The sequence below is a fragment of the Mytilus trossulus genome, chromosome 14 (assembly GCF_036588685.1).
Source record: "Mytilus trossulus isolate FHL-02 chromosome 14, PNRI_Mtr1.1.1.hap1, whole genome shotgun sequence".
NCBI lineage: Eukaryota > Metazoa > Mollusca > Bivalvia > Mytilida > Mytilidae > Mytilus > Mytilus trossulus.
In genome coordinates this window covers 58,918,855-58,990,943 of record NC_086386.1, presented here as the reverse complement: position 1 = coordinate 58,990,943, position 72,089 = coordinate 58,918,855, and the positions used below count along the sequence as shown (strand labels likewise).

Below are 72,089 nucleotides of genomic sequence, written 5' to 3'. Positions count from 1 at the left end.
TAATTATACCTTGTTCTTTTCAAAACTGTACTAAAGCTTTGGTACATGTTTTGCCATTTTTCTACGTTTCAAAATTAATTCTAAACGTTTATATTTACTTATTTATTAGATTTTACTGCTCTGTTCTTGAAAATGACACCACTAAACGTGACTTGTCACCGAATTTGCATTATGTTTTAGCAATAGGGTGGGTGCAATGTGTATTTGTTGGGTTTCGTGTTGTTTGTCTTGTCGTCGTTTTTTGTTTTTTTACCTTGGTGTTTGATTGTTCGTTTGGTATCTTTGCCTCTGTTTTAATTTATTTACAGCTAAGTACTAAACACGGGGAATATTCGCGGAGTTCATCTTTCGTACATTTCAAAATAACAAGGACAATATATTATTGGGAAAAAAGTTATGAGGGTTAATCAGATCTGAACACCCTTTTATAGAAACTTGTAGCAGGCATGTAATCTCGTGTAACCGAGTAGAGATCGAAAAGTGGTTGCATTTGATCGAATAGAGATCGGGTATTGGTTGAGTTGGTCTGAGATAAAAGAAAAAAAAGAGATAATAGTAGTCGCAATGTTCGGGAATTGGTCGAGGTAATCTGGATCGCAGAAACAACATGGCGTTGGTTGAGAAACGATCGTATTTTAGTCGAACAAAGGTCGTGGTGATGATCGAGTACTGATCAATCAAATATTTGTATTCAGACCAAACTCGATCCCTTCACGATCCTTTCTCTATCAATCGATAGCTACTCGGCGAATTTCCGATCTCTACTCGAGTGGTTGGCATGGCTTCTCGTTGCTTACTCGAATGTTTTTGACACGTCAAAAACTCTCGGATAGAAATCAGATCGATGACGAGCAAACTAGACCACCCCGAACATTCTTGTCGAACTAGCCAGACTAGTATCCCGATCGCTTAATCTGTCTTGATCGGGATTAATATAGTTGGTCTGATCGGCAGTGTGAGCATAGCTTTAGCTTCACAAATACTAGACTTCTTTGTTACTTAAATATTGAATTTTCACCTAGAAAATGTTGTTAGCTGTCATATATCACCACTTCAAAACCAAATTCAACTAAATTGTTGAACTAAACAGCGTTGCAAAAAGTTTAACTTATAAAAAACATATACAACCCGAATTTTTCGTGTATAATTTGTTATGCAAATTCATAGCCAATGTTTAAATCTTTAAAGACAGATGCAGAATCACTAACAGCTGGGAAAAAAACCCTCTCACTGACAGTGTGAAAACCTTAACGAATATACTTGTAGCACATTTACCCTAAAGTCTTAATGCAAATTGATGGACAAAAAAAAATGCGGCTAAAATTATATCATCTTACAATTGTTTTGCCAAGCAATAACATCAAAAGAGCTATTATATGCATGTTCATGAGAGTCGGGCTCGATGATTTAATTGGCTTTACGAGTAATTCATCGATTGTTAAAATGAAAAGATTTTCGTGCACCTTTTTTTATTATCATGCACAAAACGATGCAACCTTGCATCCAATGTCGTCTAATAGGACCTGACCCTGTTTTAGTATTTTGGGAGATAAAGCTTGGGTTGGTCCTCTTAGACTTGATTATAATCAAATATAAAAAAAAAATTCATTTACTAGTACATGTTAAATTATAAATCTATAAATGATTCAACAATACAGTATGATAACATGACAGATCTGCACAGATCTGCCATCATTAGGGGTCCAACTATCATTTTTTTTGTTTTAAAAGTCCTGATCTAGTAAGCATGTCCCCATGACTTTTGTGACTGCTCTACATAATTATTGTTTCAATATAAAACGCTTGTCCACATTCCTCGTCAGACTGCGATAAATGCGAATATTTTATGATACTTTTTTAACGCATATATGTGTTTAATTTTCCTATTCAAAATAATGAATATATTCTTTCTTATTTAATTAAGTTTCTGTGCTGCAATATTTCAGTGGAATCAATAAATAATGCATATGTGTTGTAATTATAGTAGTTTCGTCGTTTTTGACGTTATCATAACCACTATCTGAAATTTGTTAGATTTGTATTAATTTGTAATGGTGACTTTTTGTTTCTGTATCAGTCGCTGTATCTTTAATAAATCCTTGGAATACATGCTGTGATGGACAGCTATTTTGATTCAGATTGATAAAATTTGTTTCTTTTAAATGTATTTCAAGGTCAAGCATGTCATATGTTGTAAATCTTAACCTTTAGTTACAATAACACCTATGAATAGTTTGACCAGACGAAAAAATCTTTTATTATTTCATCTAATGCTCCATTATATATTATAAATCCACCACCCTTTATTTTCCATGACATTTGGTTTTTATGTTGAAGTGCAGACACTAGTCTATCATATTCATTATTCCATAATTTCAGCAAAAATTAGTGAAGCGGAACAAAACTTAAACTTGATCTGTAACTCATCATGAGTAACTCATATACCAAAAATCAGCCCAATATCTGAAAGCGTTTTGAAAAAAGGTGTGTATAACTGTGATTTTCAACAATTTATCAAAGTCCAAAGCCCGTAATTTCGACAAAAATTAGCTGAGCGGAACGAAACTTAAACTTGATCTGTAACTCATCATGGTTACTCATATACCAAAAATCAGCCCAATATATGAAGGAGTTTAGAAAAAAAACTCCGTATAATTTGTTGCGGAATGACGGAATTACGGAATTACGGAATTACGGAATGACGGAATTTCGGAGTTTCGGACAAGGGTAAAACTATATGGCACCGACAACTTCGTTGCGGGGCCATAAAAATATGCCATAGATTTCCGGTTAAAAGACTGCCGTCAATAAGTGTACATGTACAAAAATGTACCTGGTACATTTATTGTGGATTTAAAAAAAATTCCTATCAAATTCAAATAAAAAAATAATCCATAACGAGTTTCAGTCAACAGATGTATTTTATAACATTGACCGTTGGAACATCGACTTTGAATAAGTCAGTTTGGATTTTCATGATAATTTTATATGGAGCGGCCCAGGACCTTACTACATAGAGGCAAATGAGGGAAATGCCTCATGTTGGAAATTTAAAAAAAAACCAGTTGAAACAAAAGCTTGTCTTCAGATCAAATTTTTTTCACGGCGAATGTCTTGCACAAAGCAACTGAGTTCTCTTCACTCTCTGATGTCGCCCCTGTATATTTTTCGTGATCCATCTTTATAATTTACTTTTAGGTTTCAGTGTTGATTGTCTATCATTTGTAGGTATTTGTCTTAAATGTACCCGGGTTTGATTTTTGTTGTATTATTGTCCTACTTTTTTACTATATGCTAAGTGTTGATTTTCATTCGCAGATCTAGTAATTTTGTTTTTAATCTTGAATACTGCAGTTAGGTGAATATAGAGAAATATCTAGATTTAAGAATTGATACTAGTACTATTAATCCAAAGAGTATTCGTTAAAGTATAAGCTTAACAAATGATAGGTAATGGGTCTCCTTTTTGAGATATTTTCTTAAACGAGGGAATAGGCTGACTGGGACTTTTACCTTATTTAGCATAGGCAATATTTGGCTCTCAATCGTCAGAGAAGAAATATAGAATCGGCTTGAATTTGGTTAATGACCTTTAATGATATATTGATTGATTGATTATTGGTTGCTTAGCGTTCAATGGCAAATAGTTCATGCATATTCAGGACGAGAACAAATTGACAATAAATACATAGGTAGGTTCTGTAATATAGACATCCGGGATTTAGGTCAGATAAATTTAGACAAACACATGAACTGAGGGTATATTGGATAGAGGCAAACATTTAGCCATGCGAACTCATCATGGAGTTGTTGCAAGGGATCTTAACTTTTAAAGAGCGTGGCACTTTCTAAACACATGGCATCGGATTGAATGTCCCCATTCTGACCGAATGTGGCAGCAAATTTGTACACCGCGCAAGCCAAACGCTATTTGACGAGGGTTTTACTACCAGTTGGAGGAAGACAAATGGTCACCATACTTCTATTCCCCAGTCACCCTTGTGGGTTTGATAAGTTGAAGTCTTATATGCAATGAAAAGAGGGTTATACATGTATTGGGCAAATGTGTTACCTTGTATCGTAAAAATAAACAAGTAGTCCGAACAGGTGACATAAATTCCTAAACCTGAGATGACTACATTCTTACATGTACTCCTCTGTTTCAAGTTTCCGTCCGGTATTCCTTTCTGCTTTTAAAAAACTCCCATTTTCAAGTTGGTTACTTATTCCTTATTCGTTACCTTACGCGCTTATAGGGTTATTTCACCTCTAAGAATCCATAGCCAACACCAGAGACAGTGTCTCACACACTCATTACAAGCGAATAAGGAAAGAAAAGATAACAGTGTATCAGACGAGCACTGAAACCAGTGCATACACACTAATAGGGTTATTTTCACCAAAAAGAACCAACAGCTAACACCAGAGACAAGAATATTTTGTTAAGGAACGTATAACACACGTATTACAAGCGAATAAGGACCTAACAAGTAACTGGGTATCAGTCGAGCGCTGAAACTGGTACATATGACTTAATGGGGGGATTTCACTCGTAAGAACTCTAAGAAACATTTAGTTGAAGTTTGAAGGTATTTGGCCCAGTAGTTTCAGAAAGATTTTTTTTTAAAAGTTAACGACGACAGACGACGGACGCCAAGTGAAGGCATAATCTCATATGGGGCACTTCGGGCTCCGGTGAGCTAAAAAAAACCATACAAGACTAACAAAAGCAAACACAAAGCATGGGTATTGAGCACGGGTTTAAAATGTATAATCAGATATTTGTTTATTTCAATGACAGATCCATGCGTATTGCGATCACCGGATTTTTACGAGGAGGGATACGCTCAGGTCACTATGCAAAGTACGGAAAATATGTCGGCGAATTGCATCCTGGAAGCAAGCAATTAAAAATAAGTAAACTTCTTCTAAATATGGACAAATTAAAGAGTTTTCCTCACAAAAAAGTATATGTACATAAGTTGTATAATGAAAACCATCCATTTAGTTATAAAAAAACATATGCATATTTTTTTTTAATTTTAGGTTTCTTATGACTTTAAATTGTTTAACATTTATCATTTCGAGGCCTTTAATAGCTGACTATGCGGTATGGGCTTTGTTCATTGTTGAAGACCCAACGGTGACTATAGTTGTTAATTTCTGTGTCATTTGGTAAAAACGTGAAATAAGTAACGTATAGGTAACAAATAAGGAACAAGTAACGTATAGGTAACAAATAAAGAACAAGTAACGTATAATAGGTAACAAATAAGGAACAAGTAACGTATAGGTAACAAATAAGGAAAAAGTAACGTATAGGTAACAAATAATGAACAAGTAACGTATTATAGTTGACAAATAAGAAAAAAATAACGTATAGGTAATAAATAAGGAACAAGTAACGTGTAACAAATAAGGAACAAGTAACGTATAGATAACAAATAAGGAAAAAGTAACGTATAGGTAACAAATAACGAACAAGTTACGTATAAGTAACAAATAAGGAAGAAGTAACGTATAGGTAACAACAAAGGAACAAGTTACGTATAGGTAACAAACAAGGAACAAGTAGCGTATAAGTAACAAATAAGGAACAATTAACGTATAGGTAACAACCAAGAAACAAGTTACGTATAGGTAACAAATAAGGAACAAGTAACGTATAAGTAACAAATAAGGAACAAATAACGTATAGATAACAAATCAGGAACTGTTACAAGTAACGTATAGGTAACAAATAAGGAACAAGTAACGCATAAGTAACAAATAAGGAACAAGTTACGTATAGGTAACAACCAAGGAACAAGTAACGTATAGGTAACAAATAAGGAACAAGTAACGTATAAGTAACAAATAAGGAACAAGTAACGTATAGGTAACAACCAAGGAACAAGTTACGTATAGGTAACAAATAAGGAACAAGTAACGTATAGGTAACAAATAAGGAACAAGTAACGTATAGGTAACAAATAAGGAACAAGTAACTTATAATAGGTAACAAATAAGGAACAAGTAACGTATAGGTAACCAATAAGAAACAAGTAACGTATAATAGGTAACAAATAAGGAAAACATAACGTATAGGTAACAAATAAGGAACAAGTAAAGTATAGGTAACAAATAAGGAACAAGTAACGTATAGGTAACAAATAAGGAACAAGTAACGTAGAAGTAACAAATAAGGAACAATTAACGTATAGGTAACAACCAAGAAACAAGTTACGTATAGGTAACAAATAAGGAACAAGTAACGTATAGGTAACAAATAAGGAACAAGTAACGTATAGGTAACAAATAAGGAACAAGTAACGTATAAGTAACAAATAAGGAACAATTAACGTATAGGTAACAACCAAGAAACAAGTTACGTATAGGTAACAAATAAGGAACAAGTAACGTATAGGTAACAAATAAGGAACAAGTAACGTATAATAAGGAACAAGTACCGTATAGGTAACAAATAAGGAACAAGTAACGTATAATAGGTAACAAATAAGGAACAAGTAACGTATAGGTAACAAATAAGGAACAAGTGACGTAAAGGTAACAAATAAGGAACAAGTAACGTATAATAAGGAACAAGTAACGTATAGGTAACAAATAAGGAACAAGTAACGTAAAGGTAACAAAAAAGAAACAAGTAACGTAAAGGTAACAAATAAGGAACAAGTAACGTATAGGTAACAAATAAGGAACAAGTAACGTATAGGTAACAAATAAGGAACAAGTAACGTATAATAGGTAACACATAAGGACCAAGTAACGTATAATAGGTAACAAATAAGGAACAAGTAACGTAAAGGTAACAAATAAGAAACAAGTAACGTAAGGTAACAAATAAGGAACAAGTAACGTATAATAAGGAACAAGTAACGTATAGGTAACAAATAAGGAACAAGTAACGTATAATAAGGAACAAGTAACGTATAGGTAACAAATAAGGAACAAGTAACGTATAGTAGAGGTTTCCAGATTTGCTACCGTACCAACCGTAGTACGAAGTGGGAGCCGTCATTTAACTTTTGAAAATTATTGATGTATACACTTTATATCAACAAATATTTTAGGAATCATATGCAGAACTGTTTTGAGAATTTTTAGCTGTAATTTGGGACTAATTTCATGTGGTTTCTTCTTGTATACGTAGGAAACAATAGTGTGTGCACTCGATTATGCTTTCAAGCAACCGTTGCAAGTAACCGTTGGTACGAAAGGTTTATAGTTGAGAGTTATTTCCCCGTGAAACTACATAGATTCAAAGAAGCTAAATTACAAAACAAATTTAAAACTTTATAAATTTTGTTTGTAATAACTTTATGTTTCATTATAAAATGTTAAAGTTTTAGATTTATTTTGATAAGTTTTTAGACAACATGATCAAATAAAATGTATTTGAACAAAATAAATTAACCTTAATAACAAAAGAAAAATGACAAAATTTATATAAAACCAAATCTTTGTTTAGTCTGTATGGGTGTGGTCCATTTCACTTGTATCATGTCTATTATACTTGTATCACTTTTATCAAAATGAAAGAGTCCAGGGAGACTTAAAAAATAAATATCAATTACAAGAAACCGAAGGTGTCAAAACATGTGATTTATAATTATTGTACTGATTATGTATGTTATTATACTTAATAACATTGCCATGTGATAATTTTGTGTAATATGTCACAATATATCTGTTGTATATATATATGTTAAAGAATTGAATAAAGATTAAAAAAAAATCAGACGTCCGGAATGAAGTTATAAAAAAATACAAGGTCGTTTACATCTTCAATTTGATCAATTATGCATAGAGATATGGCAGATATCGTATTTACTTGGCGTCCTTCCTTTGGGCATTTATCTTTACCGTCGGGCTTCAAGTTTTTCTTTATAAAAAAAACCCTCATAAAATCAATATGCTCTATAAATTTTAGAAACATGCCCTTTTTTAAAACACAACTGTTCATATATATCTTTTACGCAGTATGTTGAGAGAGAAAACTCAGAAAAACTATAGTTAAACTATTTTAAGTAATATCGTATTCATGATACTAGTACATACAAACCTGAACAAATTACATAGAAACATTTAGGGACGACATCAAAAGATCAATGTAAGATGAAAAACTTAATTCAAATGGTTTGGGGTGGGTGTTGAACTGCTGCAATATTTGGTTATCCGACATTGATTTTTACATATATCATATGGGTCAATCAATTTTTCCCAAATTAAGTTAAGAGGGGGGGGGGGTGGGGGGTAGAGGTGTCAGTGAAAAACTATGTGTATTAAGTGTTTTATCCTTCATTGAACTTTTGATGTCGTCCCTTACCAACTGATGAAAATGATCCTTAATTTTTGAGTCCATGAATCAGTTGTAAATGGTGCAAAAGACATTATATAGCAACATAGGAATCTGATGTACAGTATAGTTGTCGTTTGTTTATGTAATATATACGTGTTTCTCGTTTTGTTTATATAGATTAGACCGTTGTTTTTCCCGTTTGAATGGTTTTACACTAGTAATTTTGGGGCCCTTTATAGCTTGTTGTTCGGTGTGAGCCAAGGCTCCGTGTTGAAGGCCGTACTTTAACCTATAATGGTTTACTTTTTAAATTGTTATTTGGATGGAGAGTTGTCTCATTGGCACTCACACCACATCTTCCTATATCTATATAGTATTTTCCGTAGAACATTACAAAGAGTTAGAAAGACATATTCATATTGCATTAAACTAAGTGTAAATATAGCGTCAAATTATTGCCGTTATTGATCAGTGAACAAAATACGCTGTGTTGTATGAAGTTTTTCTGGCAATGCTGTACGACAAAAGGATTAATGGATGGCTATTGGTTTAACATTACCCCTCGTAGATTATATTATACTACTCTCCGGCACGTGCAATACACAATTTTTCTCGCGACAATATTTACAAATATTAATGTAATAACAATATCTAGTGACATAATAATAATGATAAGCTAACACAATGAAGTAACATCGTGATGATAAATATTTCTCGCCTCAAAAAATGGTTTTCGTTAGTGTCATAAAATTTATATTCATTCTTTAAGTAATTAATATAATCAACAATTTTATTAAAAGTTCAGTGACAAGATATATATATAAGGAAAAAGATAGATCGCTAGTTTTACAATGTGTGTTGCGTTTTATGAAAAAATGTTGCTCAAATGATCGAAAAGATAGCTTAATTAAAAATAAATATTTAAATGGAAATCAACACACTTTTGAACTCATTTTTGCCATTAGCACGTGTACTTGTTCAGTGACGCATCCATAACTTTTCATAAAAGGGGGAGCGCTCCATCCATGCTTCAGTGATTCCCTATATAATGAACCAAATTTTTGCCACGAAAAGGGGGGGGGCGGGCCCCAAGACCCCCTTCCCCTGGATCCGTTTATGTAGTCATTAACGACAAGTAAGGTACAAGTAAGATATTATTAATAAGTAATTTCTAATTATTCCAATTTAATTTAAGTATTAGAAAACATTCTTTATTCTAATCCTTTTCTCAATATACAGAAAACAAAAACATAGCCATACAGAAACGCAAATCTATATTTAGAATATAAAGGTCGAGGCAACTCAGTTCCAGTAAGGACTGTTTGCTTCATTCTCTTGTACACAAAATAAATTTTATCGTATAAAATCACGTGCAAGGTTTTCTAGAAGCAGTGAAATCGTAATAAAATAAAAGATTAAGGTTTTTATCACTGATATGCAATTTTGTTTCTCTATTTTCATCATGATACATACAATAATCTCATGCATTAAATGGAACCTCCCAAACAGCACCAACGGTTGTGTTACGTACCAACCGTACCTGATACGTAGCAAATCTGGAAACCTCTAGTAGAACGTACCCCTTGTAGTTATAAAAAAAACCTAGCAAATCGTAACAAAACGAAACAATACGTAGAAGAACTTATCAAAACGTGGCGTAAACCTAGTTAAACGTACGGACCGTTAAAAATGACAAAAAAATGCCATGAAACGTAGCATTTCTACACGTACTAAAACCTAGCTGTCGAAACGTGACAGTGTGACTGAGGCTTTAGCATAAAGTTTTAAGTTACACATATTTCAATCCCCCCTTTTACACCGTCGCAAAATAAAGTTATCGTCCCATTGTCTAATAATGTAAGAGTTTGATGTTGAGAATAATAGATTGAATGAGTTATTAGGTTTAGAACACTTACCTATTCTAAACCTAAGATAGTTTGCCACTTTTTCATAAAGTTTTTTTCTTGAACCCTCACAATATATTTTCGGTATTTGAGAACATGTCAATATAATCAAATTAATACATACCTTTTCTTTTTCATCTCTGTGAGAGTTGCCATTTTTCATCAGAAGAAATAATAAAAAGTATTGTTGAAAACTTCATCTTGATATTACGGACTTCGGAAATAGCGCGAACTAGACCTGGTTCCTATTTCAAGTTTTCTAAGGGGGTAACATATACACGGGAGACATTATTTTAGCTCTCGGCAGCTATGATTCCTATTTCGGTATTAGTTAAATGAATTTGTAACAATATTTATGGTAAATGCATAAAAAATACAATTCATCAATATAACTTACGATCACAAATAATAGAACCGCTTGTTAATACTTTTGAGTAAATTTATTTGAAAAAAATGAAATTTCCAGGATAAGAGTATTTCGTAAGAGTAAATTATCGGGCTAAAAGTAATTCCTGGATAAGTGTATAACAAACGTTGTCTTTTTTTCAATTTTCACTGGACCTTTGCTTTTCTTCATCTTCTGATTATGGATAAAACTTGTCAGTTGTTCCGCAATGACCATAATAGGGGTTACGGAGGACCTTAATGTCTAATTACGCGTGAAAATAAAAACAATACGGTACTGAGAAAAAATCGTAAAGGTCTCAAATAGACGAAGAAAGTGATGATTAAGACTGAAATAAATTCATAAAACACATTTAAACCTAACAAGTTGTTATTGTTGGTATCTGTTTTTGTAAGATCAATAGAAGTAGTTTCTTAATGCTAACAGTACTGAAGACTTGCTCATTTTGATAGGTCACTAGTCTAAATTTCACAAGTTAAGATAGTCGGTAAGATAAATTCGTTACATAGTGTGCTAGTGACCTAATACCGTATTAGGTCACTAGCAGACTATGTAACTAATAATGTTCAGGCGTATTTCGGTATGTAGGTCTTTCGTTACTCCTTTAATATGCGTTGCGGAAAATACTGCCTATATACATTTTGTTCCTATATAAATGGAGTTTCGAATGAGGTATTAGGTATATTTCTAATTAGGGGCTGAATTGTCGCAGCATTCCATTCCATTATTCACAATATCCATTCCGTAATTCAAAATTGGCTATAGATTTCTTAAATTTCACGCTTAGTTTGGTATTAAGGTCCTCCGTAACCCCTCTAATGATCATTGCGGCACAAACGACATGGTATATCTATAATCAAGGGATGGAGTTCAGCAAAGATAAAGTGAAAATAGATAGAAGACAACGTAGATTTTTTTTATATATATATGTTTAGGTATTTAGGTCGTCCATACATTGAACTAAGGAATTTCTGTTAAATTTAAGTAGTTAGGGAAACCCTCTAGTTCATCTTGTTCATCCTCCGAAACAAACTAAATAAATAAAGTTACACATTTTAAAGGGTGTTTTGATTTTTTCCCCTGATATTTATTTGAATATTTGTTAGATAACATGAAAATGACGAATTCAGAAATACGGGAAAAAGAGTCCCAGTATTTTTTTTAATTTTAATTTCAATGTTCATTATTCATCAATTAAATAAATATTGAATAGTAAATCATGAACTATTTCATTTTTCATTATTGAATTTTGAATAATGAAAAATGAATAATGAAAGTACTTCAGCGCAGTCTTCATAAGAAAGTTATATTACAGAATAGAATAAAAATAAAGTGCTGCATGTTATATCGAGATGATCGACGAATATAATTCAAACTTGTCGTACTAAGAAGCAAGTATCATGCATACATGTAAAAGTATAGTCAAGTGACAAGTTAGTATACAAAAGCTGCTCAATGTTATATAAATAAATGATGTCTTTAAAGTATAAAATAATACAGTATATTTATGATATAATGTATCAATAAAGTATACAAGTATAATAAAAAAAAAATGAAAAAATACTAGTATGGAACGGTTGATTCATGTTATATCACGATGTCATCGTAGAATAAAATAATGTTTTCATGAGTTAATTAACAGAACAGTATGAAAATGAGTTCAATGTTAGTTTAGAACAACATAATAGTATAAACAGGTAGCTCAATGGTATATCAAAACTTCTTTATAAGATATGAATTTATCTCAGTGATATAGCAAATTGACAGTGTAGTAAAGTCAAGGGTTGTCATTGTATAAACAAGTTGCTTCATGTTATATTTCACACCTTAATCCCTGGTCACAACGAACCAACGATACAGATATGCAGCGCCATGGCATGGAATGTGGTCAAATCGTCGTATATTGTTTAGCATCGTGGCGCTGTCGTTTGTCGTGGGACAAAAATGTACCTTTTTCTGAACGATTTTTTGTCGTATGTCTATCCCTGTAGTGTGGCTGTGTTACCGCAGTCGTGCGACTTGCGTGCAATTAGCACATTGTCTTGGGTACCAACATAAACCATTTTAATAAACAATCGTACGACTGTCTCACGAAAGAAAGACACTCGTGATTCGGTCGCACGATTGTCTCACGAATACCAAATTCGTATGATGCTCGCCCAACATTGATTGTCTGTCGTACGACAGGGGTACATTCGTCGTGCAACATAGTTTTGTTTTATTAAGAAGAATACAATTCGGCGCGAGATGATTACGCTGGGCCCTGATGGAAAGGCGCCTTGCCCGACTCCAACAAGAGCAAAATATGCACCTTGTCATTGTCCGTAGACTCCTCCCCGTCCCCAGTCACAGTGACGACATCATCAGCAGGGTCGTCTCCATCAGTTTCCGAAATGTTTCAGCTGTGGTAGGGGGTCCTCAGACTGCTTAACATCATCCATATTTACTACTAACACCTTTCTTTTGTTAATTTTTCTTTTCGGGGGCATCCTGGTTTAAATTCGATGAACAATTTAATATAAACAAATACGAAAAACGTCGTTTACTTATAACAGCACTGAACAATATTGAAAGCAAATGGCACGCAATAAATCGGGCCTTCTGTATATATATGGTGTTTGGATTCAAACGCACGAGTAACCCCAGACTGTTGTGCGACATTCGTACAACAGTGGCACGAAAGCGACACGATAGTAAAACGCACATCCCAAAACATGAAAACCTGGCAAATAACACCAAACAACTCACGATTGTCGTACGACTGTTGCACGACTGACTTGCGACAAACACACGACAGTACAATCACAATTCCTTTGTACTTGTCGTGTACCTATTCATGGAATCATCGTGAACATGTCGTAGCTGATGTGATTACTCGAAATTTTGTATTGACATTTTGCACGACAGTGCCACGACAACTGTTTTATAGATCTTCCACGACAAAAAAATCGTAAGATCTGTTGTGACCGGGGCTAACGATATGATAATTATCGTCACCATAAGCTAGGCTGATATGGCATACAAACAATTACCTGCGGCCGAAAAAAAAGTTCTTGGAGGGCCGGTGAGCCCCAAATTTTATTCCAATTTTATAAAACAGAGACATCAAGCTTTTCAGTATGAAAAAATTAGCAACTTCTGTCATTTTTGTGCTGTCATAATTCAATCAAAGAGTTTTTTTGTCCATTTTCCCTACATATCTTTATAACATATTTGCACTCATTTTAAGAGGTCAACAAATCTCTTGGATGGCCATAAACCCTATTTTTGGTTTAAAGTTTTAAGTTCCCAAAGTATTAGAAAATTCTGTAATTTTTGTATACCCCTGAACTACCTTAAAACATTTAAAATGAAGGGTAAAAAAAAAGTTATGTGATTCCATTAATTTAGAACTAAAAACCGACCTATTAAAACATCTGTGATTAGTGAAATAATGTTAACTGAATCAACGAACCCAAGAACGATTAAATAAAGAAATTAAAAAAAGTCTATATAAAAAGAAATGAACGAAACAACAGTTCTCAAAAATATCTCTGACTTTTCGAAGTATTTGAATATTTGACCATTTAATATTACGCGTAAACAGCTGAAGGAAATGCAAATGAACTAATTGCCATCATATGTGATTCCATGTACGTACATTATGTAGTCCTATCTCAAAAGTACTACGAACAGTAAATGCGATCGTTTATCTTCCATTTTAAACTGACAAGACAACAGACTTTTTTTTAAGATTTGATAAAAAAAGAAGAGGAATTAAAATCTGACAGTTAATTTACCAATTATTCAAAACTACGGAGACCAATCAGAGTCTTAACATAATCAGGATATTGACATTCAGAGGCAGGTATTGCCTATTAAATGGCCTACATACCCTATACCCATTGTTTTTCAGCAGAGGATAAGGGGAGTATCACAAAGTAAAATTAAACTTTTGTCGACTGGCCAAACTAAGAGATTTTACACGTTGGCCATGAAAAAAGATGTAGAGGTAGGTTAAATGACAAAAAGCACTTTTTGTCTTAAAACCGTTGGAGTTTGTCAGCAAAGGATGAAAACCTATAGTTTTTTTAAGTTAAATATATTCAGATTGGTCAACTTCGTCTTTTGTTAAAGTTATAACGATATTAAAGTTAAACTGCGATTGTTTTTCATGTCAGAGCCCTTTAATTAGAAAAATTGATACAAAATGGGAAACTCATTAACTATGGGTACCTTTAAATGACCGTAGTAAAACATAAAAGTGCACCACCAATTGAATTTTCTTCATCAATAACTTTCTAACAGTCACATATAAGTAGACAATAATGGTGTATTGACTTGACATAAACACGAGTCATTGAAACAGGGAAATGCGAGGCTCTGCAGAGCTTTTTCCTCATTTCGGCAAAAATCCAAAACTCAAAAGACGAAGTTGACCAATCTGAATAAATTTAACTTAAAAAACTATAGGTTTTCACCATTTGCTTACAAACTCCGACGGTTTTAGGGTAACAAGTGCTTTTGGGCCATTTATAGTCAATACACTATTTTTGTCTTTATACTGCAATCTAGAAAACAAAACATGTTCAATTGTTGTTTATTGTGTTATTGTTATTTTTTAAATTTAAATGTTGGGGTGTGGGGATGTAAATGTCCAATATCTGGCGGAGAAATTTACAACGTTTAACACTATAAAATGAATATTACCAGCTAAACCCATGTTCATTAAATAGATGGTGAACGAATACGTTTGAGGATCATGGACTTTAATATTAACAATAAACATATAACATAATAATTTATAGTTTTAAAACAAAAAAAATATGAACAAGTGTTTTTCCAACAATTGTAAAAGAAATTTGTCTGAATCGTTCCACTTTTCGTTACATACATTGGAGACAAGTACAGGTTGCAGAGGACGTTATGCATAATTAAATATAGCTTCGACTCTACTATCTAAATATTCATAAGGAAAAGTAATATAGGTCCAGCATAAATAAAATATCAGGTTAAGGCAAAAGTTTAATCCTAGATGTTTTGGCTCCTCAGAAGTGTACATCCTTACACAGAAAAAAAAAACCAATTATAAAATATTAAACAAACAAACTGTTTACACGTTTTAATGTTGATCATGTTCCTTGGTATTCCAGATGTTAACACTGTCGCTGTACACTGTTTAATTCGTCCACACTTATATTTTAGAATTTGTAGCATTTGAAACAAATTGATGTTTGTTTGTCTTGTATGTAGTACGCAGCTGTTTGTTTAGTGACCCTCGGATAGCCGTTATTTCAGTTAAAGCCAAAAATCAATCGTTTTAGTTTTAGATTTTCACAAATTATTAATTGCATGTCAAATCCCTTTTTATAGAAATCGTTTTTGTACTCCACGGGTTACTATGATCGCTGTTAAATGAGCGAACAAAATAGTACATTTATGAAAAATGTAAAGTCTCTGGTATCATAGACAACTATATTTCGTTGATACACGACTTGAATGACAAATACACAAGAGTGTTCATGAGATCAAGAATTACCTCCATTGGAAAGCAATTTCAATATTATTGTTTTGAATTGCTAATCTTTAGGGGTCGCATTGCAAATGTTTGTAATTTCTTTTTCAGCTCCATTATCAAGTAATAATTGTGCAATATTTCCATATCCACGAGCACAAGCTGTGTGCAGTGGTGTCAAATTTTTACATGTCTGTGCATTCATATTAGCCCCCTCTTTCAGTAAAATATCAACAATTTCGAAATGCCCATAATGAGATGCCTCATACACTGCTGTTTTTCCTTCAATATCGGCTTTCGATATGTCAATATTGTTTTCTATTAAGAGTTTTACTGCATTTAAATGACCTTCCCTGCATGCTGCAATCAAAACCGACGCCCCCCACCTATTGAGAAGCATAATCTTAGCCTTCTTGTCGAGAAGTTTCTTCATTATTTCAACAAATCCACGACTGCCTGATATATATAACGGAGATCGACCGTCTTTATCACAAAGGTCAACGTCAGCATTATGGGCAATCATAGCATCAACAACATCTTTGTGTCCGTTACAACAGGCAATATACAGAGGAGATCGTCCTTTTGTATCCACTTGATTGATAGTTGTTTTTAAAGCGAGCACTTTAACAAGTTTACCATGTCCATATTCGCACGCAATGAATAAAGGAGACTTTTGTGTTTTCCCCCAGTTCGACATCACATCGTAGTTATGCTCTAATAATACGTTTATAACTGTTTGATAACCTTTCTGACACGCCATTGAAATAACTGTTCGCCCCTCCGTGTCACAGTGAAAAATATCCGCCTTATTATCAAGAAGGATTTTCATTAGTTTGGTATGCCGAGAGGTTTCTTGGTCGGCTGCGGCGAACAAAGGCGTAAATCCTCTTTTATCAGACTGTTCTATATTTGCAGAGTGTTCTAGTAAGATATTGACTATTTCTATTTTTCCGAAGGTAACAGCAACAAACAAAGGCGACTTGCCTGAATGATCTGATTGAGAAATATCGCATTTAGATTCGTTCAAAAGTGTTTTAACTATTCCTATATGGCCCACTGCACATGCTATGTAAAGAGGAGAGCGACCGCTATTATCAGGCTTTAAAACGTCTACTTTTAAATCTAGTAAACATTTCACAACGTCTACATGTCCATTTTCACAGGCAGCATAAAGCGGAGTACGGCCGTTTTTGTCACAAAAAGATATGTCTCCGCCGTTATCAGCCAGTAATTTCACTATTTCAGAATAGCCGTTACTTGATGCTAAAAATAAAGCTGTCCTATTGTATGTGTCGGTTGCATTTACATCACAATCCATATTTAACAATAATCTGACTATATCTAAGTACCCCTCCGATATTAGTTCAGTTATTGGAAACTTTGAAAGTACATTTTTGAATTTACATTTGTTCTCCTGACAGCACTGAATAAATCTTTCTCTGTAAAGTTTATTAACTAATTGAGAGTTATAAAACGTGCTTAACATTTCACCGTTTTCGAAGTCTGTAAATATACGGTCAAAATACATTTGTTCATTGTCCTTCTCAACACGAAAAGTATTCTTGTTTAATGTATTTGTAATCGATACAAAAAGGCACCGTTTACTTATAAAAGATAGTGATGCGTGCTGGATAAATATTGCACAGAAATGTTTGCTACATAAGAAGGCCATAGTTTCAAATACTGTTGTATGCACTAGATGAAATTTATCATCACTTCTAATAACGTATTTTGTATCTGATTGCTCAAACTTTTCCACAACTTGACCTTTCTCGTCCTTATCTGTAAGGTCTATGTCAAACTCATGACAAACTATCTTTAATCCTGTTATTAGATCTTCCGGTAAACATGTGTTGTTGTATAGCCATTCTGCTTTGAAACAATTGTCATGTAAGGTAATCAATGTCATTATGCAAAATTCTAACGGGTTACGTTGACGTATGTCTGTTAAATCACATTGAATATATTTTAAAGGATCTCTTAACAAATCAACGATACTACCGATGGATTTCCCGTGACATAAATTACACAGAAATGAAGCATCAAGTTCAAGATGCTGTTTGAATCCACAAACATCTGATATTTGCGGACACTGAAGGTACACTGACACAACCTTGCTTATATCATCAAAGTTCAAACGATGATCATCTAAAAAACAAACGGCTTCAGCCTGTCGATCTCTACCCATAGACAGATCTGTATACACTTGTTTTTCACAGGATATTAGAAGTTTAATATTCCCTTCTTTCTTACATTTGTTTTTTAGAATCCTACCAGTGTTTGAAAACCATGAGTTAGCTTGTTCGTCTGTGATATTATCTATTACAAAAAATAGCTTTATTCCAGTATTTGATAGATTTGATAAGATATTAAGTAAATCTGAAAAACAATTTAACTCCGCAACATTGTCATACTTTTGCTCTCTAATTAATTTTAAAGCTATATGCCTTATTATCGCAGTCTTTCCAGATCCATGACCACCAACAACAATGACGTGACTGTTTGTTTGTAACAGCTGTTCGATAGATTTTGCCGCTTCAGTCTCTATGAAAACTTTATCATTTTCTAGCCAGTCTTTTGAATGATGCATTAGAGTACCTGGAATTCAATAGAATATTGAACAGATATATCATGTTAAGGACTGATATTTGCGAAAAGCCTCCAGTCAAGGGAAACTGGGTCCAAAATACCTCTACATACCATGATATAGCTGTTTAATTACACCTAATAGATTTTGATTGAAACTAACTGTACAGGTGAAGGGAAATTGAAGTACCGGGAATTATTCCTGTACTTTTACGCTTTAGTGCTGTTTTTTTTGTAACGTAATGGTATCTATGTGAAAACGTCATTGTTATTCTATCATTATATCGTCGCTGGGTTTCTAAAATATAGTATATATTTTGGGCTAAAAATAGCATACAGTTAGACCAATTAAAAATCGAAATAAGACATGTTTCAAAATTACCCATCTCAGTTGTTATTGAAAGCCAACAGGGTCAAAATTCTTAATTTGTAACTTGTCAATTTGTAACTTGTAACTGTGTGATTTGTCAATTTGTATATTGATGTTTTGTAACTTGTCGATTCGTAAATTGTCAATTTGTATATTCATGTTATGTAACTTGTCGATTCGTAAATTGTCAATTTGTATTTTGATGTTTTGTAACATTACCAATCTCAGTTGTTATGGAAAGCCAACGGGGTCAAAATTCTTACTTCGTAACTTGTCAATTTGTAACTTGTAACTGTTTGATTTGTCGATTTGTATATTGATGTTTTGTAACTTGTCGATTCGTAAATAGTCAATTTGTATATTCATGTTTTGTAACTTGTCGATTCGTAAATTGTCAATTTGTATTTTGATGTTTTGTAACTTGTCGATTCGTAAATCGTCAATTTGTTTATTGATGTTTTGTAACTTGTCGATTCGTTTAATGTCCATGTTTGAAATGTCATCGTTGTATTATGCTAACGATCATTATGACGACAGATGACGCTCGGTTTCTTCTTCGGTGTATAAACCTCCTGTAAGTAGGAGTACCGCCATATGGAATATATACCAAAGTAATTCAAATCAATAATGTACAGCACATCTATATAAAAGAAAACAAATAGATAAATAAATTGTTTGTTTTATATAGCATGTATACCAGGGTTTCGCTTTTATTTAGAGGTGACTACGAGTAAACATGTGTGTTTACTGTGACTGGTCACCAAACCTTGGATGGGGTGTGTCACTTCCTGTATTAAGGCATCTTACTAGATGTGTCGCTGGAACGGGCTTCCTTATCAACTTCGCAAATATATTACTGTCACTTGGCAGGAAATTTCTACTTAATATTTAACCGTGCAAAATAAGACTAAATACATGAAATATAAGACTGTGCTGGAAAATTTATACTAATAGTATCCTGGGCCGCATATTTGGAACTAAAAGTATAATGGGAGAAATGGATTCCTTAATATTATAATCTCAATATGAAAATTTCAGAAAAGATTGTACTTATCTAATGATGTTTTAATATAAGAAGCAAATGGACAATCAATCTTTATTTATATGGCTCCTGAGTAATGAAGATAAAATATGTTTTATTATATCATATTTGTACTTTGTAAAACAAACTGACTGAAAAATTATTTTAAATGAGTCACTTAATTTATGTATACTATATATACTATATATTAAAACTGAATTGAATATGCACTATTTTGTAAGAAAATCTAAAGAAACCAGAAACTAAACGAGGACCTAAATTGGACTACCAATATTTCCAACGTAGTCAAGAAGGCAAGATTAGCACTAGGATTCCCGATAAAAAATTTGAGATATTGTCCATCGGAATACAAGAAAACCGCATATATTTCAACGGTCAGGTCAATAATGGGATATCATATGGTCAATATTATGGAAAAAAATAGCTTTATTTATTAACATCGTGAATCATTTCGGTTAATTAACGACCCGATCGACAAAATATTAGATTTGGTAAGATTGCCGGGCTATAAGGAGGTGTGGCACAAGGTGGGGTTCATATCGGGAATACTGGGCGTTAATCAGCTGTTGAGATCGAGGGACTCGTGAATATTTTGGTCTTTTTGGTTGTAAACTTTTACTGAACCACTTCAAACTTTATTAATCAAACTCAGACACAGTAACTGCGCTACAGAACAGAAATCTGATAGCGGCAATTTTTTAAGCTTATTGACCAGAAAAAAATAGTAGGCATGTATATTAATATATATATATGTCAGCCCTTTCCCCTCCTGTCAGAATGAAATGGTCCGATAATATCATTTTAGGATTAATAGAAATCGTTTATTACTAGTACCTGGCTTTTCCAGTAATGGTGTAGCCTTTTATAGCCGACTATATGGTATTATGTTTTCTCATTGTTGAAGGCCGTATGTTGCCTATACTTGCTTACATCGACTTTATTTGAACTTCGCTTTGGTGGATAGTTGTCTCATTGGCAATCATACGGTTTAATACCACATCTCCTTATTGTATTCACCTGAATAATCCAGTCGTTATATTCCACTGACCAATGACTATTTCATTAACCACGCAATTAAGAGAGACCGATTACGTCGAGGGACTGCACTAGTCGGGATGTATGTTTATATAGTTTCCGTTCTCGAACGAAAGTTCACGTCAGTAAATAAAATAAAACTGGGATCCTGTAAACATGCAATTTTTGTTTTGCTTTCTTTTTGACGCATTTGCTGTAATTAATTTATTAAAATTACTTAGGTATTTATTCCATATGGCGGTGCTCCTACTTACAGGAGGCTTATACACCGAAGTAGAAACCGAGCGCCATCTGTCGTCATAATAATCGTTAGCATAATACAACGATGACATTTCACAAATTGACAAATCACACATTGACATTTAAGGAATCGACATGTTACAATTTACAAAGCATCAATATACAAATTGACATTTTATGAATCGACAAGTTACAAAACATCAATACACAAATCGACAATTTACAAATCGGCAAGTTACAAAACATCAATATACAAATTGACAAATCACACAGTTACAAGTTACAAATTGACAAATTACGAAGTAAGAATTTTGAATCCGTTGGCTTTCCATACGTTGTTTGTAAAGTTTGCTCCCAAAATGTTGTATGTTAACTTGAAAATTGTTGGGAATCAAACACGTGTACATTTCTGTGAAAAAAAATTAAGTTTTTGGGTAATTCAAAAATGTCAAGTTCACATACAACATTTTGGAAGCATTCATTCCATCAAATTTTTAAAGCCTGACAGTGTTTGTGAAAGATTTTGTTTGGAAAAAATTAGTAATTTACATCATTTTGTAAGCTCAGCGACAAAATCGTTCATTTGTATATACGTCTTCTGTCTAAAGTATATGTATATCAGTATATTACGAGATTGGTGCCGTGTAGTCGTGTTGTCTGACATATTTGTTGACAGTTTTCGGTTTAATCAATTAATATTGCTAACCATTTCGTCTTAATAACGGGATAAAGTTAGACAGGTTCCGAATAATTTTGGCGGGAAGAGGATCGCGAGGGTAAAAAAGCAATATCAAAAATGGTAAATACCACGGCATAGAGGGGTATTTTTACATATTCATGGCAGTGGTGTAAACAGGTAAATTCGTTTGAAATACGGAAAACAGATAGAATATGCGAAAAAACACTGGATAACAACCAAGCAAAATCCGGTATTCTTATAAAAAATGTAATTATAAATAAAATAAGCCAGTAACGATGTCTGAACAAGCATATTTTGTTAAGTTATCGTAGTTATTTAAATGTATATCCTGAAGAGTCCCAATGGAAGATGGAATCGATGAAATGAAACTGTTATTTTTTTACTTATTTTACTATTTTATTTAATAAATATATTTGTATATATATATATTTATCGGTTTTTACGCTTGTGACATGTGTAGATAAGTAATACAAGTTCTAAATATGAATATGTAAAATCAAAAGTACGGCGACCCCAAAATGACCAGTCTAAAAGTATTCAAACGAAATGTTAACCCGGATTTGTTTTCTCTCAATCGATTTATGACTTTTAAACAATCGTAATGTTGACTTTATTTATGATGTGTGTTGTATTTTTGTTTCCACATGTATATAAACATAGGAAGACGTGATATGATTGTCTATGAAACAACTCGCCACAAGAAATAAAATGACACAGAAATTTCCAACAATACGTCACCGTACGGCATTAAACGATGATTTAAAACAATACCGCACAGTCAGCTATTAAAATACCCGAAATTACAAATATATAAAAAAAATCAAACGTGAATACTAACAGCCTGATGTATGTACGAAACTAGTTTAAACGCTCAACCTTTGATTATTACATACAGTCTTCGTCTACGAACACTTATCTTCTATTCGATGATATCGGGAGCTCCTTTTATTCCAATACGCAAACAGACAAAAAACTAAATATTAACTTTCAAAATTCAGGAACTGCCCCTAAAGGTAAAAATAGATTTGAACTGTGCAGTATATCTGAGGTAGTTAATGCAAACATTTGCTGTGCATTGTCCAGATTATAGCACAGTAAGAACAAAGAGATTTTACACTTGCCATGTGTTAAATATACTAATCGATAAAATCATTCTTTGCTTCGGAAAATGACAATGTTGCAACCAAAGGTGCTGAAATGAGAGATAGGGATATAATATGCATTAAGGAAGTTACCATTTCAATTGTACAAGGGGGGTGTCTAGTATGGAATTTGAAAAACAGGCAGGACAGAATAAAAAAGGGCTGGTCATGATGAGCAACTTAAAAAAAAAAAAAGGCAGGATGATTTTTATGTAACAAGGACCGAATACAAAAATAGAGTGAAAACAATGGAAAGAATAATGCTTTTCAACCTTGCCTCCCCCTTTCCCCCTCTTTCTAAATATCAAATTGCAGCTCTATATATTAAATGCAACCGATACAGGCCATGTTTGTTTATAAAATTAACCATTCTTAGTTAGGGTCTTCCTAAGTTGCCACATGTTTGATGAACCCACTTAAGACTGAAATCGACCTCAGTCGGTCTAAGGACACGGCCGAACCAAAGACTGCTTCAATCAACAGGCCACTGAAGTTTTTAATGTCATCTCCCGAAAATAAAATCACTAATAAAATATGTTATTTATATTAAAACGCATCAAATCATACTTTTAAAATTATGAAAACTTTAAAGAAATGTGTGTTAAAATCTTTTAATTTTTTGTTATCACAAGTTGTGGAACTGTTAACAAAAGAAATTTACTATTCAACTTGTATATTTATTTGTAAGATCAATATGTGACACTTTAATAAAATAATCATTATCTTATCTTATCTTATCCATTAAAATAATTTGGAAAATGGTGTGAGCTCGATTAGTGAAGTGTAAAAAATTTCAAATAAATATTAAAATTATTTTATCGAATTTCACACTTTTTTATTTGGATACAATCACTTTTTTAAATCTTTTCTAATATTTTGTAATACCACAAAAATATGAAAAAAAAGTATGAGTTAATTCTGTTTTAACTGCTTAAATTACTTAATAAAATTACTAAATTTGAAGATCTTTCAAATGCATGTATATTTATACATGAAATATTAGAAATATAATTAAAAAACGACTTTATATCTAGAATAAATCCCCAAAATATGCAAAAATTTCAGAGTTCAGTTATTGCCTAAAATTATGTTCGGCAATATGATGAATAATCATCATCAGATTTCAGGATTTAAGCTTAATGCCTAGAAGTTTCAGGCAATAACTTAATGCCTAGGCGTTAGCTTATTGCATAGGAAATAAACTTAATGCCTAATTTCACTTAGCGCCGCTAACATATATATGTAACACTTCCAAACGTGTCCTTCCCCCCAAACATGTCCGATTCCCCAAAACGTGTCTATTCTCCCCAAACGTGTCTATAATGTTCAATGTTCCCCAAACATATCCGATTTCATAACCCCCAAACGTTTCCGATAATATTGCTATTTGCCAAAACGTGTCCATTATCACAAGCCAGAACGTCTCACGTGTGTTAGCGCTAATACATGTATCTCCTATAAATGAAATCGCCGAAAACGTTTACGACAATTTTATTATAGGGCACACAGGTGATGAAGTTGTCATTAATTTGCATTAGTTAGTGCAATGCCGGTTTTAAATGATTAACATAGTTCCAAATTTAACTGAAATTACTTATTACCCAGTTGCAAGTATTTCATACTCATTCAAAGCAAACATACAAAAAATTATAGCGTTGCATTAATCGTTAACTTTGTAAATTATTTTGTACTTATAAACTCCGATGATGTCTTTTATATATATCCAATTATTGTACGGCGGGCTTTCAGCAACATATTTTTTCACTTTATCAACAGTTCTCCATTTGAATTCGTGTGTTTTTTAAAAGCTCATCAAATCATAAACCAGTTATCTGTTTTTTTTTAAATAAATTTAAGGTTTCCAGCATCACCAAAGACACGATAAAGAGACATAACGTCCAGTGTCAAATATGTCATGCATTGGTTTTATAGATTCTTTTTTTTTATAAATATGATTGTTTTGTGATTAACCCCGGTTTTAATTGCAATTGTAATTTGTACTGTATAAATAAACTTTAGACTGTTGATTACGTATTGTCCAGTTGCAAGTATTATGTGCATATTTAGAGCGAACAATAGTTTTGCAAGTTTTAATGTTTAAACAATTGTACTATAAAAAGTAACTTTAAACTAATGATTGCGTATTGTTCAGTAACAAGTATTTCATGCATATTAAGAGAGAACATACAAGTTTTAATGTTTTTGCAGTTCTACTGTTTAAATTGATTTTAGACTGTTGATTGCGTATTGTACAGTTGCTAGTATTTCATGCATATTTAGAGAGAACAGTTTTAATGCGCAGAGAAAGGGACATTTTACCAGGTAACAGTACAATTCTCTTCATCAGGTAAAAATACAATTCAACTAAACATATTTGCTTACAATTCATATACGAGATAGTCGAAATGTCGCCCCAACTTTTACCGAGTGTATACTGCCGGTTTAAAAAAGTACTAACGTAGCTAGCTTATCTAATGGTAAAATTATTATACGGTAATGAAATAGCAAGAACCAAATTACGCTTGATATGGACACGTTTGGGGAATTGGACACGTTTTCAAGGGCGTTTATACAAATGACACGCTTTGGCGCCCTTTTCCAGGAGGACAAGTTTTACAGTTCAGTGACGTGATGTGGACACATTTGGGGGAATCGGACACTTTTGGGGGAAGGACTCGTTTCTGAGTGTTACATGTATACATACATGTGTGTGCATATATAGCTAAAAATGTTCTAGTGGACAGGAAAAATAAAAAGAAGCAACTGCACAATTGGGAATCATTGGTTTAATAGCTTCTTTGTAAGCAGTAACCCTTTTTTACTGTTATCATAAAAGGGTATGTAAAATAAAGATTAGACTGTTGGTTTTTCCGTTTGAATGGTTTTACACTAGTAATGTTGGGGCCCTTTATAGCTTGTTGTTCGGTGTGAGCCAAGGCTCCGTGTTGAAGGAGCCGTACATTGACCTATAATGGTTTACTTTTTTAAATTGTTATTTGGATGGAGAGTTGTGTCATTGGCACTCACACCACATCTTCCTATATCTATTCAATATATTTCATCAACGGAGAACTGTATATTGCATGCTATTTATACAAACGTTGACTTCACAAATATGAAAGATTACAATTGGAGTTTATCGAGATATGTTGTAAATACAGATATATACCATACAGTTGTGATAGGCAGTGTTCATGATAATTTACAGGTTGACGCTTTAAATGAATACAAAGTATACATTGTGTATCATATCATACCAATTCCAGTCCATTTGTCTATTCCATTGTCGTCATACGCTATTGTATCGTCTTCTGTAATGTGAACATGAATAAACAATTGACAACAGACTATTATAAACTTAATTTATTAATAGAAAGAAACGACATTTTCCTATAGACATACACTAGATTAATGCCGTCGTAATTAACGAAATGTATTCATATATATATATATATGTAGGACTCTGATCCGAGATGGTACTCCGAACCCTGGTGGTCAAGCTGAGGTGCCATGCTTTGACGCTGAAGTGCGTTTTCTATCACATTTGAGTTCGATGGTGGCATGGTGATGCTATCTTGGTTTGAACTACGTGGAAATGCAATGGTGGTAACGCTGTAGAACACATGAGATAACTAAACCTAAATTTAAAGGGTGACGATAGGTGTAACTATGTTTACAGTTTTCTGATGATGTGTTTTAAACCAATTCAGCTTTCTGGTTTTGTATTTGTTTGACGTGTGATTGTATGTGTGTGGTATTCAATTTATAAACTATCTTTAACCATGCCATATTTTTTTTATGTATATATCATCAGGAAGTAAGTTAAATTTCCGTGGACGTGGTATGTTTCGGTATGTCATATTTGCTTTTTTACAGCGTCATTTTGACACAAATAAAAAATAGTAGTTACTATTGAGTTAACCTTATAATAGAGGTCGGTCATTTGAAGACGTATCAACCGTATCGTTAACGTTGACGTATCTGCATCTGCAGATTTATCAAAAAACAGTATGTGATCTCGAGCTTTAATTTTATGTACTTTCAATAATGCAAATGAGCAACTGGATAATTTCTAATGCAAAAATTAACAAAACAATTAGGAAATATCGAGCTTTTGTGGAACATGTAATCCGACTTTTAAAGATATTCCAGATAGTTGGAACAGTTTACAGGCATGATAGTCCTGAGTGAATACGGTTATTTGTGTGCTAACTTGTAATCACGTTTACATCCCAGCTCCTATGTTTTAACAGGGGTGATCTGAGCCGGATCACCCCTACCAGATCACCCCAGTTTGAGTTTCTATGTTATGCATGCTTTCCTTTGTTCAATAACATTTTGGCGGGAATGTCAAATCCACTATAAAACTTATAATTAAATATACAATTATAGAGAAAAGACTATCTATCAAAATTCACGGAGAAAAAATCCAGTGTATAGGCTGGGATTCGAACTCAAGACCTTTAGCATATCAAGCCACGACACATACCACTACACCAGGACGACTGGCCAATGATACGAACTATCAGTAATTTAACATACTTAAAGGAAGCAAGATATGTTTATAAGTGGAGCGGGTTGACAGACCTTTATTTAGTGGGGTCAAAACCCTTTTCGTTAATGAGTGAGTTGTCGGACTGATTGTTCAATTTGATTTTATACTTTTTCAAAAGTGGGGCGAGTCGGTAAAGTAGAGCGGGGAGATTTTTTTTAAAAAAGTGGCGATACAGTGTGGGCCGATTGGCCAGTGGGGCGAGTTGATATGGTTTGATGTCTACTCATCGTGTTCGAGGGTCATAAAGGGTATACACCATACAGTAATATGTAAAGTATATAATAATGGTTGTGTGGCGTTCTAAACGATATTTTATGACTTGTAAATGGTTTTTCGTCTAATCTAAAACAGCTGGGATGTTAAATAGATATCCCACTCGGACTTGGTATGTCAGTGTTAGATCACCTTCTGGCCTCCGGCCATCGGGCTGATCTAAATCTGACACACCGCGTCCTCGTGGGATAACTATTAATGAACCAATTGTTATTTGACAAATAGAGTGATACTCAGTACTGTTTTATTAAATGTACATGTATTCATATGACATCTGAAGATAACTCATGTTTCTATTACCTCGTATAACATCGCAAATGAACAATAATCAAAGTTCCTTACATGCATATAAGTAGTACATTTGATTTTTTGTGTGTGTTTATTCATGTTAGATATCTTGAAATATTTTAGCTATATAAATAAAGGATTGTGTACGATATTCGTGTACCTGCCATACATTGGCTCCTTTTAAGGGCATGTAAAAGCAGTTGATAGACCTCCCTTATTATTATTTTTTACAAAACACCACTTTTGCAAATTTTGAAAGTGAATGTTTGTTTGTTTCGAACGCAAAGTGTTCTTAAACTCGGGATTACATAATATTTGTTTTATAAATCTGCAGATGCGGATACGTCAACGTATACGATACGGTTGATACGTTTTAAATGACCGACCTCTAATATTAAAGGTATGATACATTTCTATTGAATTACGCCAACTCCAATTAAAGAGCACGTTACGTGTGATCAATAACAACACAATAATGAAAAGGACTAATCGAAATAATGAACATTGCAATTAATAAAGTCTTACCTATAAGAATGACTATAACAAAAACTGAAAATAGAAAATCCTATCATGATGTAAGTGTGTAATGTGAGTAAATTTAATGTTCAGTTATTATATTGAAAGTGTTTCATATCTTGGAATTTAGTTAGTGTAGAAGTAACGCAATAACATAATGTCATCTTTTAACATCAATTTCAATATAATAAATGATGTTATTCCAACAATTGTTACATGTTTGTGAACGATCTTGTACGCATCTATCTAACACAGCTGGAAATACAAGACGCAAGAGTAACAGTTCGCCATAAAAGACAGATACACACATGAAACAATACCAACTATAAAACGTACGGCCTGTTTTATTAAACAAAGTATAAGAAATTAAACTTTCAGTACAACGAAAACACTAAACTGCAATGGTGTAACAACACAGCATAGGATCTCAAACTGAAGATATCAGCCCTAATTGTATATAGACGCGTGACATTTACCATATATTTTGTTTTATTTTAATGCAACAACACAACAAAGTACGATACAGTCTACTGTTATCGAAATTTTTGGCCACGTTGTAAAATATTCAAATGGTCCAATTCTCGTCAAATCAAGGATCAAGGTCAACTAAGGACAAATTATTATTTAAGCATATGCCAACTTTAAAAAAAAATGAGAATGGAAATGAGGAATGTGTCAATGAGCCAGCAATCTGACGAAAGAGTAAAAACAACCAAATATTATCAATTGGTCACAGCTATTGAATCCCGCACTCCGTATTTATGAAAGCATGGATCATGTTTGGTACAAAGCTTATTAGTCATTGAGAAGAAAATAGACGGACAACGTTATAACATAAAAAGAAAACGACAAACAGAGCAACAAAAGTACAAAAAGCACAATATAAAACATAAAAACTGAGCAATACAAATCTTACAAAAAATTGGAGTAATGACAGGTGCTCCGGAAAGGTAAGCTGATCCTGCTCCACATATCACACCCGTTGTGTTGCTAATGTAAGTACAAAACCGGTTATAAATGCTATTCTGATCGTCAAATTCGGTCAAAATGGTATGAGATTGTTTTTTTTAGACAATTGTAACAAATCTATGGTTTTCTGTAAAACTGATATTCAAATGTTCAATATCGATTAACTAACTTGTGTCGGAACGATTTCAACTTCACCGCTGGGAGTCTAGTTATGAAGTAAATTATGATGTAAATTATCAGTATCATACTTTTAAAATAAGAGCCTTTCTCCGCAATGTCAAGTTAACAAAAGAAAACGCCATATATTAGGTTGCACATTACAGTCGTTAACTACGCGTTCTTTTTAAATTTAGAGCGCATTTCTTTCTGACACAAACTCTACAAATAAACTTATTATAGATACCAGGATTAAAATGTTATATTTACGCCAGACGCGCGTTTCGTATTCAAAAGACTCACTCATCAGTGTGACGCGCGAATCAAAAAAAGTTTAAAAGGCCAAATAAAATACGAAATTGAGGAGCATGGAGGACCAAAAGTTCCTAAAAGTTTTACGAAATGCAGCTAAATTCATCTATTCCTGAGGTAGGAAAGTCTAAGTTTTCTTTCAAAAATTCAAAGTTCTGTTGATTTATAATTATGAACATATCAATGATAACTCAAGTCAAAACAGAAGTGCTCTCTTCTGGGCTGGTGATACTCTCGGGGAAATAAATCTCCACCAGCAGTGGCATCGACCAGTGGTTGCACATAAACTCATCATAGATACCAAGATTAAAATTTTGTATTTACGCCAGACGCGCGTTTCGTCTACAGAAGACTCATCAGTGACGCTCGAATCAAACATGTTTAAAAGGCCAAATAGCGTACGCAAACGGTTCTGCAAGCACACGTTCAGATCATTTGTTTCTAACATACGTAATCCTAATTGTGACTGTGTTTATAACTATACTTGTATTATTCATAATAAAAATATTGTTTACATGTGCACCATCATACGTTTGCAAAGTTTGCATCAACTTTGACAAACCATAAACTCGCTGTAAATTCGTCTACAATTTGTCGTTTGTCGATACAAACGATGCCTTTTTGTTCTGATTTTAATATTAAATTAAATATCTACAGATATTTTCGCACTAATATAGAGATAAGTTTTATGAAATGTAACACTCTTGTAGCACGCGTTTTCTTCATACACGATCCGGGAGTGACACTGGAATAACACAAAATTTAAACGCTGAACCAATCACAAAGTGGAAAGCACACATAAGAATCAATGTACATTATGGATGTTTTTACTGTAACATACCGAAAGAAAAAATAAGGTTATATTTATAGCAATGTTCTGTCAAAACACCACATGTGTTGTTAAACAAATCAACTAACACTTTACTGTATAGATAATTATAATACTTTTGCTATGACAAAAAAAAACCCAGCAAAATAAACATTTGAAAAGGATACATACCAATAGATGCTGTAATGATTGTAATTGTAATTGTAATAACTATTTTAATTGTAGATGTTTTTCTGTCATATGTCGATTGAGGTGTCTCTGCAATAAAATGAATACGGTTGACATAAATGTTATTCTAGCACACCTATACGAAAATCAAGATACAATGGGTTTCACTTTAATTTATTTCCCTGAATTTTCTTTTTTAAATGTCACAATTTTTACGCTACTTATTTGATAAACCATGGTATCAAGGAAAACATTTATAGTCATTATTCAGTTATAAAATAAAAACGGTTTGGCAATGACATGTATATGTCTCTTTTCAAAGTAATATACAGTTCCTCTAGAAAAAAACATAGATTAACAAATTTTAACATTTTCCCCTACTTTAATTTTGAACCTTCAACGCCAGCCATGGTTTTTAAATGTCATACATTTTTAACGGTAAAGGTCTATAATTCCCATCTTTTCTATGGGATCTAAAAGTTGTAGGTTTACCCTTGTCAAATGAATTTTGTACTGAATTGGGTGTATGGTCTTTGTTTTCCCCGATTTAAATTGAGACTGCAAAGATTCACGAAATTTGTCGCCATTAAACATACCACTTAAATGCTTTCATTTCAATATATAAAAAAAAAGAGATTGATATATTTAACGAAATATTTTACAGTATCTTTAACATATCGAATAAAAGAAACGTAAAGACGATTGGAGCAAAAAAGCATATCTACTTTTGTCTACTTTGACCAGACAAAATCCAGCTCAACTAGTGAAGTGTAATTTTTTTTCAAATAATTTTCAGATAAATCGTCCATGCTCTTTTCTTTCATTAGATTCAGCGACTTGTTTGAAGCCTTTTATTTAAATGCTCAAATAAGAAGATCTGTTAAATAAATGTATATTAACATTTGAGATCCAATTTAAGCAATAGTTTTACACCAAGCATACTTCAATTTACCGAATGAACATATACTTTGAAGGTGAAACAAAATTTCCAATGTAAAATTTTTCAGTGATTGCTTGAAAAGAGGAACGAAAGATACCAAAGGGACAGTCAAACTCATCAATCTAAAACAAACTGACAACGCCATGGGAAAAAAACGAAAAAGACAAACAGATAAACAATAGTACATATGACACAACATAGAAAACTTAAGAATAAACAACACGAACCCCACCAAAAACTAGGGGTGAAATTATGCCTAATTGTAAGCATTGTCGCTAGCATAGAGAATAATCGTTTGTGATTAAAGCTGAAACACACATAACGGAATTTTGGCATTGATTTTCATCATTACATATGTGGTGTAGTTATTAAGATGATGCTTTCATTCTGTCTTAAGTAAGCCATTTGAGTAGGCTTTTAGCATGATAAGAGCTTCTTAACAACGATATGATTAAATTTGAAAAACATAACGTTATTATTGGTGTGTCAATTGTCATTCTTAACTATATATCTATCTTTTAAGTATTACTGGATAATATTCATGTTCATTATTTATTTTTATTTCAATACAGTACTGTAAATGACAGTTGCTAGCAATATTTCATTTTTTTAGAATAAAGTTCGAGATCAATGTCTTATGGAAAATGCATATCACACGGTAAAGCTTTAAAGTAAAATAACAAAAATACTGAACTCGATTTGGTTGTTAATAGATTTGCATTTCCGATTTTTTTTTTTTATCTTAAACACTTCCATAAACATGATGAATAGAATTGAAATAAGGACATAAATAACACGGTTAAATATCCCCAAGTTTGATACTTGAAATTGCATCTGATTTAATAAATGAATACAAGACACTGACAGTTCTGCAAAGGCTTTTAGTCTGGACAAACATACACAAAATTTTTAACCAAACACTCGGACTTCCTTATTTTGCATGCCTTCCATTTGAACATTTTGACATAATCCGATTGTCTTCCTTATCTGGCATGCCTTCCTTTGAAATTTATCGACATAATCCGATTGTTTTCCTTATCTTACATGCCTTCCTTTGAAACTTATCGACATAATCCGTTTTTCTTTCTTGTCTTGCATGTCTTCCTTTGAAGCTTTTTAATATAATATGTGTGTCTTCCTTATCTTGCATGCCTTGCTTTGAAGCTTTTTGATATAATACGTTGTCTTCCTTATCTTGCATACTTTCCTTTGATTTAGAAAAAAATACGTTTGTCTTCCTTAAATTGCATGCCTTCCTTTGAAACCTTTTGATATAATACATGTGTCTTCCTTATCTAGCATGCTTACATTTGAAATTGTTTGACGTCCTAAGTTGGTCTTCCAACTGTTGCATGCCTACCTTTGATACATTTTGACATAATATGTTAGTCTTCCTTATCTTACATGCCTATCTTAGTAATTTTGTGACATAATGTGTTGTCTTCTTTGTCTTGCATGCTTACCTTTGATAATTGTTGACGTTATTAGTTTGTCTTCTTTATCTTGCATACCAAGGTGAACCTGTTTACTGTAATACAAAAAAAATATTGCTTGTTAAGAATAGAGAGTTATTGCAAGCATCATTAAAGGTCTAAATGCTTGACAATATTAATAAAGACGTTTTGTTTTTCTCGCATAAATTTCAAGGTTTTATAAATTTAGTTAAATTTTGATTTATATTCATACACTTGTAAACAAAATGTTAGAAAACCGTTATCAATTGGATTAAACAGATAATGATTATCATGCTCGGATTTTTTTAAAACTCTGCTTTTACAAAGTTGTTCATGTCAAGTCGATCTTAGTTTAATTGAAAAGTGCATGGTGTGGTTAAATAAAAATAAAAAACAGTTTGAAAAAACTTTTTTAGAATAATAATTCTTAGATTAGAAGCTTTGTGTGTTGATTCGACAGTTTATTTTCTATTACATTAATATTGAATGTTTCGCCAGTGTAACTTTACACATCTCAACAACGTACGTGTTTATCTTTTTATATATCTTTTTATTTGATATACTGTAACAATACCATAATTGTAATACTTCATATAGTGCACGAACGTGAGAAATTCATTGTAATATGTTGTGTTTTTTTTTTCTTTCAAGTTCACTTTACCGACTACCATATTTTTCAAAATACATGTATTTAATCATATAACTATATTGACAGAAGTGGTTCAACTTGTACATGTAGTAAGAAAATGCATGTGGTCGATAAAAGTGCTTGTACAGACTGAAAGCAAATGAAATAAATAATGTAGCATCAATAATATATTACACCACCTTCGTATTTCTGGACAGAGGTTCTTGTCAGCAAACTTTTTCAATGTGATGCATTTATAATCTGCAACATACAATAATTAATGGTTGGATTTAAAAAAAAAATATTGTTTCATTTCTTTTAAACATGATAATACGATCAATATATATGTTGTATTCAAATTATTAGAAAGTAAACCTGTCATGCATAGTAAGACAAGGCAACGTTTGAACAAGTGTTAGTCGTGAAACTTTAGTCTTTGCAATATAAAACTGACAAAAAAAATGTAATTTACCTCGAAAATTATATAATATAAGCAATCCGATCAAGTAACGGATTTTTAAAACATTTGTAATTAAGCGTCAAAGACAGACACTGCAAAATGTACAATAATGAAGATTGTAAATGCTGTCACCGTCAATCGAATTCCTTCTTTTATTAATTATCACTTTTTGCAATGTAATCTTGCAGATAGCAATGCCGTATCTAGGTTTTAAAATAAAAACAAATATTATTTTCTAATAAAACTATTAGGTCAATTGTGACATCACACTATAATCTCACATTCTCATTTATCTGGTTATTAAGTATAAATTAGGATAAACAGTCGGACAAACAAGACGGGGATTTTTAGACGAACATATTGACATCTATAACCCTTCCAAAACCTAAGAAATTGAAAAGTTCAATTTACCAACATTTAGGAAAATACAATCACAATATCAAATGTATTATCGTTCAACCATTTGAAACGTTCTTGAAACAACAAGGGCAATCCAAACTTATGATGCCAGTTGAATATCGAACCGACTTGAATTAAACAACTGTATACGGCACATTTCCTAGGTCTAAACAACACTATAATTGGATAAGTTAACATATCTAAAATTTTATATCAATGTACTAGACACTATACTATAACCTGTAGAACGTACGTTTCACATATATAATTAAATACATGTATATAAAAGTCTTCAGATAAGACATGTCCTTCTTACATTTGAATTATATTCTATTGATGAAAAATCAATGTGGAAAATTATCAGGCAAATAAATGTAACGTAATGGCAGATTAACATAATGAATTACACCCTGAACTGTTTTAATGTCTTTACCTGACATTGATAACACAAATAAAACCAGTACGGACAGTGGTGTGTTATTTAATAAAGAGTGTTTTGTCATTAATTGAATAAGAACCCCATGAAAACACAGGTGACTAACACAAATTATAACTATTGAACAGACCAATGACACATAGATATCTCACAGAAAAAAATGCAACGGTTTTCGCACCTACCTCATAATCGTCAATGGAATACGGATCATTTGAGTATATATAGACAATAAATTGATGGCTAAATTTGATTCTGTTTTATCTAACTAGATATTTACCTGGTGATAACACCTTTTCATTAGGACACATAGTTTTGTAGCAAGAGCAATCCTCTTCCATAGGGTCACAGAAGCAAGAGTTTCTAGTCTTGGTAATAAATTTATAGGAATTAGTATAGTCGCATCTACACAGCCTATCAGAAATCAATGTTCCATTACTATATTGAATCTGACCTTCGTCGATGCATTCTGTCTTTTTAAAGATGCACCTACTGTAGCCTTTGGTAGATAATTTAAATGGCTGAAAGCGATTGGTTGCACACTGTTTACCGTCTAACTCCCCTCGAATTACAAATTCATGACCTGCAATCGAAAGAGAAATTTTAAAGGACAAGAGTATTAATCTATATTTATATTGTCAACAATTGTTTATTGAACTAATTCCTGATACATAAACATGATAAATACCTAAGTAGCCAAGGTTGTATTTCTAATTACCCCTGTATTTGTAATGGCATCACTTTAATAGAAAAAAACATATTTAAATGATATGAACTAACATAATTTTACATATCTAGATAGCCAGTACAATAATTATTACCTGGTCAACATATTTTATCCTCTGATATAGGTTAACATTTTCGTTTGTGTCTTACCAGAAGAAAAAACACCCAATGTATGTTTGTTTACACTTTAGAGCAAACTCTATAATTAAAATATAACATCTCGTGTATGTCTTTTCTGTCCCTCAGAGTGATGTTTCAATGGTTCCTTACGTAAAGTGATTATGAAACTCCCCCTAAACGAGCTGGATAGAGGCCTCAAATGTATGACGTATCTTCATATCAACTTAACATGGCTGCGTATTTATACATCTCGCACAGCCAAACGAACGCTCATTCTAAGAACCGATTTAATGTTGTCGGGAAAACTGCAGGTATGCTAATACCTGTATACCGTCTGATGTTGAAAAATAAGAAAATAAAGGTTTCATGTACGCTTGTACATGTTTTGTGCCAGAGAAATCTCTGTTGCCGATACTTTGGTGTTGGTTTTTTTTGCATGCATGAACTTGTTATTCCATATTATTAATCTATTCACCCGGTAACTTTGTTCAAGATTCTAATAAGGAAATACCTATACTAAATCAGGAAAAAATGACAGTTGCTTTCTTTTCGTTTGATGCATTCGATCATTTGATTTTGTCTTTTGATAAGGAATTTTCCGTTTCGAATTTTTAATTGAAGTCAGTGTTCCTGTTGTCTTACTTTTCATCGTCAGACTGATTTGTCTAAACAGGCAAAATTTTGTAAAATTCTTACAGATCGTGAACTGCATTAAAATATGTTTAAGGACAGCTACGTAATCATTTACGAAATAACGCATACGGATACAATTACTCTACCTCGAGTGGATTTAAACCGAGATGCTATCACTATATATGCTTTGCAATATACTATTACCTATCAATATGTGTTTTTGAGTTAATAATCAATCAAACAGATTCGAAAGAAGGTTAATGGCTTAATTTTTTTCAATTTTTAGAGTTTAAAACATATGGTAGACTTTTACGGCCGTTGTTGATAATTAATTAACCCGTCAACAGAAACAGAAGTGAATAAACTTGGATCCTTTATTACAAAAACCAGAGGAACTGAGAACCAGGGACCCTTTAATATTTACTTGAATAAAATTAACGGTACCAATTTTCTTGCACCAGATGCGCATTTCGACAATACATGTCTCTTCAGTGATGCTCGTGGCCAAGATATTTGAAATCCAAAGCTTATATAAAAGATGAAGAGCTATAATCCAAAAGGTCAAAAAAGTATAGCCAAATCCGTGAAAGGAATCAGAGCTTTGCATGAGGAAGATACATTCCTTAATTTATGATAATTTCTAATATGAACCTGTACATGTATATAGAGTAACTAAGTTATTGTTTGTATTTGTATTTGTTTCTGTTATATGTCACACACTCAAAAGTTTATATGGCAATAACATATTGAATTGCATTGAATTGAATTGGTAAATATGTACTTTTAATACATGTTTAAAATTACCTGGTGTCTGAGCCTCAGGCTCCCTCGCACAATACTCTTTAAATATTTTCTCATTGTCATCGAATAAACAAAAATATGCTTTGTGACTGCTATTGCACAAGCTAGAAGATCTCAAAATCCACTGAGAATTATCAGGACAGACAATAAATTCTTTTTCAAAGGCGAGATAACAATTGCTGATGATAACTATAATACATGCAGTAACCTGCAAAACAACAGCAGCAATACAAATGCATATCAACGTACACAATTTAGAGCACAAAATTTTAAACTCACAAATAAACAAACCAAATCGAAACAAAAGTCTCAAAACGTAATACTGTACCATATACATACAAAACACATATTTAATGTCTCTGAAGTATTTCCAAAAATTAGTCATCATTTAAATAAAGTACTTCAAATGACTTAAAATGTAGCTGCCTATAACATAGCTTGTTTTTTTCCTAATTTTTACATTGAACACACTTATCATGCTTATCGTATTTAAAATGAGGAGGCCTGCTCACAAATGGAAAGAATTTTTTCCGCAAATCCTCAAATTACACAATAATCAATTAATCTGTTAATACCTCTAAACCAATATAAATTAATTATAAATTATCTGAAATTATGTTTAATAGATTTGGAACGTTAATTCACGGATACACCACGTTTATCAATACACAAATCAGCACTTCTCATTTTGATAAGAGTAAAATACAAAACAGATTCACAACATTTAATCGTAAACGCTAGGCGCGCATAATCTATATAAAAACTCTTAGTTGGTGCTAAAAGCAATTGAGCAGAAAGACAAAATGAAAAGGAGATGTTAAAGTATATTAGAAGTTCTTAGAAACAAATAATTAAATACCTATTTAAACCAACTGTTTTTGTATTTAGTTTAAGTAGCCCTCCTATAACAAACATATGATTGCCAAAATGAAAACAACATCTAGCTTTACGTTTAGTTATAAGATGATGTCCTCGTATCCAACAATCATTTTTAAGTATTTTATGTATTTCTAGTTTTTTCTAGGTCTGAAACATGCCAAACGATCATCTGAAAAGTATGCACTCACAATGTTCAATAATGTTAATTCTTTCAATTTGTAGTCAAACTAACCGTTTGTGGTAAATTCAGCATTATTTAGACTTTGCTAACAGTCAATTCATTTTCATTCAGTAGATGTTTGGACAATTCAGTATGTTCTTGATGTGAACACGTACTTGCCATACTTGTATAACGACCATAGACTGGACATATCTAAGTTAATTGAAAGTGCATCGACTGGACGGTAATTATTTACGTTGGTTCATAAATGTGAAAAAAGCGAAAAACTGTGCAGGGCAAACTGCCTGTTTTCGTACGAAATTGGTTTACCAGTTTATTCGTGTAAGTTTGAGAAAATTGTTACTAGCTACACTAGAACATGACCAATATATATATGATTCGCTCTATATGAGTCATAACTAACTATTTTTATTCAATATCGACACACACGGACTTCGAACAAACATTTCTTACCAACATGAGGATTTTCAAATGTCATACTAAGAAGAATGAAAATTTCATGCGGCATTTTAAAATCTTGATCGGTATATTATGCACGTGCATGTTGACATTGGAAGTGTTATGTATTAATGTTGAACTCTTTATCATGTTTATTCAGAAATCTGTTTGAAATCTACATTAAACACTACATAAACATGTTTACGGTCATCATTACATACATATAGCCCGACACGATCTGTCTGTGTCATATTTTAGTTGTCAATTGTTTTTGCAGTTGTTTACCTTGGGAAGATACACAAATGATTCATTTTGTAAATAAGACAGCAGTAGTTACATGTAACCGAGGTTCTACTGATCTCAAATCGAGTTAATAGACAAATCAAGAAAAGCAAATCCAGACTGGTATCTTTAGATACAAGACTGTGATAACATATCGCAAGCGAGTTGATTCAACTAAATATAGAATCGGACAAATAAAGTTGTGATTGTAACCGTAAAACTTATGAAATGTCGATTCTACTCGCTGATAATCCGTTTTTGTGTTGATGTTACATTGAAGTCTGACCCACTGGTATTATAATAGGCAATACACCTTCTTTTAACCAAGTTGTACATGTATGAAAAGCGGACAAGAGTAAGCTGATATACGCATTACGGGAGACAATTGTTCTGTATTGACATAAATTAACTCTCATTTGGAGTTCCTTTTTTATTCTCTCCGTTTATTTTTGTTAACGTGACTTGTTTGTTACTATAATTTCTTGATCATTTGAAAAATCTCGCACCCTATCTTAGATAAAAGAGCCGAAGCTCTCAGACTTACTAGTAATGAAATCGTCACCATTTGGATATCATAGTTGTTATAATTTAATCAAGTTTTTGTGTTCTCACTTCAAACTTTACATTCCCTCCATACATCCACGTCCAAATGTTGCAGTATATCATGTTTAGAAGTAGGTTATACCTCTAAGCAAGAAGAAAAACATGTTACATTTCTATTATCTACAAAATATACAAGGTCACATGTAACAAATGTAATTCATTTTTTTGAAATTGTTTGGATTAACAATGATTACCAAAGCTTGATACAAACATATTCTCTAAATGTACATCAAGGAGGTATACACGTATAGATTAAGACAATTAAAAAGTTCAATAGACGTTTAAAGCTGACTATACGGTATTGGTTTTGTAGATGATGGAAGGCTCTATGGTGAATTATAATTTGTTTCATATGGTTTGATGTGGAAAGTTGTCTCATTGGCAATCAAACCAATTATTTTCATTTCATGTTATTTGACATAGATATCAAAACTTGACCAGGTATAACTGTACCATAAGGGGTACATATTTCATAGCAAATCAAACATCTTTTGTTTAAGGACTCACTTACGTTGAAATAAGCAACATTGGGTCAGTCATCTGGCTACTTTATAACAGAAAGACCTACCTACTGATGTAACAGTACACACTTTTACGAAATATACAATGTATCGCAAAGCCGATAACAACTCATAAAAAAACGTGTTCTCAGAACTACAATACCAATTCGTATACATTTAATGATTATAGTCCTAAAAACAGACTGATAACAATATAATATTGTGCAATGCCCAGATATTCCGGTGAATGTGTTACGACCAGTTTTTCCGTGCTACTATACAAAACGTTTCTCCTTGAACATGACGAAGGTATGAAAAGCATACTATTATATGATATTGTATTAGTAGTTACCATGGTTACTATAGAAAGTAACTAATTTATTGTAGTAAGGCCGCTTTTATTATCCCTACTTTAAACATATAAAGACTATATTTTTCCCGACACGCTTAATAAAACAACAATATATTGTTTGGACTAACAACTACAACCATTTGCGCCCTAAATCTTTTTATATCATATTATCGCTATCAGGTTAGCGTGAGAGTCACAAACATTGTATGTATGACACGTTAATTTTCATGTGAACCGCTCGTAAAGTCCTGTTTCGTTTTCCGGTCAATGTGCGTTCAATTCTTTTTAGACAATTTGTTTGCAGTCCATAAGGTGTATTTTAGAGGAACTCAAAATAAAAAAAAAGTAAAAAATAAATATTTTATGTTCAATTCAAAAATAAGTCTCTTTAACAATGTTTAATTGATTTGAACTTAACTAAACTAACGACCAATTTACGACTGCATTTTCCGGAAATTTAAACTAGATCTATTATTTTGGTATTTTTATATCAAATATTTCCTTGTTTTAAATATCAAAACAAAACGATGGGTATACATTCAGTAATAATTGTTGGTGTTTGTCTTGTGAATACGTTGCAAATAAGCCGTTCAACTAATAAGACTTGCTCTCGGATTGAAAGGTAACTAGTCTCACAAATTTCAACAGATTAGAATTTAATCATTTAAACATTACCTACAGAAAAATGTAAACTTGGTTTGCTTGCTTCTTTTAAGCGGAACATAATGATGTTAAAGTTTTAATTTCTCACTATGTTTCTATTGAAATTATTTTACATCATCCGATTAAGATGGTTGATCTTAGCCTAAAAACTTAAAATTAAAAAGCTAAATGTATATTCATATCTATTCTACAACTGCATCGAGAGTGATACGATAGTAATCCCGCGGAGACTGATAAAGTTTGATACGACAAAATGTAACGCTTATTTCCACACTATCTTCAAACTGATCTGTTTCACAGATGATTTCGAATGATGTTCCTTATGTCGTAACTTCTACCCCCTTCCCTTTTCATAGTGTGACATACTTAGTGTGACCTAAAGTGCTGCTTAGACTTTAGTTTTCTATGGTGTGCCTTGTGTACTATTTTTTTGTCTGTTTATCTCATATTTGTTTTTTCCGAATGGTGAATTTAGTTTATTTTCGATCTATACAATGTATGTTTGACTGTCTATTTGGTATATTTCGCCCCTCTTCTATATTCTACGAGTTTGTAAAGAACTTTTGTCTCTATATCCTGCTTTCAATTCAATCATAACGTAGCCTTTTTACATGGTAGGAAACCGGAAACTAAAGATACAGTCTTGATTAATATTTTTTTTTTATATATTTTTGGTATATTTTTTTAGCACCATGCAAATATTGCTGCCTTGCTTTGCACTATGTCTATGTCTATGTTTTCGTAAAATTAAGCATGTAAGTTTTTGGATTATTTCAAAATTCCATCAACCAATAGATACATTGAAGAACAATTTAACAAAAAAAACATGTTTTGTATTGTAGTGTTGTTTCTTTAGAAAGGAATGCTTTTGTGAAGGTGTGTGGTTATATACATGAAATGAAATGAGTTCTTGATTTGCATAATGTTTTCATAAAATGGAGAAAGGAAATGGGGAATGTGTCAAAGTGACAATAACCCGACCATAGAGTAGACAACAGCCGAAGGCCACCAATGGGTCTTCAATGTAGCGAGAAACTCCCGCACCCGTAGGCGTCCTTCCAATTGCCTCTTAAACATATATGTATACTAGTACAGTGATAATGGACGTCTTACTTAACTAAAAATTATACACAAGAAACTAAAATTAAAAATCATACAGGACTAACAAAGGCCAGAAGCTCCTGACTTGAGACTTTAAACATGTTTATGAGATTTCAACCCCCCCCCCCCCCCCTATACCTCTAGCCAAATAATAAAATAAATAAAATGACAATAATACATAAACAACAACAGACTACTTGCAGTGAACTGACATGCCAGCTTCAGACCTCTATTAAACTGATTGAAAGATTATGTGTTCATCATATGAATATCAGGCACAATCCCTCCCGTAAGGGGTTAGTATCATACTTTCATAAACAATATGAGAAGAACATAACCCGTGTCATGCCGACCACTGTTTTTTTTTAAATAAATGTGTTTAGTTCCGATGCAAAGACCCTATAAGTGAATCAATATTAAAACCAAAATACGCACTCTTTAATGACCTGACAATAGTATCGTAACTATATCCCTTATTTATATGTCTGTTTAAATGTTTTGTAAGCTATTGAGGTGAGTACTGATATTTTTGTGCTTGGTAAATACTATAACCATAAAAGATTGGATGTGAAATACCCGAACGTATAAGATGTCTACATGTTGAGTTTTATTTACGAATTATTTCCTTATACCGATGATAAAATTCAGTAAATGTTTTGACTAGTTTGTGATATCGAAAACCCTGGTGTAATAATGTTTTTTTAGTAATACATAACTTTCTCTCGCTAAAATCTAATACGTTGTTACATACACGAGCGAATCGTACAAGTTGAGATATATAAACATCATGAGATGTTGACAAAGGAACGTCACCATAAAAAAAAAATGGATAACTAACGATAGAAAATGAAAAATCATCTCTTTTTTAATAAATTTTTGTATTAAGCTTCCCGTTAATGATATAAATATCAAGATCGAAGAATGGGCAGTGGTCATGTTAGTATTAGCTTTATTTAAAGCAAGTTCAACAGGATAAATTTCTTTAGTTTACATACTGAAGTCGTCATTATTGAGAACCAATATATCATCCAAATATCTAAACAGTATTGTTAAATTTTTGTATCAAATATTGTTGCGATGGGTCTTTGCTAATTTTAGTCATCAATTGTAACTCATAACAATACAAAAAGAGGTCCGCAATAAGTGGTGCGCAGTTAGTCCCCATTGGAATTCCAACAACTTGACGATATACGGAATCTCCAAAGCGAACCTGTTATCAAGTAAAAATTCCAGCGCATATATAGTATCAAAGGATGCCCAATTGACATAGTTCTTTTGTTTATTGCTACTAAAAAATGACCTAAAAGAGTTTGAACATATGTACATTTCTATATATTTATGCGATTGCGCTTTTAAACTGAGCCTTCATTTACAAACAATTAGAATCACTGACGTGACGTCTTAAGAACACTAAGAGAAGGTACATGCATTCAAATGTATCGTGACCTAACTGCAGACATCAGTGCTTAAGGCCTAGGAATTGAATGAAATCTCTTCCATATTAATATTGCTTAAATAGTTGGTACTTTAATAAAAAACGGGTTATATATATATATATATCTGTGATATTTATCAGCTATACAATTTTACAGAATTGTTTTGAATGGGAAGGTCCGATACTATAGTAGAGTATTTTGTTGTGGTAATTATGAACCAAATGGAACTATTTGCAAAGGTATGATTTCAATATCCTTCGTTTCATATTGAATAGGCATTACCTTTACTCTTTCTGATCTATCAATTCTCATTATATACCAAACATAGCATGTTTGAGGAACTGAGGTCCACCGCATCATCGAAAATCGAAAAGCGAATGTTCCCTAACTGAATCTTTAATGGTCAGGAAACAGCTATTAATCGTGAATTCTAAATACCATATGCTTAAAAACAATGGTGTGAAAATGTGCCAAATTATGGGTTAAAATAAGCATAATGTTGTTTTTCCATTTCAATTAAGGATTACTAAAACTTCGTTTTGTTAAACCTTTAGAAAATACTTATTTATTAGTTTGCCTTTCATTACTCGAGGACACATATTTTGGCAAGGTCGATAGTCTTAATACGATACATTTAAAAAAAGTCATACTTATATTACCAACACATGTTTTAATATAACAGAATAATAAATTTCATATTCTACTGCATGTATGTAAAAATACTATATTCCTGCACATAGCCATCCTGGTGAATCAACAGGGATTGACAAAATATTGTGAACACGTTAAAAAAATTAACAGCATCTCTGTTTGATATCATGTTTGTTCACATAGTAATAATATACACAACAACAATACACTACAAATCATTCAATAAAAGAATTTTTTTACAATGCATTTTGTCATTATTTCATTATTATTGCCATTGTGTAGAATGTAAAGTTGGTTATACATCTTTAAACGGGGAACAATGCAAGACATGTGCGGATGGCACTTATGGTAAACGCTGTACCGAGTTATGTTTTTGTAGCCAATACCAGAGGTTAGTATGAAATACTTATCAGATACGTTATAAAATGCATTATATCAAACAAACATGATAGCAAAAGGTCAAATAGCATGAAACAGATTTGCTGTTTTGTATAGAATTTGTATAAATAGGTAAATTGAAATATAGATATAATCGTTTGTGTTTATGATCAATCGATTGTACTAACTGTTCAGATGAATTTGCAATGTCTATTTAGTTTAAAACATAGTAATCGGTTATCTTTACAGGTGTGACCATGTTCGAGGATGTGTATACGATTTCTTGCAGACCGTATCGTATGACGGTAATTAATTTTGTAGCTAATATTATCAAAGGCACTGAATTTTGTTTCGAAAACAGGTATAGCTAAAATCGTATTGACAATATTAATGCGTTATCAAACTTTTAAATGTTTCTCCAATATGTGTACATCAAATATATCTGTATCTAAGGAATTTGTCTCTTCAAATCGGGGTATAAGAATAACAAAGTACTTCGGGCTGACTGTTAACTGAATAAGTGCGTATCTGATATCATATCACACATATGTCGTTGTTCATGCCACGATATAGCTGAGAGTAATGATAGTCATGATGTGGCATGAAGCAAACATAAACCAATCAAATATCTGTTATCTTTAGTACGTGCTTTTTTTAATAGTCTTATGTGACAACCAAATATTTATGCATACATATCGCATGTGTCGTACATGTATTACAAAAGAATGTATTTTTTAGCCTGGATTTGCCCTTTAAGTCTGTTTGCCTCAATTATTCAGTCCCTGAATTAAACACCTTATCAATTTAATTGTATACAATGTATATACAACACTACCTACGATAATACAATCCCATAATCAAGAAAAGAAAACACCTGCATATATAAACAAAAAAATATTACCCGCCAAGACAATAATTTTATCGTGTCGAAACCTTTCACGTCGAGACTTCAAGATAGTCGATCGAAGGTCACAGATATAACTAGATCACATATTTGATTTTTCTTCGAGTATCTTTGTAAACTAATATTCTGTTAGATTCAACTGTGTTTGTTTAAATATCAAAATCTGAGCATATCTATTACAAAAAAATCTTTTTTTTTTCCAGAACAAAATCTGTCAACTTCTGAAACAACATCAACGACTTTTGAAAGATATAACGGTACTTTAATCTACGTTAAGGCAACAGTAGTATTCCATTTATCGAAATTCATAAATGGATTGAGAAAAAAAACAAATACCTTAAGTTGCAATGGCCAATATAAAGCTCATGGCATATTTTGTTGTTTAATTCGGTATTACAAATAATGATCTACCGTCGTTAACACAATATTTTGATTATAATTGTTTTTTGAAAGTACTCTCATATGTGTATATTGTTTTGAAAATCATGGGCTTATAAATAATCTGCCAAGTCCGGTATGTTCATTTGCTAGATGGTTTTCTTTTTAGTATCGATCTGATGAGTTTATCCGATTTCACTTGAGTTGTATATATAGGTTGATTGTTCTTATGATATAATGTTATCCCACTGTTCCTGACATCTTAAGAAGTTTGTGGTTCAGTGATCGCAATTGTTGCCTGTCTGTTAAATTCTTTCTTTGTAAATTGTTTTGTTTTAGATGAAGCCGTTTTTGTTATCTTTAAAAAAAGATGTAATGTTTTTCATGTCGGTGCTTTTTAAAGCAGATTAAATTGTTTAGGTTTTGTGCAATGTTCAAGTACGAACAATTTCATCACAACACATTTCTTAAATCATGTGATTATCTTATAGCAAACCCAGCAATTCATTCAGAGTACACACATCAAAATGATCAATGTAAGATTAACTTAAGGGAATCAGATACATCCAATATGATGGGTATCGACTATGGCAATATCATACACTACTTCTGCTACATGTATGTCTGCGTCGACCTTCCCTCAAATCTTTTTTCAGTCAAAATATTTTGGACACAAATTCTTAGTTTAAGGTTGTTATACCTGTAAAACATGTAAATTGGGAGTTGAATGTTAGCAAAATCGTCTAAGTGGACCGCTTTGTGATGATGAAAGTACAATTTATATACATTATCGATTGAAGTCCATCTTTTTTGTAACTCTACTGTTACAGTGTTGGTCTCGGCAATAGATATTTCAATGACGTCTCTATAGTGTGAATATTAATGAATGTAACGCATCAAAGTACACCTATATGTAATGTCATTCGATCAAACAGAGGTATTGTTTCAACTAGAATATTGAATGGAGACTATTGAATAACTGAAATCGTGATGCGTTTTGAATTTTACTTCAAAGTCATCAATATCAAGGTGAAGTGGTTCAGAAGTGTTTCTCGTTTTTATATAGATTAGACCTCTGGTTTTCCCGTTTTTATGGTTTAACACTAGTTATTTTTGGGGTCCTTTATAGCTTGCTGTTCGCTGTGAGCAAAGGCTCCGTGTTGCAGACAGTACTTTGGCCTATGATAATTTACCTTCTTAGATTGTGACTTGGAAGGAGAGTTGTCACATTGGCACTCATACCACATCTTCTTATATTTATGTATATGAGATTCAAACAGTCTCTGAATGATCAGTTATTGAATCGTTGAGAATTAAGTTTTTAATTTTGCATGTTGGTAGTTAAAAAAATTATTACAAGAACTGCTCTTTAAATACCTTTGTCGAGGTTGAGTATCTCAAGATACAAACATCTGAAAGAAAAGAATGTATACATTTGTGAATCTTGACAGTTAAAACACATTGACTGTTTAGCTGATGATATAATTTTTGTAAAACGCTTTCCTAAAATTCATATCTTTTGAAATGAGTACTATATTGCGTCGGTTAATAGCTCATATATAAAGACAAACAGTAGTACACCGCTGTTCAAAATTCATAAATCGATAGAGAAAAAACAAATCCGGGGTACAAAGTAAAACTGAGGAAAACATATCAAAGATAAGAGAACTACGACACATCAGAGACACGACACTGAAATGTAACACACACAAAAACGAACTATAATGTAACAATTCATAATTCACTATTTGCTTTTTTCTTTTCCTATTGTTAAATTGTATTGACTGACATTTAAGTTATGCATACCAAAGGACCTTGATATTTTTTTTCATTTTGAGTATACTGAAAGCGGGACTTTGAGACTGTTTCTCGTATATAAAAGTAACGAAATTGAATTCCACATTACATGGCGTTAGAATTGCAACATAACTGTTGTAACATTTCAATCACATGTTAAAGTTTCTACTTATGGTAGGCATTTGTTTTATGATTTCCTTCATCTGTTTGCTATAAAACAATAGGCGTATCTCATCTGATGAAGGGGATATTAGTATACATAAAGCATAACATATAATATATATGCTAGTATAAATATTGGATTGTGTTTTACTCGTTGGTCGTGTTATTGTCACTTTGACACTTTCGCCGTTCTCATTTCTTTGGTTTTTACCTGATCTTTGCATCGTGCTAAATATATAGTATAATATTAAAGTACATGTAGTTTCATTATAATATGTTTTTGTTTCAAACATTTCCTTTCACTTCAGGTTTGAATGCATCATTTAGTCTCAGTAAAATCATATATATTGTGTGCATCGTTTGTGGCATACTTGTGTTAACATTGCTGATTACTTGTATTCAATTTCTACGACCGAGCGTATCATATCCAGATATGATAAATCAAGGGAGACAACTTACTGCAGACACTACAATCCAGAACATTGACAATGGATTGGAACAAGAATATTTAGAGCAAACACATGAATATGAAGAAATAGACGAAACTGCTTTGACAGTGGACATTGTTTCAAACAGAACAGGACCATTAAACATCGAAGAAAGTTCAAATAACGACTTACATAGTTCTAATGATGGCTATCTAAATCCTTACCAGCCAATTATATTATATTCCAGCACACACCAGTATGCACAATTCTTGAAGGTGTCTGAGGGAATGGGAACAAGCAAATCCTTACCAACAGTTGTTTTAAGGAACACAGAATGTATTCGTCTTATGCGTACAAAAGAGCATAGCGTTACTACGTCGGTGTCATACATAGATACATGCCATGGACAAGCAAATGTATCAATATGCAAATGTGAAGACAGATGGTCCGTATAACAGATCACTGGACATTTAATGTGAGGTTACCCAAATTGCACCAACGTGCATGTATGCTCCAGACAAAAGTTTCCATTACGTGTTTATTTTGTAGATGTATCATTATTGACTATATAGTTTCACCAATTTAATTTTGAATCCACATTAGATCATATAAAATTGATCCTCCAAACGATCAACAACTCTGTAATTAGAAGTATCCAAATTGCATCTAGTATGCTTAAATTCGCAAAATCTCGTAAAATTTTCGCTACTATTTTTGCTAAATAGGTGCAATGTTGGTACTCGGTGCAATTTAATATGGATTAAAAAAAAAGCAATACAAATATTGCTTTAAAAGGGATGAATTATACATAGTGAGTGTATGTACACTACCAATGTAATGAAAAAAGAAAACAACGGTCAGTAAAAAGTATGCGTCCATTTATGTTTAGTTGTTTAAAAGGAATCATTAGCAAAGGGAGAATAATGATATCGCTGTTGTCTTTCATTTATTGTGTGTTTAGTTCTACATAGCATTTATACATAATTGATCGTTTTGGTAGAAAACAAAATTACGCGAGAACGTGAATAAATATTCATCTGAAATGGTTGTATTGATGTGATACGACCTTAGAGCAAACTATTGATCATAACATAAGTAAGTCTTGTTTAAGCTTGTAATCCATTTCTTACAAAGAGCTTAAATTTGGTGAACTTATATAGTTCACTTTGCTCAATCTTCAATGTAGTGATATGCATTATTGTCAACTGTTGTTTTTTGTGTGTTTTGGTAGCAATTATATTGTCAGCTTATTTGCGAGCTATGGGTTTACAATTCATTTATGATTTGCATATCTATAAATACTTAAATTGGATAGGTCAATTAGAACGTTTCTCTAAGTTTACTCTTCGATAAACAATGTTTCCGAAACTACTTTCGTAATCTATTCATGCGCGATACACAAGCTTGCAGTGATCACGGGATTTTCAGCAAATTGAGATAAAAACAAACAAAGCATAACAGTTGTGACTATTCTAGTGCATAACAAAACAGAAATAAAATAAATAAAGATTCGAAAATATATCAAATTCAAATTCAAATAAATTCCGCGAAATTTCATGAATGATTTAGCGAATTTACGTCATGGCAAAACACGACATCATACGAATGAAAAATTCCATTATATTGATTATTTCGTTACTTGAACGCTTCAAATTCAGATGATACCTCATTAAAATGGAATGTTTTGGAGGTAGGTGCTATTTTATTTCAGATTCCGTTGCATTTTGCGAACATTTATGGATTTTAGAAAGTAAATATGGCGGCCAGCTCCTTAGTTACGGCATGTCAATTGTGCATTTGATGTTTATTATAGTAGCTTTCACACAAAAAAATGTTAATTAAAATCGCGATTATTTGGCTTAAGAATTTTGAATATTAAACACATTTTTTCTAGAGGTTATTGATGTTTAAACTGGGGCTCTTACTCACAAACTTTACATAATATGTCTTCGGACTTTTATTCAGTTGGTGAGTTAATCGCCCCAGTTTACACATCAATAACCTCTAGAACAAATGTGTTTAATCCTATTATATTTGCCTTTGTTATCTATCGTCCCTCTTCAATGAAAAGAACTGTCATGTTCTGTCCCAGACATTTCAAGAACGGAATTGTCTAAACTGCTCTGAGCTAAATCTGTTCAAATCGTTGTCAAAAAGCAGTTTGAAATGATTCAAAAAGCTCAATGTTTGAATCGTTTTGAAAATCTTGCATTGTAAATTAACTGCTTCTGTCAGAATTTGTTCAATTTGTTTTTGGATAAAGATTCAACAAACTGTTCTGGAACAGTAATATTACAGGTCCTGACAGATAAACTAATTTTACGAGAGGTAAAAACTGATCCCAACTGTCCGATTAACTTTTCATTAAGCTCCAAAATTGTCGTTCATAAACTAGCACAATGTTACTTAATATGACGAAATCTTCATTGGATTGTTTTTTACTTGGCTTTGTGGCATTTCATTTCTAAGAATAACCCGTGGTTGCTGTGCTGGTGAAAAGAAGCATGTGTTAACCGATGGATTATATTTTCATCGTCCATGTCTGACAAACAACTGCATATGAACCTGCCATTGAGGAAAACTTTGATTGTCTTTTTGCAAAGTTCCTGCGTTCTTCAAATATGCGTTAAATATTTGGAAAAGAAAAATCGCTATATTGAATAAAGATAAACCGCCTATATTGTGTATTTTATATATCATTGAGTTACACATACAATATATAATAAGTAACAGATGATGAGATGAATGATTTATTTATTTAATAGTACGAACAATGACGTAGTTAACCATATATCACGATTATTGCGAGATAGTGTAATGTTTATTCTGAAACGGTATACATTAACACTTGACATCCTTCATTTGTTGCCTATTATTTGCTTGATTAATTTTATATGAGGTGTTGATTTGAAGATAATAAATCAATAACAATATGTCATTACGTTTGTTAGTTTAAACCGATATATGATCTTTTGGGATACTATCAAGTGCAACGATACTTGTATTCTTTTTAAAAAAAATACACTGCGGTTTTTCAATATAGCATGTCATTTAACAAAACAATCATGTGCACTTACATGTCCAGAAATAATCATACGTTAATACAATCTTATCAAAAATGCGCCATTTCATTCCATACAGTTTTTTATTTTTTTTTATTTGAATTATAGCTTACTGATAGTATAACTAGTCGCCGTATTTGAATATAAAAAAATAAGACAACGCGTGACCGAACGACGCAAGGATTAAACGAGTCCATAGCAGCGTCCAATCACAAGTTGTATTATTTTTGATATTCAAATACGGCGATTAATTATTTTTTTTATTACATTGGCAAATGGCTTGTTTTTATGAAATTAATATAGAAAATGTAAGGAACTGTATCTTTTCCCTAGGCATTGACAATTTGTTTTGATCCGACGTTATCGACGTCTTGACAACGCCTGTTGTTGTATGTCGTCAGGGACTGAAATAACCACCTTTATTTCACATGTGAAATTATCGGTTTCTATTTAACAGGAAAATCAATGTAATTCATTGCAACCAATGTAATAAAGTCAATTATTGTGTATCACCTATTTTTTTAATAGTAGTTAATCATGTTAATGGTGTTTGCATTCATCATTCCACATATTACCGTAAACATATAAGAAAATAAACATTTTTAGATTTCTAGCAGAACAATGGCTATTAAAAGGGTAAGACTATATATTAGGAAAGGTACATCTTAAAATTCCGTTAGCAACTACTGGTTTTTCAATGATTTTTCGATTTTTTTAACGCTGTTGTGGGACAGGTTTTGAATCGAATAACTCGGAGCTCATCTGTTCTAAGGAAAACGTTTGGAAGCATATTTTATGAAGAACAGCCAATCTTGATGTACAAAAGTACTGAAAACATATGACGGGTAATAATTTATATCAAAATAAAGCAAAAACTACATTCTAAATCCACAAAAAGAAAAAATTTAAGTATTTTAATTATTATTATATCTCAATTATAATTAAATGATTAAAGACTTGTCTTGAGATGTTAAAAAGAGCTGATTTCATATAAAACAGTATCATTTTTAATAAAAAAAAAGAATAATTTGGGTTATTTTAACTAATGCGGATAAAATTTTAGTATGATTTCTCTGACATTTTTTGAATTTCATGACAAAAAACTACTCTAAACTATAAAAAGTACAAAAATTCAATGGCAGTCAATGATTTGTAGTAAAATGAAAAAATATTTGCATTTAAGGCAACGCGTTCAAAAATTTAATATCTTTTCCCTTAAAGTAAGCATATTTTGTGAAGAACAGCCAATCGTGATCAACAAAAAGTACTGAAATCATATGACGGTTAATAATTTGTTTTAAAATAAATCAAAAGCTGCATTCTAATTCCACAAAAATAAAAGTTTAAGTATTTTAATTGTCATTATATCTTAATTCTGATTATAATACTTGTCTGAAGATGGTCAAAATAACTGATTTCAAACAAAATAGTATCATTTTTAATAAAAAGAAGAATAGTTTTTTTAGTAAAAATTAAAAAAAAATTGCATTGAAGGCAAGGTTTTCAAAAAATTAATATTGTTTTCTGAAAGTAAACTTAATTTATGAAGAACAACCAATCCTGATGAACAAAAAGTAATGAAATCATACGGCAGTTGTTAATTTATATCAAAATAAAGCAATAACTACATTCTTATTCCACAAAAAATAAAAAAATAAGTATTTTAATTTTTATTATATCTCAATTCTAATTTAAGACTTGTCTTTATATGTTAAAAAGAGTTGATTTCAAATGAAAAAGTATAATTTTTAATAAAATCTGAAATAGTTTTGGTAATTTTGAACAAATGAGAACAAATTTTTTGTTTGATTCTTCTGACATTCCTGTAAATCTATGAAAAACAACCTACTCTAAACTATAAAAAGTACAAAAATCAAATTGATGTCAATAATGTCCGTAAAATGAAGAAGTATTTGCATTTTAGGCAACGTGTACAAAAATTTAGTATCTTTTTTCCTTAAAGTGAGCATGTATTATGAAGAACAGACAATCCTGATGTACAAAAAATACTGAAATCATATGGCGGTTAATGATTTGTATCAAAATAAAGTAATATCTGCATTCCTTTTTGCACAAAAATAAAAGTTTAAGTATTTTAAATCTTATCATATCCTATTCTAATTAAAAGACTTGTCTTGAGATGTTGAAAATAAGTGATTTTCAATAAAATGATATCATTTTAATAAAAAGAAGAATGATTTTGGGTATTTTTAATTATGTGAATAAAATTTTACTATGATTTCTTTGACATTCTTTTAATTTTAAGAAAAAAACTACCCATTTTAAACTCTACAGTTAAAAAAAATCAAATGGTGGTCAATAATTTCCATTCAAATGAAATAATGATTGCATTCTGGTTCAACAAATCAAAAGTAAACAGATACTTATTCTTCAAATATTCAAATTTTATACAAAATTAGTTATAAAAAGGAATTCATAACAACTGATTGCAATTGATGTTACAATATTTTCAAATATGAGAAGAAATATTTGCATTTTAGGCAACGCGTAATTTTTTTAATTCCTTTTTCCTGAAAGTAAACATAATTTATTAAGAAAAATCAATCCTGATGAACAAAAAGTACTAAAATCATATGGTGGTTAATGATTTTTATCAATATAGCAATAAAGACATTCCTATTCCACAAAAATAAAAGTTTAAGTATTTTATTTCTTATTATATCTCAATTCTAGTTAAAAGACTTATCTCGATTTGTTTGATTTCAAATAAAATAGTGTCATTTTTTTTTAAATAAAAAGGAGATTACTTTCTGAAAGTTTTTAACAATGGGAACAAAATTTTAAAATGATTTCTCTGACATTCTTTTAATTTTATGAAAAACGACCTTTTCTAAACTATAAAAAGTACAAAAATTCCAAAATTCCAAATGGCTGAAAATTACCGGCATTTTCATAGGAAAAAGTTCATGTTAACTGACACATATGAACTACAATTAAGTGTTATAATGTCTCTGATGTTTACAATATTTAATACAAAACGATTAATCATCGCAAACAATTAACTCTTTAATTAAACATCTTCTACTGTTTTTACTTTTTTTTATTGCAACCAATTTTATTACAAATTAACGTGTAAATTATGGTGTCTTCGTCGAGGTCCGCGTTCATGGATTGTAAACACTGTTGAGTTCGTTTTACATAAGAATTTGAAATATATACGTATCCGTCAGATCCGTGCATAAAATTGATTTACTGATTGATCGATGACCGTTGTCACGGTAACTCTCACATAGGTTATTTGACTTATCTAACGGATCCTATGGGTCACCGATCACCGATCACTCATCGATTAGTCAAACATCCGTCATCGATCATTTACCGATCAGTCAAGTTCACGTCAAACAGTAACGCCTAAGGTTGCAAGTACTGTATATCGTTATAGTTTTTATTTGATTGGTTCATATGTACAAATATCATGAATATAATGTTTTGATTTCCTAAACATTAAGCTGAGTTTAAAAAATAGTACAATTTGAGTTCGAAAAACCGTCCATCTAGCAACTAATTATATTTTCAAAAGTCGGGGTCCAGCTTGACAGTCTTCTTAACCATGGGAATGATAAAACAACTAAACCACGTTCAGTTTGATTATCACAGAGTAAGATTACTATCACAGTAATGACATTTTCGACCTCACTTCAGTCACGTTCATGAATAATTTGTTTACCAAATGTTTTCTATCTATCAGATAAGTTGACATTTTTAGTATAACAGTTTAAAAAAAACAACAGAAAATTGTTCATGCTAAAGTATGTTACATGTATCATCAATAATTGTTAATAATTGAGTTTTTATTTAGAAAAAAAAGATAATTATGATTCCTGAGTAACACAACACAAGAGGGACGAAATATACCAGAAGGACAGTCTTACTCGTAAATCGACAATAAACAGACGACTGGCTAAAAATGAAAGAAGACAAACAGACAAACAAAAGAACACATGATACAACATAAAAATTAAGAATAAACAATACGAAACCCAACAACAACTAGGGGCTATATCAGGTTCTCCGGTTGGGTACACATATCCTGCCCCGCACGTGGCACACGTTGTGATATTATATTATAACAAATCCGTTAAACAGTTTTATTCGGTAGGTCACATTCTTAAAATTGAAGGGGATTGTAGTTCACAATTGGAAAGCTGAAATCGTCTCTTTTGTCGTAAAGTTTTGTTTTGAACAGAACTTTCTTATCAATTTCCAGATGTAAGTCAAGATATGACTTAACTGTATCTGTTGTATCCCTTATATTTCGTTTGATTGGATAGATGCCTTCAACATAGTCATCAAATTTTGAATTATGTTGTGAAAGAACGTCATCTTTATAGCGGAAAGTAGAGTTAAAGGATATTGCTTAATTTTTATCTTTCTTTATAAGAAGTTTCTGTATGAAATCAGCCTCGTAATCACAAAGAAACTTTTGGCAAGAAGATGTTCCCATTGAATGTCGAGATTCTGTTGCAAAAAACACGTCCTCCGAACGTAACAAATATGTTGTCAATCAAAAAAATCAAGCATCTGAATAATGTAGGTTTCAAGGTATTTTTTTGTTTGAATAAAAGTGACCCTTTACAAAGTAGGATTTATCCCTTCCCAAGACAAAATACTTGTATCTACGTTAGCCATTCTTTTTAAGAAACAAAGCACTAGCAACTTTTTCAATTGGTCTTGTAGTTTGAAATGTGGAATACTTGTGTAAAGTGTAGCAAAGTCAAAAGGTTTATACTATTGCAAGATGAAAGAGAGTTAGATTGTATGTACTCTAAAATATCTTTGGATTTTTTAAGTATCGACATCTGACTAACACCACCTCTAGAATAGGCAGTTTCACAATAACTATGAAGCTCGTCTGTGATTGCTGATAAAACAGATATTAATAATTTAGAAATAGGTTTTACAGAGCACTTGGAAGACCCAGCAATATACCGTTTTTTGTAAGGACACTTATGTAGTTTAGGTATACAATACAGTGATGGAAGATCCGGTTCTCAATCTTTGGTTAAAATTATAAAGGATCAAGGGACAGACTTATGATTATTTTGGATTTCCACTTTAGTAAGCGTCGTGAGGGTATATGTTGATTTTTCAAGTGAAGTGTCAATACAAATTTGTTTATCAAGCAGTTAATATAATAAGTTTTCCATTGATTGACCCATTCGGGTTCTAACTTCTGATTTGTATTCACGACCTCACCACTTTGATCCACTTGGAAAGAGCGTCTACGTCTTCCTTCTCGCGCTTACATGTAGTCCATTGACTGGCAAAATCTTCGACTGAATCCATCAAAATTTTAAGGTTGCATTTCCAATTGATGAATTTAGGCTCATGATACTCCAGACCTTTCAATTACACTTTTGGAAGAGAGGTGTTATATTCAATGTTGAGGTTACCTGTAATAGCGTGCCCAGCCCGATTATATGTGTTATAGTTTTCCTTACCATGCGAATGACAAACCAATAAAAAAAACACGTTCAGTTTAGTTATTACAGCGTAATTTAAGTACATTTGTATCACTGCAATGACATTTTGACCTCACTTCAGTCACTTTCATGAATTATTTGTTTACCAAATGTTTACTATCTATCAGATACGTTGATATTTTTAGTATTATAACAGGTAGGCTATTTTTAAAACAGAAAGTAGTATGTTAAAACATGTAACATGTATAATCAATACTTGTTAAAAATTTAGTTTATATTTAGACAAAAAAATGTATTATGATTCCTCACTGACACAACAAAAGTTCCCATATGACACATACATCGGAAATTAAAGTCACAAGACGGCATTAAAGAAGGCATTAATCCCATAAAGCAGATTATAACGGCCCGGAAATCACATTCGTAAAACAATTTAAACGAAAAAAATAAAAAACAATGAGATACACAGCAACACACAACAATAACGGAATTGCAGGCTACATATAAAAGACAGGTACATACCTGATGTGCAGATTTAATTAAAATAAGAATCGAAATCTAGAACATGTCAAAGAGACAGCAACCTTACAAAGATCACATAACGTTCAGATGACACCAGTAGGTTTTAAACGCAGCGGGAAAACTACTCATCCAGAGATTTCAGAGCGGTCATTAGTGGTGTACAATACAACATAAGAACAAACTAGTTATCATATATTTTTTTGTTCTGTGTCTCAAGGGTCTTATGACAATTACCTTTCAAAACAGTTACAGTCTTTCCATAAGTTATGTTGTTTAACGTGTTATTTATTTGCTTTTCTTCCAAAAAAGTCTTACATAAAGGTTGTGTGGTTGAAAGAGAAAAGAAGAAAATTACTCGCAAAAAAAACAAAGAACAGATTACCATATCTGTTACCAAATTCTTTACAGTGTCCAGTAAAGACGAACGACTTCATATTCAGTTTGTTCAATCATTGCGTAAAACGAAGATGGCCTTTAACAGTTGTTTCCGCGTTCTATTAAAAACATTTACATGATCAGGAGAGTAAAATTTTATTCTTCTTCACGTATACTAAATGGTAAATAGGGGATCATTACAACAAGATTTCCGATAAGTACGTTTCAACAATGTGGTTTTCTGGGTCTATAAACATATCATCATTATTTGAATCGTTATGCGTTTTAAATTGACAACCTTGATAGGTTTCAGATTATCTTCTGTTTAAAGTTATGTTTTATGTATTGTACTGTGAGTCTTGATTTACAAGATAGGTAATCAATAACCAGGTCATTTGATTGTAAATTATGATCGATGTTTTATTATTAGCATTCTATCAATTGCTACACATTATGCTGCGATATAAATGATACAAGTTAGTTATCAATACATAAGGTGATTATGTTATTGTGCAGTTATTGTATGTGCCACTCCTTAAATAAAGTAAGTATTCAACAGAGAAATCTTATCCCGATTATCACCATAATGTTATTACATTTATACTAACCGCCTACAAATGAGATATATCTAACCCAAATTATAGTAAATTATTGAGTTAATTTTTAATAAATTTTACAAGATTTGTAAATGTACTTTCATTCAATCTTTACAAATGTATCACAATTAAAAAAACAAACACAACGTAAACTGCATTTACAATAGCGATATGGTAAACTATTTGTGATCAATTATGATAAATGCTAAAAATATGTAAAAACGGCTTCGTGAAATTGAGTTTTCAATTCGTAAGATTTCTTTAGTATTAAAGACATGCAACGTGATAAGTTTTCGTTAATAATGACTGCGGCAATTTTATCAAAAATACAAAATTTGTCCTAATTCTTACCTTGCAATTAATATTCCTCGTTTCCTCTTTTTGTATTCAACAGAGAAATCGTTAAAATAACTGTATTGAACTGACGAACGGGAAAATGTTTTTTTTTTCGAGATCTGAGATACGGTGTTAACAATATTAAAGTAAACATAACGTTAAGGCTACACTCATTGATTAAACAATAGTGTGCTAGTAACATAGTGTGTAAAATACACAGCTTATATACGGATAGTCCGTTTTGTAAAAGTGAGTATATTACATAACTGTCAATTCATGTATTATGAAATGCATTTAACCACTATCTGTATGTTTATAAAATATCTCTATAATATATATATATATATATATATAGCCTTCAACAAATTTAAACAAACAATACCTTTAAAGGTTTATACATTTAACTGTGTTTATAACTATTGAAATACAACGAGTAGTAAGCTATTTAATCAATAATCAGTAACTACGTTTTTGTGACCTATTAGAAAGGAAAACAAAAAAGATCACATATCGATTGGTTTCAAACTACAGCATTTTGATGTTTTATTGCTTACCGATATTATGTATGTTTTGATAACGTTATTAAGTTTGCAAACTTTGAGGATATTCGTTAAGCTATATTTGAGTAAAATTTCATGTAAAAGTAAATATGAGAAATACATAACGTGCAACAACATATCTATGTTCTTAGGATTTTGTTTATTGTTTTTGTTAATAAATTATGCAATAGCATCAAATATATTGTCTGTTGACGATTAGGCATCTGGCCATATAACACATGAAAACAAATCGTAGAATACCAAGGTATGTGGCCTTCTGCTGGTGTCTGCTCTATGGTCGGTTTGTTGTCGCGTTGAAACATTCAAATTCGAATCAACTGACATACTCATGATAAAAGTACCTCCCCTTTAAACGATTGAAACACGATGTGTACAATATTTGTCCCGTTTGAGCATGGAAAACGCTCTTGTAAATAGATAAATGGAAACAAGATGAAGTAAAAACAAGTCTCTATTCTCGTGTTATAATTTATCTCCTTCAATTGTAAATGACGAGTCCAGAAGGTTATATAGGCTTAGTGTAAAAATTAGTTTCACACTTTGCTATACAGATAAATGTGCATGTGAATAATAGAACGGGCAAACCACTAATGCATGTTCAAAAATCTAGAGAAGACCTCGTGACGTTTAAAGGTTTGACGATAGATTTCATTCTATTTTGAGGTAAGTTCATTTCAAATTAGCATATTCTCTTACTGCCACAGGCCGTATATGTTTTATTTCATTGAAGAAAGATTAGACATTTATATGAAAATGTATTTTTCTTTACATTTTTACACTACTTTTTTTGAAGTTATTTTGAAAAAGGGGTGTTGACATGTATACTATGTTTTTTCCCCAGACTGACATGATATGGTCATGATATCATTAACATCTAAATTTATCACTGTTTTTTTTTCAAATACAAAGGACAAATTTGATGTGTTAAACCATAAAAAGTATTGATGAACAATAAAAATTGACACGAGGTATGTACGTAAGTTGTAACTATGCTATCAAGTACAGATTATGAAGAAGGATAGTTTATCAAAAAACTCTTTTCAACTATTTGGATTGTAATTGGCTGAAAACAATGCCACGTATGACTGAATAGTTATCTTCTGCTCTTGTAGAAAGGTAACATCCACGTTTTAAAATGAAAATTGTAATACCCATAGAAAAATCCAGCTTCAACAATGCCAAACAAGAGGTCTACATAATGTAAGCATTGATATATACTAAGTAACATGTTGTTTCGGGTGTTCATAATCTTTATAAATCTCTGAGTTGCATTATGTCATTGCAGATACAGTTACAAATAAAAAGCAGATTAGTTACCTATTGGTGGCCTTCGGCTGTTGTCTGGTCTTCTGTAGGGTTGTTGTCATTTTGACATATTTCCATGTTAATTCTCAATTTTATTTGATGTATACTAGTATTATAGAAGACTGATTATTGAGCTATACATAAGATGACTCATGAATATAACATGTGAAATAAAAAGGAAAATATATAGAAGAAAATGGAATTTTCGGAATAAAGACAAATGAATATCAACAATTTGACCGATAGTGTTTTCGGAAAATAGAAGACAAAATGTTCTAATAATGCGATGATTTAAATCTGTGAGAAATAAAATATATATACACTTGGAAAAATGTATTGCAACACCAAATTGAAATTCAAATTCAAAAAACACTTTATTTTTTTGTGATATAATTTGGTAAAATAGAACTAGTTCAACATTATTTAAGTATCACTTGAGTTTAATCAATGAATTTTGACCCGATAAGTTTTTATCTGCACATGCAGTTGCTGTACCCGTTAACAGCAAAACAAATGTTTTTATACTTATTGTGTTCAACATTTTAAAAAGTTATGTGATTGACACCTTGTAATGGGTTCTTAACAACTCTTAACTGCAGCAAGATGGCGGATTATCAGCATGAGAGAAGCATGGATGTCGCTGTTGGTCATCAACATTTCACTATAAGTCGTTTTGAGAGTAATTAGCATCGTGGAAGAAGATCCGTTGTTCAAATGGAATTCGGTCTATCTTCATTGGCCCGATTGTAGCCCGGATTTGAACCTGACGAGCATATATGGCACACCAATGGACGGAAAGTGCGCGAAAGGACACCCCAGTTGAAACACATCATGCAATAAACAATGCCCTTCGTCATAAATGGTTGCTGCTACCTTAGCAACAAATTAGTCGATTTATGGCAGGAATCATTAGACGCTTAGATGCGGTTAACCGTTTGATTGAGGATTTGCACAAAGTAGTAATTCTTTGGCATATAACGATCAACCATGATGTGACAATCATCTGAAGATTAATTTTGAATTGTCTGTTATTGTAAAGTTCGACTACAGTAGTAGTTGTAAAATGCATTTGTTTGTACAAAAACCACTTCATTTGGCTATATAATTCATTTTCTTTTCAAACATTTTTTTTTCGTTTCGATGCCAATGTTTTATTATTTTTCATCGAACAAAAGAGGCTGATTTTTTAAGTTTTTAAAAATCAAGTGTTGCAATACTTTTTTCCATGTATATATATGACTATTTATTACAATTATTACTCAGATGTAAAAAAAAACTAATATCTTTAAATGACAATGTGTAAACTTTAAGCCGATTTGTGACATACTTCACTGGTGGGAAGCGGATGGTCGTGACGTAAACTTACGACCATCTCAATATGGAACACAACTCTAGGGATAAATTTTCTTCCGATTTTCGTACAGTAAAAGGTTCATTTGAGCCAAACCGCGTGTATCATATACACTTATCGTGTATGTGTTAATTTTGAAATCAAATTTAATACATAAAATCATTCCAATTTTCGTAAAATACTCATTAAAAAATTCGAGCATGATGGTCGTAATGTTAACTATAGTTTTTGTTACACAATATGGTCGTAATTTTGAAAGATGACCGTAATTCGAGTATTTAGACCAACTTGTATCAAAGTATTTTAAAAATACTGTGCACGTAACAATGTCAATAAACTCAGTTGTCATATATGGTTTACTACAAATAATAGTATTTGTTACTCTGATAAAGACTATCATAATGGTATGCAGAAATTAAGTTAAACATATATTAAACATACACAGTTCTGATGTATTGAAAATGACCATATTTTAGGAGTAATAATGAAAACTAATCAACTCGCATTAAGCGAAATAGTATGTAAGGGTTGAGTTAATATTTATTTTTACTGTACGTTAAGGCATCAAAATGTTGAAAACTCGTGTATTGCCTCATATTTTGCTTGAAGGTTGGATTTTTGTAAGACTTTTTATTACCTGTATTGATATCAGCAGATACAATTATTGAACGTTCAATGTTGAACAGTATTGCAGTTTTATTATAAATTATTATTATTACAAGGCATTTTTATAGCGCATTATATAAAAAATACAATTGCTCTAAGCGCTTTACATGTTAAAACAAAAGTACACAAGTTCGTACACACACGAAATTACAAAGTTAAAAATATACCAAAATATGTATAAAGCATATATTTATCAACTATCAAAAGTTAAGACTCAGGCAACTTTTAAAAATGACTTAAAAGAATTAATAATGAATAAGTAAAAATTTGAAAATTCATTATCTTAATTAAACATTTCTAAAATTTGCTTAATTTTGTATTTAAAAATAAGTTACTAAAATATTCCAGCTTGTAAAAAAATTAAAAAATAAAAATACAAATACAAACGTTATATCAAAATGTACAGAAACACATAAAATCAGAATAAAATGTACAAAATATTTAAAATCAACATTCAGTCAAATACAACCAATCACAGTTCCAGGTCTTAACTATAAGCGATCCACAAATGCAACTTTGAATAGATGCGTCTTTAGTCCTTTCTTAAATAGTTCTAGTGATTGTTCATTTCGAAGATTTGTTGGAAGGCTATTCCATAGAGTCCCGGCCGCCACATCGAACCTCCGTTCACCATACATTTTGGTATGTGCATTTTTTGGTATCTCAATCAAAGAAGCATTTTCAGATCGCAACGATCGTGCTGGTTTGTAAAAATGTATTAATTCACTAATATATGAAGGTGCAAGTCCATGCAAGGCTTTGAATGCATAGAGCAACAGTTTGTACTGGCATCGGAATTTGAAATGTAGCCAATGAAGAGTCATAAGTGTTGGAGTTATATGTTCAAACTTCTTTTTGCGGGTCACTAGTCTGGCAGCTGTGTTCTGAACACGTTGAAGTTTGGATAGACTCGAGGCATTCACACCATACATCAAAGCATTACCGTAATCAAGTCGCGACGTAACAAGAGAGCATACAAGAGTTTTGCAAGCATAAACCATTGGCGTCAAATATTCGGCTTTTTGTCGTTCATGACGACTGTAAATCCATCAGTGTAACATGTTGTATTTCTTTTTTTATCGATTGCATCACGTTCATATATTGCGTTTTATCATTAATATTGATTTTAATTCCTTTCATATGATCTTCACCCCTTTAGTTATTATCATTTTGTGTAATCAGCTTCACAAATATATCATATAATATATTCCTATGATAAAAGTCATGATTAAAACTCTTGACCTGCCTTATTCGCTCCTATTTAATGAAGAGTTATGACCATCATAATCTTCGTTACGACTATCCACAATATGTGTGTTGTTTTAGTTACGACCATCATGCTCGAATTTTTTAATGACTATGTTACGAGAATTGGATTGTTTTATGTATTAATATAAAAAAGAATATAAAAAAGAAGATGTGATATGATTGCCAATAAGACAACTATCCACAAAAGACCAACATGCACAAATATTAACAACTATAGGTCACCGTACGGCCTTCAACAATGAGCAAAGCCCATACTGCATAGTCAGCTATAAAAGGCCCCGAGTTTTGTTTCAATATATAAAGGCACTGACGATACGTATGTATGAGACAAGTTGTTTAGCTTAAATAAACATAATACTGCACGAAAATCGGAAAAGAAAAACTCATCCAATAGTTGTCTCTCAATTTCAGATTGGTCGTAACTTGGCGAAACAACTATATAATACAGTGGCGAAAAATATATTGTTTTGACGAAAGAAGTGTCGACAAAAATAATTGACGTATCTGGAATGACTTATTTTCTTTCAAGGATTACATTTTTTTTTTAGATAGGGTGATCTAACTTGTTTATAGATTGGTATACTTTCTACGTGTGTTCCTGTATAAATGTCAATTAAATTTCTCTTTCGAGTAGTCATTGATATTTATGCTTCACTCGTTCTATTTGAGCATTCAACATGTGTTGACTGTATATTTCTATGTCATATACTGCAGTACTGACCCGCTATCATCTTTCCTCATGACACAGCAGTTGTCGAAACTATACTAGGAAACAAATAAAACGTTACATGCATTTATTTTTTTTTATAAACTGATAACAAAAATTTATAATTTGGAATAGATAGCTAACATAATATTTGAAGAGAACAATAACAATTTTTTTTTTTATAGAAAACAATATTGCACATTTTCGGACAATTTAAACAGAACGAGTACATGATTCGGATTAACATGTTAATACCTTGTATGACCACCTCTTGCATTTATGATCGTCTGACACCTCCGTCGCATGGAATCAATAAGACGTCGAATAAAATCTTGAGGGATGTTGTTCTATTCCCTGAAAAGTGCTGTTCGGAGCTGGGCTAGCGTTTCCGGTGGATTTTGGCTATTTCAGATACGTCGTCCAAGTTCGTCCCAAATATGTTCAATTTGTATTAAATCTGGAGACATTGCTGGCCAAGGCAACACAAGAATGTGTTTATTATCCAAAAAGCTTATCGAAATGTGTGCCACGTGACAGCGGGCATTGTCCTGTTGAAAAACGTGGTTAAAACGATGTCCTCGGAGAAACGAGAGAACAACTGGAGCCAGGATATCGTTCCTATACCTTGTTTGATGCATATAGGTTACCGACGATGATTTTGAGCTCGGTGCGTTCTTGGAAGGCAATTCCGCCACATACCATGATTCCGCCACCACCAAACCAATCTGTTTTCTGCACGCACGCATAAGAAAATCGTTCATTGCGTCTACAGTAGCCCCTGGATCTGTCGTCGCTAAATTTCAAGTTGAATTTAGATTCATCAGTAAAAAGAACCTGTCGCCATGTTTGCTTGTTCCATCGAATCCGTATCCGTGTCCATTGAAGTCGCGCCATCATGTGACGCTGCGTATAGATAGGCCCCTTCAATGGACGATGAGATCTTAGACCAACTTTACGCAATCGGTTACGAACTGTTTGCGCAGATATTCTGTTGTTATGTCTTCTGTGGGTTTGTCGTGCAGTTTTTGACGCATTTACAAATCGATTCCGGAGATGAATGATTCGGATGTGTCTGTCTTGACGTAACGTCGTAACTATGTTCAATTCACCATTTTCTACATTAGAAAATGCCTGCATTAAGTCTGAAATATGACATTTATTATCTATTCGTTTGACGTTTTTGAGCTGTTGATTTTGTAATTTTATTCGGCATTTCCCTGAATCATTTTTACTCGGAGTTCAGTGATTTTGTGATTTGACCTTGTATTTGAGTACATCTTCGTCATTTTGTCTCTACTGAGTAGGTGCCCATTTTACAATAATTAACAGTCAACGTATTTTTACTTTATTTTTAAAATGTACAGCCGTTATCTGCTGTAGTTCTGAATGTCTATTCCCAAACGTCTACCTTATATTCAAATGAAATGTCCAAACTGTAACTTATATTTAAATGTAATTATCGTTAAGGACGTAAGGTGTTTTATTCATCGGTCTCCTTTAATTAGACCTGAATAGACTAGTTACAACACATTTTATCATTTATATCTGTATTTTCAAAATTAAATACTAACAGGTATGTTGTGACTCTTTTTGTAAGAAAATTCGTTTATCTTGATCATACTTAGTACTACAGGTAGTGAAACAAGTAGTTATAAAGTTAAGGTAAGGACTCTTTTTAAATTACACAGCAATGAGTAGTATCAATCTATTTTTTCTAAAACCTACACAACTGAAAACTTCAATATTGAAACGGGTTTTCCGTCACCAATAGACTGAGTTTTTGTATTTGTTTGTTTGTCCTTTCTTAACTCTTTTTCGATGAATTATTAGTAGCTTCTTATCAAATCTATAGTCATTATGCTATCCAAACATACGAAATTCAACTGGTAATTTATCTTTATTATTCTTTGAACTTGACGTGACAATATTAACTTAACGGTTCTAATATTATATTTACATTTGTTTTTTATTTGTCTAAAAGAGTACAAAAAAAAACTCCTTATTTAGTTCTTGTTCCCCTTGGAAAACGTAAACAAATAGTATCTTCTACCGATCAACTCTGTACATTACAGACACATCCACCGAAATGAACGTTACACAATATGAACATTTTAAATTTCAATCTATGTCTTTTTCAACGTTTACTTTCATACACGTAATTGCACACCCAAGCTATCAATTACTTTTAAGGAATAGTACACCGATATCTTGCAATCGTATGGCATTCCTCGTTGCTTGCACCACAGCTATGTTCAAAGACATTTAATCCTTAAACATATTGAAGGCAATAGAAGTGAACAAAAATGATATAATTGTGTTTTAATACTTTCGTAAGTATATAATCACATGACAATATTTTGATCTATGCCGTTAAGAACACACTGGCCTTCTCTTGGATTACCGATTAAATATTGCGTACGTAATGAAATTTTATCATCGGTCGCAGATATAGTTTCTGTAAAAAGTTTCATTTTTGGAACCATCAGGGAGTACATGTGTTTGCCTATTTATGCATATCTATTGTACAATTGTAAGGAATATTCTCTGAGAAAACCACTGTACTACAGGCTTCTTACGAACGTTGGACCGGCACGTACATACAAAATGTGGCGGCTTTAACATGTAATTTAATTTTGGTGTACCACGTCTTCTGATTGGCTGACGTTGTCTTTTTAATCAGCTCATAGACATAGTTTTGTCATGTGACCTTGACGTCATCAACATTTGTTCATAGTTTACTGTACTCCTGTGTAAATGGAATTTAGAATTAATCATAAGAAATGACAGTAATATTTTTGTCTGTCTATTCGAAATAACATAACAATTTTAATGCAGACTTATCCGCTCTCTTTGTTATTCAGTATGAACCACATTTTTATGTTATTGCTTCATAGACAGAAAAAAACATTACAGTCAACCCTTTAAAATATAATATGTTTTCAAATAATATAAAACAAATCGTAAGGCGTTACACGGAACCCTATGTTTCGCCTACAATTGATGCTGTCAGTTTTAAAGTGTCATATTTACTTAAAATTAATAAATTGATAAGTAGCCTGCAAATCTGACTTGTTCAGTAGGTGCTATCTCTTAGGTTGGAGATTAACTTATTTCCTATATTTACAAAAGTTCATTGAAATGTACAAACGTATTAGTCAATCTTAGGTTTCATTAAATTATATGAAAGTACGACAAAGTGTCTGATGTGAAACAAAACCCCAGACTGTGTCTATGTGCTTACTGTGTTAAGATAATATGATTAAAATATGGAAGAGTTAATAGAAATATTTTCAAAGGTTTGCTCGAGACTGAATTTTGTACATAATCTAGATTCTTTTCAATTTTCAAAATTCCATGCAGGTTTGACAAAATTATTGATGACAAAAACACGTTTGAGTCAGACAGAATCTCAACAAACAGAATAATACCTTTAAAAAACGGAAACAAATTTAAAATAAACATGATGAAAACTTTGTTATTAAAACATTAGTTTGGTCATAAACGAGGTTCTTTCAAAAGATCATACAATTCCATTATTGTTTAATTTGACAATATGAACAATGAAATCAATGTCTATTTTTTTTCCCAAAGATTGAATGTGAATGTTAATATCCTCGACTCTGAAAATAAAACCCTTGGTCGCTTACTCGAATAAGTTTCGCGTAGTTTTAACAATAACATGAAAACCCCTTTATTAATTTGTCTAATTTCTAATGACACTTCAAATGCAAATATATTTAGAAATTCATTTGGTTAATTACCTTTTATCAATGATATCTATTTGTGAGAATTCGTTATTATGAAATGTATCAAATCAGGCCATGGTTTTTACGAAATAATATTAGTTGAAAATATGACCACGTATGCATATTGAATGTTAACTGCAATTGTTCAAATCATTTTTGGGCGGTTCTAATGGGTAATTGTTTTATTGAAAATTCAAATAACAAATCTTCTAATTGTCCAATGTTTAAATTAATCAATGACACGTGTTATGAATGTTACTGTATATTATAATAAGTCATATGAACCTTCACTTTAACAAAAATATGAATGCGTTTTAAATACCTGAACGGTTATACCTTGTTTACTTTGAGACATTATTACATAGATTTAGTGCATGTACAGAAATTCATCTGATTAAACAAACTATTCACACTGATATTAAGTAATTGTCTTATCCCCACAAAATGGCTTCATAAAAGTATTCAATATACACTTCTTGTTTTCTGGATATCTTTCAACCTGTTTATCTGTGTTGTCTCTACACTAGGCTGTAAAGTGTTTAAAATGTATAAGTAGTAGAACATTTTTAGAAACAGCCTTACGTTTTATATATTTAGACCATTTTTGATGGAGCTTTTCTTCCCAATCATGCCAATGATATCACCAACCCTATAATCGTCATTTCAGGGATAACGTGAATTATCATCAATAATATTACCTAAATGTCACAGTTTACAAATATTGGAATCTTTAGAAAACTAAGGCATATCTTACTTCAGCTGTATCAAATAAACTTTATTTAAATTAGTAATTTCAATCCATTTTTTGCCTTTTCATCTTTTTTTTTTTATTTCAGCGTACCTAAATAGTCTATTGTATACTAAACACTTGTATGGACTACAAAGTTTCATTTCTGGTATGCATCATAGGTTTTTGTTTATAAGTCTATATGTTATTAAGAGGTTTATTATCCCAGGCATAGATTACCTAAGCCGTTTGTGGCATAACTTTTTGAAATTTTGATGAGTCTTATGTAGTCGATACACGCGTGTGGCGTAATAAATTATAATCCTGGTAACTTTGATAACTTTTTACACCACTAGGTCGATTCCAATGATGGAGGACGTTTCGTCCTCGAGGGAATCACCAGCCCAGAAGTCAACATGTCGGTGTTGATATGAATATCAATAATGTGGTCATTTCTATAAATTTCCTGTGAACAAATCTTTAAATTTTCGAAAAACTAAGGATTTTATTATGCCAGGCTTAGATTACCTAAGCCGTATTTAGCACAACTTTTTGAAATGTTGGATCCTCAATGCTCTTCAACTTTGTACTTGTTTGACATTATACATATTTTGATGTGAGTGTCACTAATGAGACTTATGTAGACGAAACGAGCGTCTTCAGTACTAAACTATAATCCTGGTACCCATGATAACTATTCAAACCTCTGGGTCGATGCCACTTCTGATGGACGTTTCGTCCCCGAAGGTATCACCAGCCCAGTAGTCAACATTTCGGTGTTGACATGAATAGCAATAATGTGGTCATTTTTTTTTTAAATTTCCTGTATATTAAACCTTGAAAATTTCGAAAACTGAAGATTGCCTTATCTAAGGCAAAGATTATCTGAGCCGTATTTAGCACAATTTTTTGATTTTTTTTTTATCCTGAATGATATTCTACTCTACATGTTTGGCATTATAAATATTTTAATGTGAGCGTCACTGATGAGTCTTATGTAGACGACACACGCGTCTTGGCGTTTTAAATTATAATCCTGGAACCTTTGATAACTATTTACACCACTGGTTCGATGCCACTGCTAGTGGACGTTTCGTTCCCGAGGATATCACCAGCCCAGTAGTCAACATTTTGGTGTTGACATGAATATCAATAATGTGGTCATTCTTACAAATTTCTAATATAGAAAACCTTGAAATATTCGAATAATTTAGGGTTTTCTCTTCCAAGGCATTGATTACCTTAGTCGTAGGTGGCACAACTTTTTTCAATTTTGTACTTGAATGACTTGTTTGGCATTATAAATATTTTGATGTGAGCGTCACTGATGTGTCTTACATAGACGAAACGTGCGTATGGCGTACTAAATTATAATCCTGGTATCTTTGATAACTTTTTACACCACTGGGTCGATGCCACTGATGGTGAACGTTCCGTCAATAATAAATGTGGTCTTTTTTTATAAATTTCCTGTATGCAAAACCTTGAAATTTTCGAAAAATGAAGGATTGTCTTATCTAAGGCAAAGATTATCTCCGTCGTATTTGGCGGAACGTTTAGAAAATTTTGATTCTTAATGCTCTTCAACTTTGTACTTGTTTGGCATTATAAATGTTTTGATGTGAGCGTCACTAATGAGACTTATATAGACAAAACGAGCGCCTTCAGTACTTAAATTTTAATCCTGGTACCCATGTTAGTATTTAAACCTCTGGGTCGATGCTACTTCTGATGGACTTTTCGTCCCCGAAGGTATTACCAGCCCAGTAGTCAAGATTTCGCTGTTGACATGAATAGCAATAATGTGGTCATTTTTTTTTTAATTTCCTGTATAATAAACCTTGAAAATTTTGAAAACTAAAGATTGCCTTATCTAAAGCAAAGGTTATCTGAGCCGTATTTGGCACAACATTTTGATATTTTTTCATCCTGAATGATATTCAACTTTGTACTTGTTTGGCATTATAAGTATTTTGATGTGAGCGTCACTGATGAGTCTCATGTAGACGACACACGCGTCTTGGCGTATTAAATTATAATCCTGGTACCTTTGATAAAATTGAGAATTGAAATGGGGAATGTGTCAAAGAGACAACAACCCGACCAAATAAAAAACAACAGCAGAAGGTCACCAACAGGTCTTCAATGTAGCAAGAAATTCCCACACCCGGAGGCGTCCTTCAGGTGGCCCCTAAACAAATATATACTAGTTCAGTGATAATGAACGCCATACTAATTTCCAAATTGTACACAAGAAACTAATATAAAAATAATACAAGACTAAGAAAGGCCAGAGGCTCCTGACTTGGGACAGGCGCAAAAACTATTTACTTTACTGGCTCGATGCCACTGCTGGTGGACGTTTTGTTCCCGAGGATATCACCAGCCCAGTAGTCAACATTTTGGTGTTGAC

The 72,089-nt window shown here is 32.1% G+C and overlaps 1 protein-coding gene across 1 annotated transcript; it reads right to left on the bottom strand.

Moving 5' to 3' along the window:
• Positions 1–15,850: 15,850 nt before the first annotated feature.
• On the bottom strand, positions 15,851–40,335 carry LOC134697920 (uncharacterized). The gene is made up of 5 exons (XM_063560206.1): positions 40,203–40,335; positions 37,882–38,086; positions 35,879–36,181; positions 26,476–26,529; positions 15,851–18,701 (listed from the first exon to the last, which is right to left on the bottom strand). The coding sequence occupies exons 1-5, from the start codon at positions 40,221–40,223 to the stop codon at positions 16,168–16,170; spliced, it is 3,117 nt and encodes a 1,038-aa protein (XP_063416276.1). The 5' UTR covers positions 40,224–40,335; the 3' UTR covers positions 15,851–16,167.
• Positions 40,336–72,089: the final 31,754 nt, after the last annotated feature.

Excerpts from the sequence above, each read along its gene's own strand:
- LOC134697920 (XM_063560206.1), bottom strand. The coding sequence starts at position 40,223 with ATGGTGACGATTTCATTACTA. Across the intron at positions 38,087-40,202 it reads TGGTGACGATTTCATTACTA|GTTACTGCATGTATTATAGT; the intron begins GTAAGTCTGAGA and ends GTTGTTTTGCAG. Across the intron at positions 26,530-35,878 it reads TGAAAAGGTGTTATCACCAG|AAGACGATACAATAGCGTAT; the intron begins GTAAATATCTAG and ends TTCACATTACAG.